We start from the raw sequence: 60,417 nt of genomic DNA on the forward strand, positions 1-60,417 counted from the left end.
AATTAAAAAATTTTAGAATAAAAATGATACGTAAGTTAAAATTAAATTATTGAATAGTTTGGTATTCTAACCTCTAAGATAAAAAACGTTTTTTAAGACTATTTGTCATCAACCTTTCCTTCCTATTTTTCTTCACATATCAAGACAATATTTATAAATAGATTGTAATTTATACAAATTGACTAAAATCAGAAAATGAAATTCTTTCCATATTTTTGGCGTTAGTTAAGTGCACAGCTTCTATAGGCTAAGCTTATATAATGAACAGAAGAAAAGGAAGAATAGATTAGATGATCTCTGGGGCGTCTTTTAGCATGCTCTCTTTCTATGAATGCTATTGCCTCATGAGAGAAACAAAAAGTGTATCTATCTGTCAAGTTCATCAGCAAGACCATGTTTTATTTTGTAAATGATTTCACAGACTGCAATTCTTTAGGGAATTCTACCTTGGGATTATCCCTATAAGTCGCCCAAGAAGTTAAAAAAAAAAGAGGTCCTTTCTCAACAATTGCAGTCTATAATCTGTTTCATCTTGTACCTGCCTCACTAATTCTCTTGAGAAAATTAAATTATTCTAATCAATAATAATTCTAATCAATTATTTATTAGTTTCAGGGCCACACCCAGCAGTACTCAGGGGTTACTCCTGGCAAACTCAGGGGACCATATGGGATGCCAGAAATCGAACCAGGTCCCTCCCTGGTTGGCCACATGCAAAGCAAATGCCCTATTGCTATGCTATCTCTCAGGCATCATTCTAAATCAACATTAGCTAAAATACACAACTGTTACCTCTTAAAGACCCTCTCAGAAATGGGCAGGTCTTACCATCAAGTAAGGGATGTTACCCCCACCCCCTATTCTTCCTGTGTAACCTTACCTGATGGTAAGACCTGCCCATTTCTGGGAGGTGTCTCTGGGAGGTAACACACAACATAAGTTTATATTAACAATGATTAGCCTATTATAAGATGCATGCTAGTATACTATATTTTTACATTGTCTCAAAGTCTGCTTAGAGTTTAATGAAATAAAATCATCTGAACAGTTACTGAGCCCTCTATTTCCTTTTTTAACTCTGATTGGCCCACCATATATAAATTACATATATAAATTTACAAAATAATATTATTTAGTTTCTGTCACTTTCTTCTGCATTATGGTGATTCGCATTGTAATCAAGATCTCCCTTCATTATTTCTGAACAAGTCCTAGTACATAATACTGAAAGCTTAGAAGTTTATATTTGAGTTCTTTCTCTCACATTTCTCTTTTTATTTTTATGCCATGAAGAATTTACATATGAGCCATGATAAACTAATAGGTAAATAGAAAGAGCTTGATATTTTCAAGTCTAAAATTCCATATTTTGAGAAACTTTATATACTTTTCTATATTTATTAAGCCAAATATCAAATATTTTCCAAAATATAAATCATCTCCACAGTTGCTTATTTAGTGCCTATAGAGATAGAAATATACATTTAACTAAGGAATATTCCCATTCACTAGTTACAGTGGAAATGCTTATCATTTTTCTCTGTTAAAAGACAATTCAGGAAACAGGGAGATAGCACAAAATGCTGAGTGAAGAGCCTGCTTTACATGCAGAAGGCACAGTTAGATCCCCAGCAATACATGGTCCTTTAAGCACTGCTAGAAACAACCCCTGAACATCTTATATAAATTCTGAGCACCTCTGGATGTGACCCAGAAGTCACTTCCTCCCAGTCCCACCATAAAAGCCAATTGCTTTATACAAAAAAAAAAAAAAAAAAAAAAAAAAACTGGAACAGCTATTGCCAATAAAAAAAGGTACAGCAGCACCATTTGTATTTTCCATTTGTGAAAAAAGGGGGAAATGCCATCATGTCCCCGAGGCCCTAAGATCACTGGTGCTATAGATAGAGGTTTCAACAAAACAGAAAAAAATAATTTAAGATTTTTGTTAACAATATAAAATATATACAAAGTTGTCATATTTCAAACCTTTTACATAAATAGATGAAAATTCTGAGTGATTTAAGCTCAGTAATATATGAACTAGCATATACCTATTTTAAATTACTATTTACCAGACATAGCTTTCTATAATTCTTGGCTTAAGCATCTGTCTAGTTAATAAGCATGTGGTTATTAACACATTGGGCTGAAGATATAATTCAGCAGATACGGTTCTTGCCTTGCACATGGCCAACCCATGTTCGATCCCTGAGGAGTACCATGAGGTACCACAAGGAGTAATCCCTGAGCACAGAGCCAGAAGTAAAGCTTGAACAGCAATGGGTATGACCAAGAACCAAACAAAAAACAAAAACGCAATAAACACTTCAATAAATGGATGCCTATCATCATTTCAATCTGAAGACTCACCTAAACATATATGTTAAGACACATAGATGCATTCTTTCTATAATGGCTTATATTTTCTTAATTACGATTTGACTTGGGAAAATATACACAAATACTGCCTCGTTGTACCAATTTATTTTCCCCATTGCTTTCACATAATGTTCTGTTCACTTTCTCATAAAAAGCTTCAGCATACAATTCATTTTCCTTCATTTTAGTTAAGGTATTATGCCAGAGTCCTAATTGCCTCGATTCTTCTCTATGAGGCCACTAATGCTAATGTAAGACAGTCGACAGTCCAAGCATTTATTTAGAATATGTTCCAGTCCTAGAAACAGAACCTGTCTTGCTTCTGAATTGCAGTGATAAGAGTAGAGAAGACAAGATTCAGTCTTTCTTTGAAGTTATGCAAACAACAAGTATTAGCAATTAGAAAACATTTAGCTACACTTTATCTTTACGTCTGTTGCTGGTGCTACCAGTCCACAATTTCTTTATGAGGAAAATAACCCTCTTCTATGTACATTTATGAGATAAATGAAAAAAAAAGAAAGAAAAAGGCAAAAATATCTAGATGCTGTGGTGATTCTTTTTCTTAAATTTTCACATTTTTCATTTCAGCTTTGTAAGAAATTTTTACAATGGTTTACAGTGCTTCTCATTGAAAAAATACTTATTTTAATAATGATGAAGTATGAGCAAACTCTGAGTTGTGGTTACCTTAAAACAATTTAACATTCTGTCCTCTGGGTTTAACTGTATTCACAGAAAAGTTGGTTCTAAAATATAGAATTATGTATACTAGTTAAATAAGTTTATTTGTCTTATTCTCTTCTTTCAAAACATCTTTAGTATTGAAAAATGCAGCTTAACTACTGGGTTTCTTTAGGAAGGAGGCAGAAATTGTAAAAGATGAGCCTTCCTTGTTCTTTTTACCTATACTATGCTTTTCTTACTTCTATGCTTAAGATCTAGTATCTTTTCACAATGTCCTCTGCTCAGTCATTACTTGAAGTTGGTTCTGTAGTGGACATGTGTATGTTTGCTGCCAGTGTATGTAATTTTGCTTTTACAATGCTGGCAGTAAGAAGAAGGCTACTAATTTTATTCAGCATGATGATAGGTCCTAGCATTTTAATTATTTTTCATGTTGTGAGTAATTTATTATTCATTGGGTATCTTCCCTGTAAATCTTGTCCTCACTCTGTAAGATTTTTTTCTTTGGTGTCCAACAAAGGGTTTCACTGCAATAAGAATCAAGGTGTGTCTATGTTCTTACCCAGAGCCCAAACAATGCCAGCCTTCCAGACCAGCCCAGGGGTTTGGGGTGGGGAAACAGAGTCATTATAGAACATCTTCATTCCTCTGCCCAAAGAGCACTAGAGTTATCACTCATGCCAACCTGAAGGGCACCTCAAAGCACATCTTACTGCAAAGCTGAAATCAGGACTCAAAGGACTAGGACTAAAATCAAACCTCCCTGGAGTTTGTATGCAAAGAAACCGGAAGAAATGGACTGGCTCCCTTTCAAGAATATTTGCCTTTTGATCATTTTAATGGTAAGTAGAATTTGCAAAACTAAGAAAGAACTGTATTTGTAAGGTCTTATCTCTTCTTTCAATGTTATGTCAAATGATTTGTTCTGGTTTTAAACCCCCTCCTGCAAAGAGAATTCTGTGTTCAGCCTCTATTGAGTTTAAAGGACTCTCTATGCCAATAATCCAAATGAAATAAAAAAAAGTAGGGTGAGAGTCTACATGAATTAAACTTAAATAGCACCAGAAACATAATATTCCAATTTCTGTTAAGTACTAGAATAATTTTAAAATGTATAGTCAAAAGTAAGATAGTTTTCTGCATTACCTATATTTATGATACTGTTCTCCAATTTTCCAGTGCAAATGAGTTCTAAACTTGTTAAAAAGAAAAATTATCACACCTATTTCTTTAAAACAGTTATTTCCCTGTGATTTTGGATCCAGGTGAAATCATATTAGGTATGTTAAATGTACATTGCAATTAAATATGATATGTTAGTCATATGATCATTTTTATGATCAGAAATATCTACAGAAAATTAAGAAAACTTACCAAGTAGAAATCATGTAGGTAAAATGAAAGAGGTCAGACAGTTTGAATGTGAGGTCCTTAGAGGAGAAAGAATCAAGGTCAACTCACTGATTGCCAATACTATCAGAAAGTTTATATAAAGAATCGAGTTAGGTTAGGTCAGAGTAAATCTATTAATGATGGGCCAAATGGTAGAATGAGTAAAGAGAAACTATTTATAAAAAAAACATAATAAATGGCAAGATTGGAGAAAAGAACTATTAGGAAAATGCAAAGCAAAGACAGGTAAATATCCTATAACTCACTGCTGTCTCAGCCTCCAGAAATGTCTACAATAAAGCTAAGGCATAAACTTAAGAACTGGCTTCTACTCTGAACCCTGACCTGAAATAAGTGGCATTTAAAGGGATTCACCTGAACATAAATTCTGAGAAGCTACAGAATCTAAGACTGGAAAATAAGGGATCATAACCTACCAGGTGGTCTAGCAGGTGCCATTCTTTTGAAGTTCACCTGTCTGTGGACTTCAAAATGTGCATGAGCCTAATAATAGTGACAAAGGCCACATAGTCTAAGCTTGAGACCAGTGGTAGAATAGCTATTTTCTGCTAATAGATATATATTATTAAACAAACCATTTAAACAATTTTTGTAAATTGATATGCTTCGATGAGAATAGAAATTCCCTGCTTAATGATCATATTTATTTTACTAGAGGAGGAAGGGAGAACCTGATGATTCTTTTACTTTATAAAAATTAAAATTACCAGTATAGACTTCTTGCAATATCTTCTTTGGGGTATCTTCATACAGTAATACATTTTCTGAAAGATAGGTCAAGATTATAGAAAGTTCTGAGAACAAAATTTTTCACAGGTGTGTCTTATGGCAATGATATTTAAAAAACAATTTAATGTTTCTTCTTCTTGATCTTGAAATTGATCTCAGTATCTCTTCTTTTCGGTAACATTATTATCCTTGGTCATTTTAGTCCTTTTGATACTTAGTAACTACCCACTCCCCACTACCCACCACTACCAAAATAATTGTGTTATATAGGAGTGGTAATTAGGATAGCTTTTAAATTTAAAGTGTCTTTTGTGAGTTTGGGGTTTTAGTAAATTTTTATTTTCTACTAATTTCTTTAACATATCAATGAACAACTTTGGAGATTAAATAGTCAAGATTGCTTCAAGATTGGAATAAAGGCAAGAAATGTCAAAGGAGAATCAATGTATTAGTTGTACATATTGGGGGAAATAGTTATACTACATTTTCTTTCATTTACTTAATACAATCTCTAACCCCTTTTCATTAACTAAATCAAAGGTTCGCTGAGGCATACTTTCAATTTACTGAAGAGAGGGTGTGTCAGCTTCTCAAAGTCTTATGGGTTCTTAGTAATATCTACATCTCAGCCACAAAAAGTACTTTAAACAAGGTTTTGACTTAACCTATAAAAGCTACTCAAAACTTTAAGCTACAATAGGGTGTTTCATTCTATCATGTAAGTCCTTTGGCGTTGTCTTCCTAAGGATGTTCATTATGTTCTTATGTCAAATGGATCAGGTTGATGAGGTACAATCAACTCTGAACAGAGACTCACAAGCTCCTAAAATGAGTCAGTGTTCCACACTCAAAGAGGCTGTGTTATGTTGGCGAAGGCACCAAACTTCTCAGGGCCTCAATGTGACATACATGAGAAAGTGTGGTTAGACATGATGTCACCACCAAGTTGCTTCCAATGCTAGATTTTCTAATTGTCTCTACTAAAAGTAGTTCATACCTAACTCCTACATTTTTTTTTATTTTTGGTTTTGGGGCCACACCTGGTGACACTCAGGGGTTACTCCTGGCTATGTGCTCAGAAATTGCTCCTGGTTTGCGAGACCATATGAGATCGAATCCAGGTCCATCCTGGATCATCCTAATGCAAGGCAAATGTTGTACCTTTGCGCTATCACTCCGGCCCCCTAAATATTATTCTTATAAATTTTGTTGAAGTATCTAATATTTAAGTAATGCTATAAACTGTATGAGTTTTATTTATCAGAAATAATCATAGGATCCAGAATGGTTATTAACCATGAGAAGCCTATATTGTATTTAGTAGATAAGATTATTAAACAATATCCACCATACTTTTTATCAGATCAAAATTTTGATACACATATGGTGATCTTCCATGCTATATATGAGATGTAAACACTTTAATTAAGTAGTTTGATTCTTGGAAAGTCAGGAAGGCTAGAAAGCAAACATATACAGTAATTGTACTTTCTCTTAGTTAAGACAGACATAAAAATTTAAATTTGTAAATTTAATTTGTAGCCACTTATTAACTGAATTCTCACATAAAACAACATTATTTTAACATGGGAAACAAAAAATAAAGTTTTTTTAAATTTCAGACTATTTTTTAAAGTATATACTAATGGGGATTAAATGGCTTATATTATTGATATTTAATTTGCACTAAAATATTTTTTCCTAGGACAGTATAAATGATGTGTTTTGGTACTTTTTGTTACATAAACTATTAGTATTCTCAAAGCACCATAGGTTATATTGAAAATAATTTATGATTCTTTGTCAGTGGTGGTAGTGACCAGAAAATACAAAATTTATTCTAAACCAAGTATAAAACTTAATATTATTTGCTTTAAATTTCTGAAAGATTCATGATGAACTAAAAAAAGTTTTATATCCCAAGAGATAGGTCATATTAATACCACAGTCATATATACTATAAAAATATAGTATATATAATATATATATGTGTGTGTGTATGTATAAAAAAAAGACTTTCCAATGTAAGATAAAAACACTCAAAAATGTATCATGGCTCTTAAAGTTTGAAGATGTTTTTCTCTTTTAAAAAAGTTTTAAAAGATATCCCTTATTTAGAGAACTTTTAGATACTAAATACATAGTCTTACAGCTTCTATCTAGTTTTTACAAATCCATGGAGGCGTTTCTTATAGAGCAATGAAACAGTTGTTTGATGTTTCCTTCCCTTTCCCAAATGGGATCCCAGTTGGAATTCTTCACTCACAAATAGCAGCTCTGATGACAGGGTTTGTGAAACGCAAAGCTGTAGTGAAACCTTCAGGTATTGCCTGCATGAGAAATGTTTGACCTTCCTTTTTACATAGAAAATTATACGGCTTACAAACGCAAATGCCACTACTTGATATCCCTGCAATTAGAAGAAAAAGTGGTATAATTAGACTTAGACTTGGCATCTCTACATATTCCTAAGAGATGGCAATTGCTTTACTTAATTATTTTTATAAGTAGTATTCAAGAGAGAACTGCTTATTAATAATTGGTCCTAGGTGTGCAAAGCATTTAGAAACCAGCTTCAAAAAGGTAATTCATAGAGATGAAAGTATCCTTTTCAGTAACCACAACACTAAATACACTTCATATATAAGAGAATATGTATTAATATACATTAAGAGTTATATAATATATAGAAGATAATATATAAAATATATTATAATAAGAGAATTTATAAATTCAGGTAGTTAATGATTTAAACTCTATAGATCTTAAATAAAATCATTTTCTCTCAAATAGATTAATAAAGAAAACTATGACCCAAAAACCTTTACATATCACCAAAAGTAAGATAGCTACAAAAAGTTGAATATTTTATTATTATCCCTAAAAATATACATTATAGCCATTCAGAATTTGTCTTGCAAAGAGAGATAATATGTATTTGTCATCTGTGGGGCCTTTTAGTGGTTTTTAGTCTCTGTGTCTGTGATGTCTCAGACAAAATATAGGACCTCACTCATCAAAGACGACTAAAAGGTTCTACTAAAAAGCTACCTTTATGGTCCTGTGCCTATCTCCATACTATTTTATCAATGAAAATGTTTGAACAAATAAATGGTTTGTTTTAATTTAACTTTCTTACCAGGTCACTTTCCCATACTTTTACTCTGTACTAATAGGTAGCTTTAATGTGGTTAGTAAGCTTCAAAGTAAGCTTGAAGTATTCAAAATTAAGACAACAAAGGAGCTGGTCCTCTGGGATTTGTTCTGTCAACTCATTCCCAGTTTATCACCTTGCTCCAGCAGAAATTTTTACAGTAATAAAGTTAAATATCAGCATCTTCATTTCACAGATACATTTTCAAAGCATAAATGATTCATAAAAATATCAAAAATAAAGAAACTAATATTTGAATCTAGTAAGACTACTTGACTGTTCCAGAGTTAACTCTTTTCCCTTCCAGCTAAATTTTTATCCTATGCCCATATCTTTTATAATGTCTATAATATTTCATTATTTTTTCTCATTTATTTAGCACTTTTCCTCTCACATTTGAGTCCTTTCTGCAGGGTTTTGTTGTCACTGGAAAGTAAACTATAACATCATTTTAGTAAAATGCTTTACCTGAAAAGGCATATTTATGAATATAATTAATATTTAGTTGTATTTATATAATTTTAAGGAAGTTAAAATAAAATTTAATAGACTAAATTAGTTATATAATTATTAATAACACATGACACTAAAATGTTTCTTTGTACAAATAGCCAAGAATATAGTGACGACAAAACCCTGACGTGTGGCATTTACAAAATGGCATCCCTCTTGTTCAGAACTCAGGACCCCACAAGTAATAATGAAGATACAAGCTATTACAATCTATGAGATACAGAAAAACCTGTTCTATTGGGGAAATTCATAGCATTGCAGGCCTACATTAAGAAAGAAGAAAAACTAAATTAAAAATCTAAATAGATACATTATAAAAATCTGTGGGAAAACAGTAAATGAACCCCCCAAAAAAGGCAGAAGGAGCTAATATTAAAAATGAGAACAAAAATCAACACAGACACCAATAAAATGATTTAAAGAATCAGTTGGTACTTGAAAACACAATAACATAGACAAATCTTTAACTAGACTCAAGGAGAAGACAGAAAGATAGAATGTTGAAATTAAAGGAATCAAAGGAGTAAGGGGAGAAAGTATAACGGATCCTTCAGAAATTCAAAACATAAGGAGAGGTTACCATGAACAAATTTATGCTCTTAAACTGGAGAACCTAGAAGAAACAATTCCTAGAGTCATGCAATCCTGAATGAGGAGAAAATAGAAAGCCTAAGCAGGGAAATGACTAATAAGGAAATTAAAACAATAATTAAAATTTTCCCAAAGATCAGTAGGGGCAGGTGAAAGAAAGGGTATAAGCTACTTCCCCTGTTTTGACATATATGAATTCTCAAACATCAACTGAATAAACTTCATCTTTGGAAGAGTAGCTTTAGTTTCTCAAGTTGTTTCTCTTCAGAGGCTGCCAGCCCCGCCTGGCATTTAATTGACTTACAAGGGCCAGCCTGTAAGTAAGTCAACTACCCCAGGGGGTTAGCTGGGAGTAAGTCCACAGGCCACTGAAGAATAGACTGGTGACCAAACTAAGTGGGAAAATTGGTTTGCAAAGAAGCTTACATATGTAAGGAATTATTTCACACCGAATGGGGGAAAATGGTATGACTTCCATTAAATACATGAAAGGTTACTTCCTAGGACAGGAAGCACTGAGGGTCATGGCAACTCCCAAGTCTAACTTGTCTTAGTTTCACCCTTTTAACAACTGTCCTTTCTGAATGTTCAATTATACCTGTGTTATGTTTAAATCTTGAAGCTTTAATTTCTTTAGACTAGTCATCTTATGATCTTCCTGTTGCTCTCCCTGTTAACCTCCCAAAAGCAGCTTTTATATAAGTCACATACTTGACCACTAGGTAATCAAGTGTAGAGCTATCAAAAAAAAATATCACTGCTTTTCATGACTGTTGATTCTGGGTGTCTTTTTTCTTTTTTTTCTTTATTTAAACAATTGATTACATATATGATTGTGATTAGGTTTCAGTCATGTAAAGGACACCCCCTTTCACCAGTGCAACATTCCCACCACCAATGTCCCAAATCTCCCTCCATCCCACCCCACCCCCACCTGTACTCCAGACAGGCTTTCCAGTTCCCTCATTCATTCACATGATTATGGCAGTTCTCAGTGTAGTTATTTCTACAACTGCACTCACCACTCTTTGTGGTGAGTTTTATGAAGTAAGCTGGAAGTTCTAGCCCTCCTCTCATTGTCTCTGAGGATTGTTGCAAAAATGACTTTTATTTTTCTTAAAACCCATAGATAAATGAGACTATTCTGTGTCTCTCTCTCTCTATCTCTCTGACTTATTTCACTCAGCTTGATAGATTCCATGTACATCCATGTATAGGAAAATTTCATGACTTCATCTCTCCTGATGGCTGCATAATATTCCATTGTGTATATGTACCACGTTTCTTTAGCCATTCGTCTGTTGAAGGGCATCTTGGTTGTTTCCAGAACCTGGCTATTGTGAATAGTGATGCAATAAATATAGGTGTGAGGAAGGGGTTTTTGTATTGTATTCTTGTGTTCTTAGGGTATGTCCCTAGGAGTGGAATATCTGGGTCGAATGGGAGCTCAATTTTCAGATTTTGGAGGAATCTCCATATCGCTTTTCATAAAGGTTGGACTAGACGGCATTCCCACCAGCAGTGGATAAGAGTTCCTTTCTCTCCACATCCCCGCCAGCACTGATTATTCTGATTCTTTGTGATGTATACCAATCTCTGTGGTGTGAGATGGTAACTCATCATTGTTTTGATTTGCATCTCCCTGATGATTAGTGACAAGGAGCATTTTTTATGTGCTTTTAGCCATTTGTATTTCTTTTTTTTATCAAAGCATCTGTTCATTTCTTCTCCCCAATTTTTGATGGAATTAGATGGTTTTTCCTTGCAAAGTTCTGTCAGTGCCTTGTATATTTTGGATATTAGCTCCTTATCTGATAGGTGTTGGGTGAATAGTTTCTCCCACTTGGTGGGTGGCTCTTGTATCCTGGAAATTATTTCTTTTGAGGAGCAGAAACTTCTCAGCTTAATGTATTCCCATCTGTTGATCTCTGCTTCCACTTGTTTGGAAAGTGCAGTTTCCTCCTTGAAGATGCCTTTACTCTCAATGTCATGGAGTGTTTTACCGATGTGTTGTCCTATATACCTTATGGTATCAGGTCTGATATCAAGGTCTTTAATCCATTTGGATTTTACCTTCGTACATGATGTTAACTGGGGGTCTATGTTCGCTTTTTTGCAAATGGCTAACCAGATCTGCCAGCACCACTTGTTGAAGAGATTTTCTCTGCTCCACTTAGGATTTCTTGCTCCTTTGTCAAAAATTAGGTGATTTTATATCTGGAGAACATTGTCTGAGAACTCAAGCCTATTCCACTGATCTGAAGGTCTGTCCTTATTCCAATACCATGCTGTTTTAATAACTATTGCTGTAGTACAGTTCAAAGTTGGGGAAAGTAATGCCTCCCATTTTCCTTTTCTCTAGGAATGCTTTAGCTATTCAAGGGTGTTTATTGTTCCAGATGAACTTCATAAGTGTTTGATCCACTTATGTCATGGGTATTTTTAAGGGGATCGCATTAAATCTGTATAATGCTTTGGGGAGTATTGCCATTTTAATGATATTAATCCTGCCAATCCATGAGCAGGGTATGTGTTTCCATTTCTATGTGTCCTCTCTTATTTCTTGGAGCAGGGCTTTATAGTTTTCTTTGTATAGGTCCTTCACTTCTTTGGTCAAGTTGACTCTAAGGTATTTGAGTTTGTGTGGCACTAGTGTGAATGGGGTTGCCTTCTTGATGTCCTTCTCTTCCCTATCATTATTGGTGTATAAAAAGGCATTGATTTCTGTGTGTTAATTTTGTAGCCTGCCACCTTGCTATATGAGTCTATTGTTTCTAGAAGCTTTTTGGCAGAGTCTTTAGGGTCTTCTAAGTAGAGTATCATGTCATCTGCAAACAATGAGATCTTGACTTTTTCCTTTCCTATCTGGATTCCCTTGATATCTTTTTCTTGCCTGATTGCTATAGCAAGCACTTCCAGTACTATGTTGAAGAGGAGTGGTGAGAGCAGACAGCCTTGTCTTGTACCAGAATTAAGAGGAAAGGCTTTTAGTTTTTCTCCATTGAGGATAATATTTGCCATTGGCTTATGGTAGATGGCTTTAAGTAGATTGAGAAAGGTTCCTTTCACTCCCATCTTGCTGAGAGTTTTGACATTTTTATCTTTATTTAAACACCATGATTACAAATATGATTGTAGTTGCATGATTTCAGTCATGTAAAGAACACTCCCCTTCACTAGTGCAACATTCTCACCACCAATGTCCCAAATCTCCCTCCTCCCCTGTACTCAAGACAGGCTTTCTACTTCCCTCATTCATTCACATTGTTAGGATAGTTCATAATGTAGTTATTTCTCCAACAGCACTCATCATTTTTTGTGGTGAGCTTTATCTAGAGAGCTGCACCTGCCAGCCCTCATCTCTTTTGTATATGAGAATTATTGCAAAAACATCCTTTATTTTTCTTACAACCCATAGATGAGTGAGACTATTCTGTGTCTATCTTTCTCCCTCTGACTTATTTCAGTCAGCATAATAGATTCCATGTACGTCCATGTATAGAAAATTTTCATGACTTCATCTTTTCCTGATAGCTGCATAATATTCCATTGTGTATATGTACCACAGTGTCTTTAGCCATTCATCTGTTGAAGGGCATCTGTTGATTCTGACGCCTGTTCATTTCTGCTCCTGTTACCATAGTCTTTTTACACCCTTAAAAACTCTAAAAGTAATGGTCGTAGATGGTGAGTAAGAGTAGAGAAATGGGCAGTTCAGTCTGGGGCTTTCCTTTCAACCTTGATTGGATTGGTTGCCCATACAAAGTTTTTAGTATTTCCACTGAAACCTCACACCAATGTTTGGGTTTGTAATGTGGCCTAGACCAATATGTTAGAGGTTGTTTGGTTTTTGTATTGTTTTGCTTTTGTAACCCTGACAGAATAAATAATAATGGAGAGAAAAAAAAATTTCCCAAAGAGCAAAACTCCTGGTCCATATAAGGCTCATTGATAAGTTCTATGAATCCTTCGGATCTTCTAAAACATTAAAGGCACAGGAATTCTTAACAGTTCCTATACCCAAAACATAGACATTTCCATAAAAGAAAATTTCTGGCCAATATCCCTGATGAATATAGTAGGGGTACTGCTTGCCAGAATCCATCCCCTGGTAAATGAATCTGAAGCAGGAGCACCACAAGGATCAAGAAAACAGAACTGATATGAGAGAAAAGCATGTAAAGAGAGACTTCCAGCCTTGTTGACTGAGTACTGACTGTCCCCCCATAGGATCTTCAGACTGAATCAACATGAGATAAAGGACAGACATTGTTAACAGACAAAAGTACATATCTAATGATAGGTGGGTCTTTACATCTCAAAAGGGGTGTGAGAAGGGAAGAGGAAGCTAGAGCGAAGTCTCTCTTTTGTGGAAAGTAGGGTATGTATGGTTAGCTACAAATAATAATATTTTAAAAAATCTTAGCTGACTAAATTCAACAACAAATTAAAAAATTATACACCTAATCAATTGGGATTTATACCAAGGATGCAAGGATGGCTCAACATATGTAAATCAATTAGCATAATATACCACATTAAAAAGAAAAAGATAAAAAATCATAAGATCATACGATTCGATGCGAGACTTTGACAAGATACAAGATCCATTCAAGATAAAATCCCTCAACAAATAGAAGTGGAAGGAATCTCCCTCAAGATAATATAGGCCATGTATATAGCAAATTCATAGCCAGTATCATTCTTAATGGTGAAAACTAGAAAGTATTTCCTCTGAGGTCAGGTAAAAAATAAGGCTGTCCACTGTTTCCACCTTTATTCAATACAGTACAAGAAGTCCTGGATTTAGCAATCAGGCAAGAAAAAGAAATTAAAAGGAATTCAAATTGGAAAAGATATCAAAACGGTCACAATTTATAGATTCAATATAGTATTAGATGTTCTGGCTTTAGCAATCAAGGAAGTAAAAGAAGTTAAAAGAATTCAAATTGGAAAAGAAGTCAAACTCACAATTTGCAGTTACATGATAATATACATAAGAGAACTCAATAAGTCCACACAAAAAAAGCTCCTAAAAAAAAAAAAACCAGCAAAGTAGCCATCTACAAAGTCAATACACAAAACTAGGCTAGCATTCTTTGTTGTTGTTGTTTTTTTTTTTGGGGGGGGGGTAACATCCAGCAGTACTCATGGGTTACTCTTGGCTCTATGCTCAGAAATCACTCCTGGCAGGTCCAGGGGAACATATGGGATGCCGAGATTTAAACCACCGTCCTTCTACATGCAAGGCAAACACCCTACCTCCATGCTATCTCTTCGGCCCCACAGGCTAGCATTCTTAAATTAAAAAGAATGAATCAGAAGCAAAAATGATCAAAGAGTCTATATTTTATAAAACAGTATCTAGAGGCTAGAGTGATAGCACAGCAGTAGTGTATTTGCCTTGTACACAGACGACCCGGAACTGACCCGGGTTCAATCCACGGCATCCCATATGGTCCCCGAACCTGCCAGGAATGATTTTGAACACAGAGCCAAAAGTAACTTCTGAGTGCTGGTAGGTGTGCCCCCCCCCCCCCGCCAAAAAATTTAAAAAACCCAGATTCCAAAAATATTAAGTATATAGGATTCAACATAAGAAAAAACACATGGGAAAAATATACCGTGAATAGCTTTAAATCACTTAAGAAAAAGCTAGAAGGCCTTAGAAAATAAAAAAAATATCCCTTGCTTGGGGATTGGAAGAATAAATATTGTTAAAATGCTCAACTATTGTGTAGATTCAATGCAATTTTCAAATTCAGACTATATTCTTCGAGGATCTAAAAATCTCAACAATAAAGTTTGTATGGAATCAAAAGAGACCATAAATGACCAAAACTAGAAAAGACATACAAAAGTATCACATTACCTAATTTGCAACAGTATTATAAATTTTTAGAGATCAAATTGCATGGTATAGGAATAAAGACAGGCTCTCTGATTAATGGGTCAGAACTGAATACCCAAGGGAAAAAAAACAGTGTGTTTGTATGTATATATATACATATATATGTACATAAATACATATAGAGAAATACAGTGAATTTTCCATAAAGAAACTAAGGACATGAAATGGAGCAAATATAGGCTCTTCAACAAATGGTACTGGAAAAACTAGATAACTACGTGTAAAAAAGTAAAGCTCAATCCATATCTCGCACCTTACACAAAAGTTAATTCAGAGTGGGTTAAATATCTTGAGATCTGATGTAAAACTATAAAGTACATTGAGAAAAATCCAGCAGAATGCCTTAATATTTGAACCTCAATGGCATCTTTAATGATCTGATACCAGTGGCAAGGCAACAGATTTAAAAATAAATGGAACTACATCAAAAATGGGATCAAATCAAATTAAAAGAATTTCTGTATGGTAAAAGAAACAATGATTAAACCTAAAATACAACTAACTGAATGGGGAAATATTTGCATTCAACCTATTGTTAGATAAAAGATGCATCCTAGAAATGTACTCAAAAAGATTAATTAAAAATTTTAAGCCCTATCAAAAATGCTTAGAGGAAATAAACAGTCACTTCTTAGATGCCAATAGACATATGAAAAATAGTTCAACATCACTTGTCATTAGGGAAATCTAAGTCAAGACAAACATGAGATATCATCTCACACCACTGAGAATAACACATCTCAAAAACAGTAGGAACAATTTGTGCTGGCAGTGGTGTTGTGAAAAAATAACTCATCCATTACTTGTGGTAAAGTCTGGTTCAGCCCCTGTTAAAAATGGTGTAGAGAATGTTAAGTAAATTTAGTATTAAACTACCATATGGCCTAGCATCTCCACTTAAGCATCCACTACAAGTACTTAAAACTACTCATTCAGGGGCCAGAGCAGTGGCACAAGGGGTAAGGCATCTGCCTTGCCTGTGATAGGCCGAGGATGGACCGGGGTTCAATCCCCCTGCATCCCATATGGTCCCCCAAGCCAGGAGCGATTTTTGAGTGCATAGCCAGGAGTAACCCCTGAGCATCACAAGCTATGGCCCCAAAACAAACAAACAAAAAACCTCATTCAAAGGGACATATGTACATCATTATCCATTGCTGACTTAGTACAATAGCTAAAATATAAAATTCACCTAGGTGTCTCAAGACATACTAATGAATTATATTTATGCACATCTTCATAAGCCATCTATACACATGTATACACAGTGGATATAATCCATATTTACATATCCACATTTATCATCCAAAATTCATATATACTTAAATATACACAGTAGACTATTATGCAGCTTCAAGAAATTATGAAATCACACAATCTGATGCAACTTGGTTGGAACAGGAAGATATTTTGAGTGAAATAAGCCAGAAAAAGACAAACACAGGATAATCTCACATAGCTGTATGAAGAAATGTAATGTATAAAGGGGAAGATGTCTATATGACCCTTGACCCCAGAACTTAGGGAGAAAAGGAAGAGAGGGATTGAAATCAGTGGGTGAAGAAAGATGAGAGTAGAAGTAATCAGGTCAGGGTTTCAGTTATACTGGTCGGGATTCAGTTATACTGGTGATGTGGGAGAGTTGTATATACCTAAAACACAGACTCAACAACACTGAAAACATAAGATTTAAACTCCAACCACAAAATTTAGTAATGTACTTGTCAAGATGGCGGGTGGAGTAGTGGTGGATTAGGGGTTGGGAGATGGAGAATGGAGTATGGCAACATTACTAAAGTGAAGTTGACCCCGCTTGTGGGATTAGTATTGAAATATTATATACCTAAAACGCAACTGTAAATCATGTTTCTTTAATAAAAAATATTTTTTAAAAAAGAAATTACTATGTTGTACCGAACATATCAACTCTTAATTTCACTATTTTCTCAATGACCTGAATAGAAAACAGTAATTGAAATTCTATATAAAACATCATCAAGATGTCTGTTTCCTAAGTGTAAGTCACTAACATGGAAATTTACCAAGATAATCATTGAATACAACAAGAAAATAACCAAATAGTAATATAATAATTTTTGATGAAAGACTCATAATTTGTATATGTGTTTTAGAAAATAAACAAAAATAATTTCTCAAAAAACAAGAGTGATTCCCAGGTACCAGAATTTTCCATGTGATTTTCATATTTTCTTATATTTCCATATTTATTCTTATTTCTATTCTTATATGCTTTTCTAACCAAAAGAATATCCGACCCACAAGACAACATTGCTAGAAAATAAAATATCAAATTCAACAGATATTTTACTGCAACAAGACCATCTTCTAATAAGTGTTATTCTTTTCCTAATCTAGGTGCATTACTAAAGTCAGTCATATTAAATGTGAGGAAGACAGTGAGTAATGAGGCTACATTACATACTTTAATCTGGATTTTCCCCTTTAGACTTCCCTAGTATTCCCTCACCCACCCTGGAACTCCCTCATACACACACACATACACACACACACACACACACACACACACCTGCAAACTTGGCTTTGTCCACTCCTGCTATTTCTGTTTCTCTGGTCACAATTCCCAGTTTCCAGTTACTCTGCTCATTGATTCATTAGTGTTCATAAATATATATGTCAGCTCCCAAGTTTTCGGTTAATCTTGTTAAAAACTCCCAATTCTGGAATAGCGTTGACAATTCTCCTCTAGAGAAAACGAAAAATAGGTAGTTAGCACATCAAATTCTTGTTTTCTAATATTAGAAATCAAATGATTCTCAAAGACTTCATTATCTATAAAATAACAGTTTTTCTCTGTTGCATAATTGTTATGTTCAAATTCTCCTAATTTAAGGTATCTGGGTAGGCCTACAATTCCTCCTGAGTTCCTAATATTTATTTGGCTCCTTGTCTCTATCTCTTGCTAGATTTTTCAAGATTTTGGCATTCTCCACTAGTCCCTTTCTTTTCTTATTTACTTCACCTCCACAAAACTATGTAATAGATATGTACATAGTTTTTCTCCAATTATACTTCAAAGTTATCTCATCTCTTGATAATACTGTTTTGACCTTTCGTTACAGGAGAATTCTCCTTCTTGGATCTTTTTTACCTTTACTTTTATTTTTACCTTCAGCCACTCCTATTTTCTATAACATGAAAATATGAATAATTTTTCTTACTTTTCTCATTCCTTTTCTTCTTAACTTTTTGTCATTTTTTCTTGACACCCATATTCCTCTTCTTGTAGATTGTATATTTGGTCAAGCTTTGAAATCTAAAATATTTGATCTGATCTGCATCATATTTCTCACATTGCCTTTATTTTCTAATTTGTTGAAAACATAATTTATAATATATAATTACACTGTTTTTCAATCATTCTCTGGGAGAAGGTTAGACTACATTCAGCAGCTCTCAGAAATTACTCCTGACTCTATACTCAATCATTCCTGGCATGTTACAAGGATTAAATGGGATACCAGGAACTGAAACCAGGTTGGCTGCATGTAAGGCAAATGCTCTACCCACTGTGTTATCCCTCTTTTATATTATGACCCCTTACTTGACTACTCATGCAATTTTCAAAAGTTAATAACAATTATCTTGCTTTAAGATTTCATCACTTTGTTAGGTCTCATTCCTCATGATGTTAAAGAATAGTCCCTTTTCATCAACTTCTCAATATTCTAATACTTGGTTCATTTTACTTTCTTTCTTGATACTTCTATTTATTGTTCCATTCATTGACAAATTTCTCTTCTTTATATTCCTTACAAACCCTGTGATATAATCATCAGAGAAATACCATGTCTACCTAGAACATGCTAACACAATCTGAATTATTTCCATATCACTCTTCTCTTAATCTGTCTTTATTTTATCTCTCCTTTAAATGAATCTAAGCATTTTCCTTATGATTATATTCTCTCCTATTTCACTCAACCTTTTAAACAGTTTCATAAATTATCCTCATTTCTTTCAAATTTGGACAGCACATCTATCTAAGTAAATTACAATAGTTTGGTTTTATAAAGGTAATGTTGCTTTAAATCAATATGTTTTAGGGTAGAGTTTCACATGTCTTCAAATGTATATTTTCATACTTTTCCCACTACCAATATCACCCACTACTGTCCATCCAACCCACTCTTATTATTACATTCCCTTTCCCCACTGGTAATTTCAATTATATAGTGAGAATCCAAAGATTTATGTTGGCCTGACTGTACCTTTATATTTACATCTTTGGGTTATATATCTGTTCTAAATTCTGTAAGTACATTACATATAATTTTTTTAAAAAATGAAGTTATCATCATCTGCAATGATATTCTCTGACTTTTCTGTTTCAATGAATAGTTCTTCTACTTTGGAAGAAAGTCAAGCTTGTACCACCAGAATCATCCTATTCCTCTTCCTCAGGAGCCCCACAGTCTGTAAGCCCTATCAATTCTTTGGTAATATCTCAGTGCTTTCTAGTGTTACTTGAGTCCACTTGTCTATATTCTAATAGTACCTCACCTAAATAACTGTCAATTTCTACGTATTACAAATTCAAGTTCTCTTCCTGTGTACTTTATAGTTCATATCAAAACTAGAATTTAAAACTATTCCCCCATATTTTCTATACCTTCCCACTAATATTATTTGCAGCATCTCTGTAGCATCCTTGGAAACATAGTTCCTTTTCACCTATATTCATGCCTTTCTCTAGATAAAATTATCTTCCCCATCAATCCATATGAAAACCACTTCAATCTGGGGAGCCAGAACAATAGTAGAGTAAGTATAGCGCTTGCTTTGTTTGCCCATGGACAATCCAGATTCAATCCCCAGCACCACATATGGTCTCCTAGTAGTAAAGTCAGAGCATAGCCAGGTGTGGCCCCAAAACAAAAATAGCTCTGTTCTACAAATCTCTCCTATCCTATGATATGAGGCCTTCCCAAAATAAATTCACGATGAGAAATTTAATTGTTCTTATTTTCATTGAGTCCACATTGAGTCCACCATTGAGTTCACCGGTGCCTTTTGTTGTAGCATATATCCCAACTTTGACTGTGAAGATCAAGGTTTTGTCTTTTCTAAAAGTTTAAAAACCTACATAGGACAAAAAAAAGATCAATATTGTTCATTTCCTATGACCCATACTTATTTCTTTTATCCATGCTTATTAACAAAATGCAATGTTTACACTTAAGAAATAAACTAATAAGAGAACACTCTTTCAAGTATGTATGTGTGGGGTGCCAGAGTGCTATCATAGCAAGGATGGCATTTGTTTTGTATGTGGCCAATTAGGGTTCCCCAGCACCCCCCAAATGGTTTCTTGAGCCCAAATGGTTTCTTGAGCCCACTAGTAGTAATTCTTGAGCGCAGTGTCAGGAGTAATCCCTGAGCAGTGCTGGGTATGGCCCCAAAACAAAACAAGACAGAATAAGTAAATTATACATGTGTGTACTAATTCTGTGTCTTTTATAACAGGTGGTGCTAGAAGTAAACAGTGAATTTATTGTTGAGGTATGTATAATAAAACTATTTTCTAATTTTTAATTGAAAAAATTGAATTTTGTAATACACTATATACCAAACAGAATAGGTGAAACAAAAACCATCCTAATAAAATTTTGGAAAAAGTGATCTGTTGAGCTTAAATCTAACCTTAGTCCCTACACTAACATTAAACCCTAATCCTAACATTATCCTAGACCTAACCCTAACTCCAACCTTAAACTTAACCCTAACCCTCACTAGTCCTAAACCCAAACCTAAATCTAATCCTAACACTAACCTTTTCCTCAAATAGAGAAAAAAAAACTCTGCTTAAATCAAATAGTAATATTAAAATACATAGCCCAAACTTCCGAGCTTTTAGAAAAGGATTGTGACTACTCAGTGTCACAGTAATTCATACATATCAAACTGCACTAATCATTTATTAATATGTTTTTCAAACTAAATAAAATCAAAAGCATCAAATTAACACATTAAAAAAGATAAGGATATTCCAAAAGATATTTAGATCAACAAGAAAAACAGCTGATGATGAGTGAAACATACAAAACAAAAATAAAATTAGTCTTATTACAACTAAAACAACAGAGAATCCAAACTGGAAGTCGAAATATAGACCTGTTACCATCTTTGGCAGGGCTATATTTTAGTAGCAAAAATTTTTATTGCTATAACTTTAAATCACTGGAAAAAGTAAAATTGCTTTTTTATCTGTTGAAAATTAAGAAATGCATGATGCAGTTCAAATGTTTAAACAAATTAGGAGGAATTGTAAGTAAGTCCGTTTTGAAAAGAAAAGCTCCATTCCCCTTTCCCAAACATGAGAAGTGATATTGAATCCTAAGTAAGTAAATATATTATCAGGTCTGGAGAGATAGTACAGGGGTTAAAGTGCTTGTTTTTTATGCAGCAGAGTCTCTAACAATCCCCAGGACTACATATGGTTTCCCAAACACGACTGGGAGTGACACACAAGCACTACAATCAATTCTCTCCCTTAAAAAATACAGTCACCTGTGTCTCAATAAGTGCATTTTTATAGTGCTAGATATCGAACCCAGGGCCTTATTAAATGCAAAGCAAGGGTTCTACCACTTCCAAGGCCCTTATCCAAGTACTTAACAGTAACATATGCATATTTTGTGGAGCATACAAATATATTTATGTGTATAGAACATTTTAAAACCTTTAATAGTTAATTGCTAATAGTAGCAACATTTGAATATAAAAATATAAAATAATAAAAATACATATGCACAATATTGAAAAGCCATATAAGTATCTACTGAATTATTGCCAGCATACTACCAAGTGAGTTAAAATGCTCCTCTAATCCCATAACAATATATTCAGCTGTGTAAACACAGAAGTGTCATAAACAGAAGAGGTAATAATCTTCCTTTTTAACTTGACCCCATTATCCACTACTACTTTTCTTTTGCATGGAATTTATTCACATAAAATTCCAAAAATTCCTTCAACCCAAAATCAGAATGCCTGGTCAGACCTCAGTGCAGAATGAGGTGGGAAAGTTATTTATTAGATAATATTAAATTAAATATCTAAAAATTATAACATTATTCAATATGATGTACTATTAGATTTACACATGAATAAAGAAATGTGTTTCACTATAAACATATAGTTAATAGATAACTGATTTTAACATACCTAGTAAATAGGGTGACCAACCTTTATCTAAAGTTGTGAACTTGTAAGGAAGTTCTTTGTTCTGAAATCCAATAAAATTGCTTCTTTTGTGTACACTTTATAATGTTGAATGAATTTCCAAAGGAGATTTTTTATATTGCAATTTGAAATATGGATGACTTTTGTTTCAGGTAAAGGAATTAGATATTGCAAATGGAACTACAAAATGGCAAACTGTCAGAAGACAGAAGAGGGAGTGGATCAAATTTGCAGCAGCTTGTCGAGAAGGAGAGGACAACTCCAAGAGGAATCCGATTGCCAGAGTAAGTGATAAAATATTTAGGAGTGACTTGTGAAAACAAATACTTTTTCAGATGCAGATACAAGTATTTTCAGTTTTCACGACTACTACATAGTGATTTTGGAAGTTGTGACAAGAAGTCCTTTACTTCTGCCACTTGATTCATTTAATGAATATCACAATCAGGGAGCTGATACAGAGCAGAGATTAACTGCTAAAAAGTAGAAACGAGGCTTAGATCCTACAAAACAAGACATTGTCCAAACTTCTGTATTCTGCTTATCATTACATGAATGTCCTGTAGTAATTATAATCATGTAGCAACAGCTTTTGACTATGTTCCCCCAATTCAAAGGTTTATAGTAATAATTCTCTCCAAGAATATAAAAGCTATGTCAAAATTTTATATTACTATATCTATAAATTAGAAACCTTATAGAAGATTCCAAATAATGAAGCTAACATGGAAGAACAATAATAAGGAAATATTCAAAAATCAGCCCATGAAGAATAAGATTCATAAAAGAACACCATCAGCTCTTTACAGCATCTTACCTTGGGCCACTATTGAAATCAAGAGTAGCTATCTACAAAAATGACTTCCATAATTTTTACATTAAATATATAGTGTTATGGTAAAATGCTGGTATTAGCACATTGTATAATTGAAACTCAATCATGAACAACTTTTTAATGGCATACCTGATGGTAATTTAATTTTTTAAAAATTTAAATATATAGCATATCACCATTTCATCATATCTATTCCAAAATATAAAAACACTCAAAACACTTGTTTCAGAGAATATATGCACACTTATGTTTATCTCAGAAGTTAGTATAATAGATAGGATATGAAAGCAATCAAACTATAGATTAATAGATCAAGAAGTGTGGTATATATAATGGAATATTATGCAGCTCTAAAAATGTACAAAATCATGAAATTTTCTTTGATATGTATACTATTAGTTGGTATTATGCTGACATCAGTCAATAAAAAAGGAATAGATACAGAATGATCTAATTTATATATGGAACTTAATTATATACAGCAAGGTAGCAAAAACGAGTAAAAGGCAATATGACAAAAATACTAATCTGAGTTTGTCATGGTGGAAGTTGAAAGGAAAGGGACACTGGAGTCTTTGGGGAACAGAGGTGGGTACATTAATTGCATGTAGAGTACTAAAATTATGTATATGGAAGCTCTTGAGAACGATGTTAAGAACAATATGAGAACAATATTGTAAATTACAGAATCCTATAAATATGAATGTTTTTAAAATAAATTTAAAAATTAAAATGTAGTGTTAGTAATATTATAGATATAAACAGCTCTAGAAAAGAGATTCTTACTCAGAAATTTCCAAATTTATGAAAACTTTTAAAATTGTAAATGCTTCCATTAAACTCATGTTTATTGTTTCACATTATCTCACTTGTGTAGTATATTATATTTTTTGTTTGCACCACAGTGAATTTCTGGATATTTAATAAAATAGATAACATCTTTGGTTAGAAGAAAGCTAGTTCAAACTGATTTGCAAGTGTCTTTATTTAATGGGAATATCTGAGTAATAAATATCAGTATTTTATTAAATATTATAATCAAGCATGTAAATAAGATTTCAATTTTTAAATATATGCACTTAAAATTATGATAAATTTACATATAACTATTAAAATCTATACAGCAAAATATTTGTCAGAAAACTGATACAATTATTTTGGTTTATATAAAATATGTTTATAAAATTGAAAGCCAATATCTTTAATGGCAAATGTCTCTTTTGAGATTTTAATTGTCTGCTCAATTAAAACTTATTCAGGAGAGAGAAATTATATTATTCAATAGTTTAAGAAAATAATAAATACTGTGATCTCTGTCAAACTCTCTCAATAAGCAAAGAAAATCAAAGAATTTAATAATGTATTATTAATAATATAACAAACCTAGCAACAAGTTTATATATATTATTTGTCCAGAAACCTTGGAGGAGAGTGTATATATTTGTATGTCCACATACATGTGATTTCATAAATTCACAGGCTATACTTGTTATTTCCCCCATTATATACTCTTGGTAAAGGTTATGAACTTTTCAGGCCACACAGGTATAAATAATAATGCTGGGCTTCAAGTCCAGCCAATCTGGCTATAAATAAAATTTTCTTCTCATTTACTCTGCTCTAAATTTCATGATCTGCTCAAACTTGATCACAATTCTAATCTTTTGCTCATAGATTCGGTCAGACTGTGAAGTGAGCCAGAGGATTACATATCGCATTTCTGGGGTAGGAATTGATCGACCACCTTATGGAGTGTTCACCATTAATCCTAGAACAGGAGAAATTAACATTACTTCAGTAGTAGACAGAGAGATAACACCACTTTTCTTGGTAAGTCACAATACAATTAGATTTTGTATTCATGTATATTATTTTACAGCCCTAATTTTCTTCCCTACAAGATATTCCAGGAATAATGTTCAGTTTTTGATAAAATAGAATAGAATACCACCAACAGGTATAAAAGTATCAAAAAGTTTATAAAATATAAATTGGTAATCTATGTAAGCTGTATATTTATATGTTAAAATGTCTTGATAATATTTAAACTGCCAGACTATAACATGTATTTAATCCACTAAAAACTGTTTCTTTGACATTTTCCTTATTTATTTTCAAATATGTTACTTAATTTCTCTGGTAGAGAATTACAGTTTTCCCAACATTCCACAGATCTATTGTCGAGCTCTGAATTCCCGGGGTGAAGATTTAGAAAGGCCACTTGAACTTAGGGTCAAAGTTATGGACATCAATGATAACCCTCCAGTCTTTACACAAAATGTGTACACAGCTACTATTGAAGAAAACAGTGAAGCAAGTAAGTTCAATGGCATTCCACTTCATTCTTCCTATTCTTTTGATCAGAAGTGTTAGACAACTTAAGAACAGATCATGTAAAGACTTGGAAAATCTTGTGTTTGAAATAGCCCACACACCAAATAAAACTATGTCTAAAATGCTAAATATCCTGTTGTTTGAAAGATAAACAAAATAATTCTTATATGTGTAATTTAGCAGGTGTTTAGAACCTTCTTTGGAGGTCATTACTAGATTTATGATAAACTTAATCCAAATGAGTAAGCTGAAGTAGTAGCTATGACTGTAGAAAAGCATATTATTTTGGCCAATTCCTCAAATTCCTATAAAATCCACACCCAGTGGAGAACAATAGAGTTGCACCCATCAGTCACTCATGAAGAAAAATTACTGATCCTCATAATCTACCAAGAAAGTTACACCATGTTCTCTTATTTCTGAAACCTAACCGTGAAGGACTTTGTAAATCACGATGGTTTCAATAAAATAAAATCAAATGTAATTAAAAATAAATACAGTCATCAAAAAAAACTATAACAGAGCCTAAGATATATAGTACAGTTGGTAAGGCACTTGCCTTTCAGGTAGTATGGGTTCGATCCCCAGCACTACATTGGTTTCCTGAGCAATGGCAGATGTAATCCCTAAGAATACACTGCCAGGTGGAGCCCCAAAACAAACTAACATGGCAAAGAGGGAGAGAAAAGAAGACATTAAAAGAAATAGGGAAAGGGGGCAGAGCAGTGGCGCAAGCGGTGGGGCATTTGCCTTGTATGCACTAACCTAGGATGGACCGCTGTTTGATCCCATGGAGTTCCATATAGTCCCCCAAGTCAGGAGCACATAGCCAGGAGTAACCCCTGAGCGTCACTGTGTGGCCCAAAATCTAAAAAGAAAAAGAAAAATAGGGAAATTGTAAATGTAGAATGAGAAGAAAATAGAACTCAGGAGAAGATCAACCTCTCCACATCTCCCTGATTCACTGAATTGGTTTGAATAGTGTTCCAATTTTCCACCTCTCTTTATTTTTAGACACACTGGTAATAAAGTTAAGTGCCACTGATGCAGATGAAGACAATCATTTGAATTCTAAAATCGCCTACAAAATCATCTCTCAGGAACCATCTGGTGCACCCATGTTCATCTTGAACAGGTACACTGGAGAAGTCCGCACGATGTCCAGTTTCCTTGATAGAGAGGTAAAGTTTTCTATGAAAGATAACAAGAAATTAGGGGTTGAATTCTAGAAGTCTGGGGTCAAATGATAAATTTAGGCGCTTCCTCCAAAGTGAAAGAAGGGAAGAAAAATAATCCAATCATTATTTTCAAGCAAAATGATGACGGGAAAGTATCTAAAATGTTTCTATAAAATGATAAAGAAAAATGAAGTAATCTTAGAATGTGCTGAACTGTATTCAAAGAACATTTTTAATTTTATCATTCTTCATTTGAATTAAGCAACACAATATGTATAACCTCCTTGTGAGGGGATCAGATCGGGATGGAGCTACAGACGGACTGTCTTCTGAATGTGACTGTAGAATCAAGGTTTTAGATGTCAACGATAATTTCCCCACCTTAGAGAAAACTTCAGTAAGTTGTTAATCTTACTATGTTTTGATCCATAAATGTCAAAAACTGATTAACTTTTCCACTAGTTTATGTACCACACATGAACTGCTATCAAAACCTTGGTGATCTTCATGTATAGTAATATAAGTTATCATTTAAATTATACTAATAATATAATATTATAGTATTATATTATAATATAGTATACCAATCATATAATTAATAATTTTATTAGCCTTATTCTGGGCAGACTCCTCCGTGAAACAATAGACTATCTTCCCTATAAGCTCTACTCATATACACATTGAATTATAATGATTTCCTAAATTAATCCTAACAGTCTCCAAACTTCTCCACTTGTATCTTCACTTTTAAACAAAAATCTGCAGAAAATTGGAAACAGTAGAATCAAATGTCTTTTGATATCTGGTGGTTGTTTTTTTTTTTTTAAAGTATTTCATGAACCACAATCCTGCTCATTCCTTTATTTATCTATGACTACCTTTAAGTAATCCTGCCAATGAGTGGTTTCCATAAAAATTGTATTTTTAGGGGCTGGAGCGGTGGTGAGGAGCGTAAGCATCTGCCTTGCTAGCGCTAGCCTAGGACGAACCTCAGTTCAATCCCCCCCGCATCCCCTATAGTCCCCTAATTCAGGACCGATTTCTGAGTGCATAGCCAGGAGTAACCCCTGAGCATCACCTGGTGTGCCCCCCCCCAAAAAAGGGCACACTGAATCAAATAACCGGTATGACCCGCATATAAGCTAAGTTCGGGTTTTTTGGCACACATTCTGTTCTTATACTCGCGTATATACGGTATATTTATTTATAGTTAAAAGTGGGAACTAAATATATAAAAACATTAAATAAAAATAAATTAACCAAAGAGCCAATTTGATCTTCATTTTAAATATTTTACAATAAAATTATTTCCCTTCTCCTATAATCATTTAATCCACATATCTTTGTTTCTAATTTTATGTACACTTAATGGTATAAAACTATTAGTATAGTTTTTATTAGGTTATGAATGATAATTATTTATTAATATAAATCAGTATTTACTATTACCCTTTTGAAAATTTTCCTTTAAAACACTGATCTGTTATCATTTCAGTATTCAGCAAGTATTGAAGAAAATTGTTTAAGTTCAGAACTGATACGATTACATGCAATTGACCTTGATGAACAAGGCACTGATAATTGGTTGGCAAATTATGTCATTCTCTCTGGAAATGATGGAAATTGGTTTGATATACAAACAGACCCACATACCAATGAAGGCATTTTGAAAGTTGTCAAGGTACAGTATGATATCTAAAGTGTTCTTCTATAAAAGTTTAAAATAGTCAGAGACAGACCCTGTGTACAAAAAGCACTTTATATTAATCTAAAATACTCAGGTGGATAAGTGCCATATTGACATTCACAGCTCCAAACTATAATCCTTAGGATAAAAGAAATAAAAGCTCTTTTGATTTTATATTGCCCAACAACTAGGAAATAAGACGGGCAAACACATCCCAATGAGAGTAAAATTAGTCTACAACCAGCATCAATGTATCAATGTCAGTTTATTAAACAAAATAAATGTTAAATGGGTGAATAAGTGATAATTGTTATGAAGGTGAATACTTTTGAGCTCAACTTGTCTGAAAATGTTTTATGCAAACAAAAAGGTCTAATCTTTCAAAATGAGACTTCTAACATGGGCAATAAAAAAATGAGGAAATACAAGGAAATAAGATGAGCGCTCAGTGCTGTAGCCAAATATTCACATAGGGAAGCAATGAATAAGAGGTGTTGAGTTGGAATTATTATTCTGAAAACCTAAATATTGCAATGCAGGTTTGATTTTTTTATTAACTATAGATAATTTTTCTAATTATTTTACGTTTTACTTTATGAACCAGAAAAAGCACAAAAAATACAAGTAAAATTACAATACAATAATATTAAAGTTAACAGAATTGTGGTTAATAACATTTATTTTATAAACAAAATTAGTCCTTTCAATCGAATATAGCTATGAAAACATATACTGAGACACATGTACACATTAAGTTTGGCATAAAATGTGAATCACAATTATTAATTTTTTTCTATTTAGTAACTGTAGCTTTTATCAAAAACTATTGGTCTCCAATAAATTTATAATTTACATAATTTTCTTTGTTCTATAGGCAACTATCTAGAACAATTTATTGCTGTTCACAACAAAAAAAAATAGCTACCAGAACAAAAAAAAAGATGGTTTATAATTTATAAGGTGTCCAATATTTTGGAAAAATTTTACATGTACATTTTAAGATCGACATTCAAATGAAAACACAAAAGTTTCAAAATTCCTTAAGAGAACATAAAAACTCAAGAAATATAGAAAAATATGAGGGCCTTCCTATTAGATACATTGAATCAGATAACACACTGGCCAAATCTAATTATTGTTTTCATAAATAAATTTTTGCTTAAACACAGTCATAGGTATTTAGTTATGTATTTCTGATGGCTATTTCCACACTCCCAACGGCTGATTCTAAAATATTTACAACTCTCCTTTTAAAAAAGGTTTACCAACCATTACTGACAGATAAAGGAAATTTGAGGGATATTTTTAAGTCAAGATAATATTAGCTCAAGTCCTGAGGTGCCAAGAGCATATCAAACACAGCATGGAGTAGAAGAAACAAACAAATGTTACCTAATACTTATCAGTTTGAAATTGAATAAATTACTCCTTCCTCCAAAACCCTCCCCAATCATCTGTATCCAAATTTAGTTTACCTTGTATTTAAATAAAAATAGGTCAAGTGGCAGAGCAAATGCCTAGCATGTTTGAGGTCCAGTATCTCATGCCCTACCCCTTAGTACTGACAGGATGCCCTAGCTGGCTCCAAAGCATTACTATGATACCAGACCCAAGCATAGAAATTGCTGCAAGCAGAATATAACTGACAGTCCCCTCTCTCCACCTAACTCTGTTGGGTGTGACCCTATAAAACAATAAGGAGGTAGTTATATCATATAATTCTTACCTATCCTCTTACTCAGTTAAAAATTGACTTTGCCTATTACTTAAAATATATAGTTGTTACTTGCTTTTGATCTGCCCAAACTACAAAATAATAGTAGGAACTTTGTGCCTAAACAATTTGACCTTAAAATTTTTCTAATCCTAGCACCTGACCCAATACCCAAGATTGCTGATGTTCACCTGAACCTAAGATACAGCTTTCACTCAAATAAGAGTCACTGTGTTTGATTGTATTATTCATGATTTCTAAGAAAATTATAAAAATGAAAAAAGCATTAGTAATTTAGGCAATGACATCTATAATTTAGATAATGTATCTTTTGTGGTTTATAAAATTTTAATGTACATTATTGTCAAAAACTAAGGATTCCAATTCATAAAAAAATTGATAATAGGGTGTTATATGTTGTTAGACAAATGATACATATGTTTCTTCTGGTTTATGACTTTGCAAGATCATGAAAAAATCTAAAAAAAATGCTTTTGTCTTAATTATTTCATTTAATCATCTTAACTCTAGGAAGAAAATCTGGGATTTCTTTTTCTCTAAAAAACAATGGAGCAAATCAAGTAGAAAAAGCTGATTAAATTCACCCAGGTGTCAAATGACAAAGCAAGATTGAACCAGAGCTGCCTAAAATTAAAGTCAAATTTAACTCCTACTTCTATAGCCACTTGGGAGGGAGACTTAACTTTCTACCTCCCTCATAACAAGTTCTATTATGAGCCCATATTTTATATTAAGAATTAATTTTGTAACATTAAAATAGACCATTAAACAGTTGACATTTTACCCCCTTTTCTGAAAGAAATCACAGTACGCTCCCCCCTAATTTCACCCCAGATTATGAACACCTAACAGGATCTGTCTCGAACCCCATGCAGGTTGGTGTCACTTTGGAAAACTGGTCTAGAATCTGATTCTGATCATGACAGCCTGCCCCCACCCCTATTGTTTTAACATATCTCTGCATTCAAATACGTTTCATTTAATGCCTTGAGTTCAGAGACTTGATTTTTTCCAAACTCTTCAAATTAAAGCTAAATAGACTTATGGCTCAGAGTTGTTTGTATTGCTCTTTATACTGACACAATTAGAAAAAGCTTTGATAAAGAGATTTCCCTTGCAAAGAGTTCTTAAGGAACTGTTTGCCTCTAAATGATTCCTCTTGCTAAGACTAAGTGGGGAACTATCTGCCTCTTCTCTGTCTACCTTTTTCTTTCCTGTAAAAGCCTCAATCAACTCTTCCTGCCTCTCCATGCTTTGAATTGATATAATGGGCACAACTGAAGGCATCTATTAATATGTTTTCAGTATTCTTTATTAACATGAAGACAACTGTCTTGATAGGCATGAAGTATACATGTATGTACATACTAGAGAATTTCCATGAAAGAGTTCTTTCAATTAAAATTTTATTTTGAACACATAACTCATATCAACATTAGGCAATCCAAAGAGGGAAACAAATACTTAAAGGCAATCAGAATTATAATCCTCAAAAGATTTAGATGAAATTTAACCACAAACAATATTTCTTCTTAACATTTGTCTTAAAACTTCTGCTGAAGAACTTAACAAAAAAGTCAAAAAACAAAGTGAAATAATTTCCTTAAGTAGCAAAAATTAATCTCATGGTCTTTTATTCTGCTACTGGTAAATGTGTTGCAAATTATACTGACTTTCTCTTGCAACTTATTTCTAAACAAACATTGCTTATTGCCTTTTTTATACAAACAGCTTTTTCACTTTTCATGTCACCACAGCAATCATTCTAGATTAGAAGAGTCTATTCATCTTTTATCCAGGGAACTCTTTTTTATTTTTATTTTTTTGCTTTTGGGGCCACACCCGGAGAGGCTCAGCGGTTACTCCTGGCTATGTCACTTCAAAGGTGACTTTACTCTGGGCCTAATATTTACTTCTTTAAATATTAACCATGAAAGAGCTTGATGTCCACCAGACAGTCTCAGCGGAGTATATAATTATAGTTTAAGACTGACTGTAATAATTATAATTTTTTTAGAAGTTATGTATACCATTTTAAAATATATTTTCTTACTTAAGGATTCAAATGTGGCTAAGCAGCAGTGCATGCCTTACATGTCTTTTGAGAACCTAGGTTCAGTCGCAGCACCACACACATGCACACAAACACACACACACACTAGAGAAACAAATGAAGGAAAATGTGTTAAGAGAGGGAGATTTCAACATGCCATTATCGCCTCTAGATAGATTCACTAAGCAGAGCACTAGCAAAGACATAAGAGCTCTAAATGAGAAAGTAGAAAACCTAGGACTAACAGATATATACAGGACCTTCTATCCCCCAAAAAGATGAATTCACATTCTTCTCAAGTGCACATGGAATCTACTCTAGAATAGACCATGTTTTAAGACAAAAGACCAGTTTACATAAAGTCACAAATATAAAAATTATACCAAGCACCCTAACAGACCACAAAGTCACAGAAATCAAGATTGATTGTAATTGAAGATTTGGAGAAAGTCTAACACCTGGAAACTAAATATCATAATTTATATTTTAAGAGATTCTTAAATGCACTTTATAAAATAAACCTAAATCCTATTTATTCGCTCAATAACAGTCAATTTTTTAATTTTTTATTCTAATTTAATTTTTGTTTTTTATGAGCACCTCATTTGAAAGGAAGTTCATTTTCCATACAAAGATTCTTTTAAATATAACTTTATAATCTGTGTCTAATTTAAGGACACAAAGGCTAAAGGAATAGAGCAGCAGGTAAGGGCATTTGCCTTGCATGCCAAAGACCTGGGTTCCATCCCTGAACCATGAACAGTATCCCAAGCCCCACCAAGAGTGATTTCTAAGCAAAGAGTCAGTAATAAGCCCTGAACACAGTCAAGTGTGGCACCAAAAAACTAAAATTCTAAGAAGTAAAATTGGAGTCTGAAATGGCATACATACCAGATAAAGAAAAGAATAATTTCTGAAATAATTATAGCAGTAATACACAAACTTGTATCAATATAAAACCAGATTTTCATAGCTCCTAGACTTTATTCTTGTATGTTATATTTTTATCATAGCTTCTTTGTTTGTTTTTGGTTTTTGGTTTTTGGGCCACACCCGGTAATGCTCAGGGGTTACTCCTGGCTATGTGCTCAGAAGTTGCTCCTGGCTTGGGGGACCATATGGGACACCGGAGGATCGAACCGCGGTCCGTCCAAGGCTAGCGCAGGCAAGGCAGGCACCTTACCTTTAGCGCCACAGCCCGGCCCCTATCATAGCTTCTTAATCAAAGCAAATGCTCTTATTATCTTAGGATTTATTTTCTCTCATTTCAGATGCTAGATTATGAACAAATGCCTAATATTCATCTTGGTATTGGAGTTAAAAACCAGGCTGAATTTCACCACTCAGTTGCCTCTCAGTTTCGAATGCACTCAACCCCTGTGATAATTCAAGTTATTAATGTGAGAGAAGGACCCACATTTCAGCCAAATTCTATGACTTTCAGTGTTCGAGAAGGAGTAAGGGGAGACTCCTTATTGAATTATGTACTTGGTACATACACAGCTATAGACTTGGACACAGGAAATCCTGCAACAAATGTCAGGTATTACAAATGCTTTGCTTATTTTTAAATGATTAAGCATAGTGCTATTTGGGGTTAATTTGTGGTATGAATCTGAGTTGAAATACTTGCACCTTCTTTTTTCTGTTTTGTTTTTATTATTTGTTTTAGCACACTTTAAGAGCATTGCTATTTTCTCAGAATTTTAATAAGTTTTTAAAGTCTGGAAGGGCTCCAAATGTCTGTAAGAGTAAATATTACAAAAAACAATGGTAAGATCAAAGAGCCACCTACAGTTGCTCTGTGAGTATCTTTGATCTTTTGTGGTCAGTTGTACCAACATTTACAGGGCTGAGTAACCCTTAGTATAAACAACATGGCACCATAAAAGATTAGTCATTGTTTTTTTCCTTGAATCTTTTAAAACTAGAAATTTGGGGGCAATTTTAAACATCTACACAAATTCAAAGGGAGAAAAGTATAATTAAAGAAGCTGAAACACAGGTGTTTCAGAAATGGGATTAGCATGATGAGAGTCAGAGCAGAAGGAAAAAAAGGTAGATATTAAGGACACATAATTCAGACTCTATAGAAAGTGTTCTGAATGATAAATATAAAAAAATACACAGGTCTTTATAGCCTTTTCTTACTCTTTCCTTCCAAATTTTCGGAGTGAGCCAAGTCTACTGATATCTGACAACTTGAATAATAATGGTTTTGATGACTAAATCAGGTAATAAATTGACAGACACAAAAATTCATGAGTAGGTGGTACTGCACTCTCTAAAGCAGTCTGTAAAACAAATTCCTATCTATTCACAAAATTCCATATACAGAGAGCAGAGGCTACCACGTCCTCTTTGAGGGCAGCATTGAGGTGTTCTAAAACCAAAGCTTTAAATTCTAAGAAAAAACAAACTTTTCTTCTTCACGTGAACATGAATAAATAATATTCACTAGATCTTGCTATGATTTCATACATGACCTAAAACAGATTCTATTTTTTTAACATTTATAGAAGATAATACTCAGTTAAAACAAATCCTGAAACAAAATCAATAGAAGGCTGAAGGGAGGAGTGGGATAAGATTGAAGGACAATGATAAAAAATCTCGGTAGTCCCCTGATAGAGGGATTGATCAAGCAACACTGCAAATATAAAACATTTAATACAATAGTTAATTCTGATAACTCAATAAAAATAAATATAAAAGAATATTTAAATGTTAGGAAAGTATGAAGTATAAAAATTAAAATGTTAGGGGCCGGGCGGTGGCGCTGGAGGTAAGGTGCCTGCCTTGCCTGCGTTAGCCTAGGACGGACCGCGGTTCGATCCCCCGGCGCCCCATATGGTCCCCCAAGAAGCCAGGAGCAACTTCTGAGCGCATAGCCAGGAGTAACCCCTGAGCGTCACAGGGTGTGGCCCAAAAAACCAAAAAAAAAAAAAAAAAAAAAAAAAAAAATTAAAATGTTTTAAATCTGCACATTAGGGCTAGACTTTTATTAATAAATATGCTTTTCTATTTGGGGTACATACCTATGTACCTGGGGTACATATTTCTCAGGAACTATCCTTATTGGTACTCTGGTGGTGCTCAGAGGAATCAAAATACCAGTGATCAAAGCCAAGCTTCCTACATTCAAAGTATTTTATCAATTCATTGAGCTATTTCTCTGACCTAATTTGTATGAATTTTTAAATAAATTACTTTATTTAGTGACCATGTATTATATAGTTCCTCATAATACATTTGTTCCAAGACCAATGCCATCACCATTGTAGAATTCCCTCTACCATGTCCCCAGATTCCAACTCATTTCCAACTTTACCCTTATGGCAGGCACAAAATAATCTATTTGCATTTTTAAGCTAGAAATTTATCACCACAAATTGTAAAAATGCCATTTATAATTTTAATATAGTATAAATCTTATGAATCTTTAGAGTATTAAATTTTATTTTAACATGGATTTATTTATTTAAAAACAGGTATATCATAGGGCATGATGCAGGCAGCTGGCTAAAAGTTGATTCAAGGACTGGTGAGATACAATTTTCTAGGGAATTTGATCAAAAATCAAAATACATTACTAATGGAAGATACACAGCAGAGATTCTGGCTATAGATGGTAAGAGAATTTATTTTCATAAGATTTTCATTGTCATATATATACATGTACTTGATTTTGGTATTTGATTGACTCTAGATATATCATTTTATGATATCTGAAAGAATTAGAGTTCTGAATACCACTGATCCTAAATTCAGGAAGAAAAAACAAATTGCATTTAAATCATTATCTATTTTACATACTTCAAGAAAAAATAATGTGACTTAGACATAAAGCATACAAGATAATATATATATATAAATAAACTATAGTTTCTATTTAGGGCCTCCTATCTTGAAAAGTTAATCCAACTTTCACAGTATGTTAGGAATGTTCACTGAAAGCACCAGAAGGAATGTACAAAGTTCATCTAGGGGATTGACTATGGGAAAGTTAGCAACCTGATAAATACAGATATTTTAGAGTTATAAAGTTGAACTAAAATGAGATACCCCTGCTAGTACTGCTTGATAATATATTGTCCAAAATAAGGTTCTGTAGAGAACAAATTTATTGCAACTATAAAAACCATAATAAAAGAAACACAAATGCACTGGATTAACTTGTAACTGAGCTGCTTTTCACTTGATGAGTAGCAAGAGAAATTTCTTTATTTAATCAATGATCAATGATTACAACTACTACAGACAACTACTACAGACAAAACAACAGAAAAATGTCAGCAATCAGGAAAAGGGGATAAAACCAATGGCCAGGTACATGCTGAATCATAAGATAGAAAATGAAGTTTTACAGTAGTTGGTATCTGAACTTTATCATGGCCTTTAACATGAGCTTATAAAAGCATGAAATCAAAAAGAAAGCATCATATCTATACAATCTGATCACCATCATATGGGTGTCACTTTAACAACTGAATCATTTACATTTATATAGTCTTATTTATCATCATAACCTGGAAAAACTTTTCTAAAAAATACAACCATATTGATCACAGCCTATGTTTGTATATTAATAAAATATAAAAAATATTCAATTCTAGAAAAGACTACTAATTTTAAGAAACAACAAAGATTATCAAAATGATGAACCTACAGAAAACTAAAAACAAGGGTCCTTGAGAATTCACCTAAGCAGATTACTTGCACTGGAACATAACCATCCAGGGTTCTGATAAGTGTGACTAGCCGTAAGTGAAGAAGTAGAACTCTGGCTAGCAAATGATGCCAGAAAGCAAAAACTGTCAACATCATCATTAACTTCAGATTGCATACCACGATGCCAAAAAAAAAAAAAAAAGTCTGGAGAATCAGAAAATAACACACACACACACACACACACACACACACACACACACACAAATCTCTTGTTGACCTTACACGCCCAACCAAGTTTTGATCCCTGGGATCCCATATGATCCCCTGAACCTACCAGGAATAATTTCTGAGCCACAGATCCAGGAGTAACCCTGAGTGCTGCTGGGTGTGGTCCAAAAAAGAAAAAAAAATAAAAAAATAAAAATAACAATAGCGTTAATCTCTGGTAAACCTCATCCTAAATTTAGAAATGCTGAATCAGGTATTCCAACATACTGACTACTAAGTGATTCTAATCATTTTAACATACAAAAAAATGTTAAGTTAATTAACTTTTTAAAGTATGGCCTAATTAAATAGCCTAAAATTATAATGCTTTAGCTTAAACATTTTTTAACTTCACAAATTAAGCAGAATAACTTTTACTGCATTACAACATTAAGTAGATAAGTCAAACTCCTATTTCTTGGTACTCTGCCCTTAATAATAAATTATATTAACTCAAAATTTGTTTCCAGTGGGTAATTAAAACTATATTTTTGTTTGTTTTACTAAAATAATCACTTTTAAATAGATATTTATATTAATTTTTAAACGTTTTCAAAAAGAAATAGCATCTACGGAATAGAATTAAAATGGACGATGTAAACAAAGAAAAATACACAATTATATATTTATAATTGTATGTGTAATTTTATATATAACTACACATATAGATTTAAAATTACCAAATTTCATTTGGTTATCCCACAACATATTACAACATAGGTCTTAATAAAGATTTCTGAATGAAAAGCTATAGACAGACAGATCTGGAATTTTATCTATGAAGACAAGGTAGAAATAGAAAACAATACACCTTCCCTGATGAAAGACGGTCATTGTGGTAATGTATGATACATAAAAGTCAGCAGGATTAAAGAAGTATTCAGGAAGAGTAAATAGAAGACACCAGTCTTGAGCTACAGAGAAATTTGTTCAAGAAACTCAAATGAAGTCAGTTTAGCAAACTAAGACTTAGGGTCATTAATAAACATAAGAACCTCCAAGCTCCATCAGGAGTCATTTATATTGTTCCTATATGCTTCGTGGCATATCACCATGAGATAAGAGAACTTTTAACATGACGATTTACCCAGGACCATTTAACATAACCATTTATCCAACACTCACAATGTTTTGCTGTTTCAGATCATTCTGGAAAAACAGCTACTGGAACCATATGTATTCAAGTTCCTGATGTCAACGATTACTGTCCAATAATCTTTGCTGAAAGTGAAAACATCTGCATTGAAAACCCAGAAGTTACCATCTACGTTAGTGAACATTCTTATGCGGCTCCCTTTACCTTCTGTGTTGCTGATGAACCTCCAGGGACAGCTCAGTTATGGGACATTAGATCACTAAACAGTAAGTTAAAGGCAAAACATTCATACTATAATATTCAAAGCAAAAACAACTACCAAAAAATTATTGAAGTCTTGTAGCAATACACTTTCTGTATGTTTTCATAATTCTAGTCATATTTATATTAAGTGAAAATAGACATGTACATGGATAATAAAAATTGAATTCAAATAAAACTAGAAATGTTTTATTAGTAGTTACAAATATTAGAACATAAATATCAGCTTATTTATCATTTTTGTAAGAGTAGAGCTGATATTTGATCCATTTGTAACAATTAACTGGCCAATGTCAATATTTCTATTAATGATTATTTCACATAAGACTTAAATGTCACTGATTCAGCTATCCTTTTTTAATATAATTTTTATTTTAATCATAGTGTCTTACATATCGTTGACAATAATATTTTAGGTACATATTAACATAAAATCAGGAGAATTCCCATCACTGAATTGTCCTCCTTTCACCTCCGTTCCCATCCTGCCTCCCATATCCTCCTCCCTCACCCCGGGGCTGCTAGAATAAGTGGTCCCCTCTGTGCCTAGCTTACTACTTAGTGGTCTTACACCTACTTGGTCTTGGTACCTCCCTTATTTCCCGATCTAGTTGGGAGGCGGGACTAGATAATTCAAGTTATGTGGTTTTGTTTGAAGAAGAGAAAAGTAATAACCTGGAGAAAAGAAAAAGAAAAAAAGGATCAAATATTCCGGAAGTGGGCGGAGTCCTTCTAGAGGCTTTTATCCTTGGTTTGAGAGGCAAAGGGGAAAAAGAAGGTGAAACACCACAACAGTACATAAAGAACTGTCAAATAAAATATCCAGTGAGCATTCGAAAAAAAGGGGGGTGTAAGCACCATATAAAAGCCATGGTATTGAGATTAAAAAAAAATGTGGCAGAGCACATAAGAAAAGAAAAGAAATATATATAAATGGAGACATCCACTTCAATAGCCAAACCAAAACAATGAAATCAACAAAAAGTAGATAAGTAAAAAATAATAATAAAAAAATTGTTTTGTGCTTTTTTTTCCCTCCTGCAGATGCACAGTAAATATTGAGGTCATTCGAAAAGGAATTTCCTTTGCCTAAGAGATACAGGGTTTCTCCACCCTTGAAGTATATTGTCATGGGATTAACTATAGACTCCTTTCAGGTTCATTTACTCTCCCCTTGGTGCTTTTGTGGTGTATGGAAGATTTCTGCTCCATCCTGGGTGATAACATCAGACCTCTGTATCTAGAGTTCTCGGTATCTGCACGAGTCAAGGAGTTGAACTTTTGATTATGTCTTTCTTTGTGGTTCTAGAAGTTCTGTTCCCTCAGTGTCATTTTAATCCGTCTTCTGTGGTTGGCGGTCCTGGCTTTGCCCTGATCCTAGGAAGGGGCCTGGAATAGCGTCTTTCGTTATGATTCAGTTATCCTATAGGTGCCATTTACACATGTTTTCTAATTGTGGAAAATATCAGACTAATTAAGTCTTTTTTTTTGTTTTGTTTTATTGGTTGTTTTTGGTTGTGGGTCACACCCAGCAGCACTCAGGGGTTACTCCTGGCTCTGTGCTCAGAAGTTACTCTTGGCAAACTCAGGAAACTATAAGGATGCCAGTGATCAAACCTGGATTTATTGCATTCGAGGCAAATGCCCTACCTACTGTGGTATCAAGCCAGTTCCTTGAGTACATCTTTTGAAATGTTAAGTACATAAGAGCAAATAAAATGCTGTCTGGGGGCCTCATTTGGGCAAAGATTACTCCCAATTATCATATTCACTTTGATCAGTAGAAAAAAAAAATTGGGGTCAGCAGGAAGCAGGTATCAGTCTGTAGAGCCAAAGCAAAAGGAATTATTCACCTCTCTGAGCCATCAAGTTTCTCATATTGGGTGCTACCCTGAGATGATGCCAGAAAAATCCCTCATTAGTCAAAAGAGAAGCCTAGGCAATTAATTATAAGACTAGGTAACTAATCATAAGACTTCTTTGCTCTTTTCAACAAAACTACTTTAATATTTTATAAAAATAAGGACATATAATAGTCTTTTATATTAAAGATCAATCTAGATCAGAGAGGTAACACAAGGATAAAGTGCTTGCTTTACATGCTTCCATTCTTGGTTTGAATCCGTGGTACTATCCAAGGTCACTCCTGTCACAAATCAATCCTATGCACTACCACATGTGATTTCAAAACAAACAAAAAAAAAAAACAATCTGAATTGACTTTTCCCTACAATTATTCTATTTTAATACAACTTTTTAAAAAAAATTTATTAAGACCATTGTGAATTATAAGTGTTTCATGGTTGTATTTCAGGCATATAGTGACAGTTAATTAGGGCCATTCCACCACCAGTGTTGACCTTCTTCCACCAGAGTTCTCAGCATGCATCCCATACCTCTACCCTGGTCTATCAGTGTAACAGGTCCATTTTGTGTTAAAACAACTTTTAACTACCCTTTATTTAGACTCTAGATAATAAAAATAAAAAACATAAGAGAAAAAATTCGGTAAAGTTGTTAAAGTAATATTATAGACTTACTAATAAAAAATATCACACTAAAGAAAATGTAACCTTAAAGTTTTGTTGTTAAACTGATATTTAAGAACTGAATAAACTTTCACCTAATATGCCTTATTACGTTCTTACTTTAATAATTGCAAGTTATATTTTTGGTAGACATAGCTATCTTTTCCACAAATAACTTAAAGTGATGAAATAAGATATAAGTTACTAATTGTCATGGGCTGATAAATGACTATTCATTATGTAGGTATAATTCATCAATCTCTTTTTGAGTTGATAAATTTTAACCTATATTTTAAGCAACTGTTGCTATACAATTGATAGGCAATTAAAGCAGCATAATAGTAATTACTTTAACAACTGAAAAGGCAGGCATTTACATGAGAAAAAACAACCTGGAATGGTATTTGTAAGCTGTAATATATAAGAACACTTTTAATATTTCTTTACAACTTAAAACTTTCCTTTTCACTTATTTGAGAAATAAATTTTTGAAAGCTATTATAAATTAAGTATTTTCACTCAGGAAATAAACAGCAGGATGCAATATTTCTTCAGGTAAATTAAAATTTGATGAGAATAGATAATTCATTATAAATGTTGTTTAAAAATATTATAGGAAGTCTAATGACTAAGGGTACATAAAAACATCAGGCCCTAAATTATTCTTTGGTATTAAGAAAGGTTAATCCTAAATAATTTTAACTTGTTTTCTTTCTCCTCTCTTTCTTTTCAGCTACCTCGGCAATCCTGATAGCTGAGTCCTTAAGTTCTAGAATTTACCATGTTCCAATTGTAGTCAAAGACAGCTATAACAGACATTGTGAATTGCCACAGAGGATACAGTTACAGGCCTGCGAATGCACTGTTAACCATGGGTGTTTGTACTCTAGCACCACAAGTGTTTATGGCTCTACCAATGATGTATATATCACTGAAGACCATGTTGGGGGATCAAATGTTGGTCTCAGCCGGACAGGGATTGGCATGATTGCTCTAGCTGCCTTACTGTTGCTTTGTAAGTATTGGAGTAAATCTTCTTTTTAAACATTCTTCAATATAAAAATGGAGCCAGGTATTCTGGGATGGCTAGGTTCAGTTGGTTGCTATAGCATGGCATCTATGTCATTTTTTGTGAAAGCTGGAAAAAAGAAAACTTATTTTGACCTTATAAGCAACCTTATATGTAAACATAAATATATATATTTATAACACATATAAATATATATCCTTATATATATAAACATAAATGCCCATCCTGAGAATAGGGTAAGTAGCCATCACTCTTCCAGATAAGCATGGGGTATCAGTGGTATTGATCAGGCCTTAACAATTATACTCAATGTAGAAATGTCAACATTTCCAACCTTATAAGCAACCATATAAGTAACCTTATAAGGTCCATGGTTAATGAATCATATAAATAAAAAATTTTTTGAAAATCCCTAAGTATAGAGCAAAGCATCAAAGTGAATCCTATCATGGAATTTCAGCAAAGAAGATTAAGAGGAAAAGAGGGAAGGCAACTTTGTCAAATGGGAAAATTGGGAAACCTTTAGGGGCAATGTCTTGAAAGAGGAATAGATGATCATAACACACTTAAGAAGTGGAGAGATAAAATGTTTACATGTAGTGTTTCATTCTATGTTTTTGTATATATAAATGTATATATATGCAAATATATAACTCAAAGATATTTTTAAAGAAATATTTTAAATGTGTATACAAACACATATCTCAGTACCTATATGTCTATACTTGGTTGTGTACATAATGTTTATTTCTGGGTATATGCATAGATTTATAAATAAAACACAGAGATAATTTTATGTATATTTATATATATAAATGCACACATGTGTAGAGAAAGACTAGGAGCCAGAAAATGTAATTAAATATTAGATCTGCCTCCAATCAGTTCAGACATCTTGAACTAGACAAAATGTTATATTTTTTTCTTTCCTCTCACATTTTTTGTTTAAAATTGCCTTTCTACCCTGTCAGTAAAGAGGGCTGATTACATTATTTCGAACTCTAATACTAAAGATCTGTATGATTTAGTGGTCTTTTATTTATAAACATAGATATGTACACTCTAGGGAAAAACAGTATGTGTTAATTCTTCCTTTTTATTTTCTGGGGAAGTGTCACCACTCTTACTACTCATTTGCTGCTGTAAACGAAGAAAACCAGTAGGCTTGGGGACACAGTTTGCTCCTGTGCCAGAAGGGGGAGAAGGAGTGATTCAGTCTTGGAGAATCGAAGGGGCCCATCCTGAGGATAGAGTAAGTAGCCATCACTCTCCCAGATAAGAAAGGGGTATCAGTGGTATTGATCATGCCTTGACCATTATACTCAATGTGGAAATGTCAACATTAAATGTTTAACATAAAATCTTCATAAAGCCTTTTCTTGCTTATTTTCAGGATGTGTCAAATATATGTGTGCCAATGACAGCCTCTAATACCCAGGATCGCATAGATTCTTCTGGTCAGTAGATAGTAAAAATCTATTAATTGTTTTTAAAGTTTCAAATTTTTAAACCTAACAAATCTCTCCTATAAGTACTTTATTATTTATTTATGTCTGTGGTTAATAGTACAATCAGAGAGAGAGTTCCATGTTTGAAATGTTTATTCATATTTTAATTTTGTTTATTCTTGTTTAAACTACAGGTAATAAAGTGTAGTAATTACAGAGAAACCCAGAACCAGAATGGTTAGGTTTGATTTCCAACTGGGCCATTTAGTATGACCTAGTTATTACTAAGTCAAGACACTAATCTCTCTGGGCCTCAATTTCCTTATCTTTAAAAGTGAACATACAATTTAAAGTGTTGTCTGAGAAGTAAATGAGTACATATAAATGTACATACATACTAGGTATGAAAAGTGCATTTGTAATATATGTGTGTAGAGATAAAAGATAGATTGATAGAGGGTATCTAAAACTATAGACATAGATACAGATGGCACAAATATACATTAGAGCAGTGGAGGGTAAGTGCTATGCTAACCATTATTTGGAATACCAACAGTTCCCCAAAAACTATAAAAGAAAAAGCATCAGATAAGGACAAGAAATATAGTACAGAGATTAAGGAACCTGCCTTGCATGTGGCAAATCCTTTATTCCCTGGCACCACAGATGGTCCCCTGTGCATCATCAGGAGGGATCCCTAAACATAGTGTCTGAACATTGAACAGGAAAGTGAGCAAGAAGGTGGTGAAGGAAGAGAAAAAAAGGAGGCAAAGAGGGGAAAAAACCCTAAAAAATGAGGAGAAGGAAGAATATACTTTACAGAACTCTTCTTAAATTTGAAAATTCTTTTGTCAACATTCTTACATTCTCCTACTTTATCTGACCCATGCACATCTAAGATCACTAAAATAAAAATTATTTGGCAATAACTGAACAAAGAAGAGAGACTGCCCAATTCTAGGGCAAGTCTGACCTGTCTCCAAGTAGTTTGTTTGTTTGTTTGTTTGTTTCTTCTTCCTTCCTTTCTTCCTTCCTTCCTTCTTTCATTCTTTCTTTCTTTCTTTTTTGTTTTTTTTTTGGGGGGGTCACACCCGGCAGTGCTCAGGGGTTACTCCTGACTCTATGCTCAGAAATCACTCCTGGCAGGTTCGGGGGACCATATAGGATGCCGGCATTCAAACCACCGACCTTCTGCATGAAAGGCAAACACCTTACCTCCATGCCCCTCCAAGTAGTTTCTTACAATCTCAAATTCAGCTAGATGCAGAGGCATTGATGACTTACAGTCCTGCACATATGAGTTTGCTAACCAGCTCCAGGGTGAAGAAGGACTATCAATTTTAGTTTCTACAAACTTATGAAAGATTTTCTGAGTCAACACAAACCCTTAAGGACCAACTTGGGGGGCTTTTTAGGGGAAATAGTAGAAGGTGTTCATTCAAGCACAGCATCTCCTCTTCCCTTAACTACTTTTACGCTTTAAGCATGGGGAGGAATTTCTAGAAATGTGAAAAAACCCTAATGTAACAGCTGACTGCCTCTGATCTGTTTATCAGCAAGCACAGAGGCATGGGTATAGTTTAAATCACTGGTTCCCTAACTTTTGGGGTGTTACTCATTCTCTGTTTTGTGGGAATGGTACCCAGCAGACAGTTTCTGGTAGTGTTTTACTTGGGAAAAACCATATGGACAACTTCATTATTGCTATACAACACTCTCTCTTTTTTTTTAGAAATCTACACTAACACCTATGCAGCTGGAGGGACTGTAGAAGGGGGCGTATCAGGAGTGGAACTCAATACAGGAGGCACTGGGGCAGCTACTGGTCTGGCAGCTGTAGGAGCATCAGGAGCGATAAGGAGAAGGAGTTCGACCCAGTGGGAATATGCAGACAATGGCCTCAACATGGCTTTTTTGGACAGCTATTTCTCAGAGGTAAGTTCCCTACACACACACACACACACACACACACACACACACACACACACACACACACACATGATTATCAGTTTCCTGGAAAAAAATTAGTAATACATAACCCTCTGCCCATCTTGAATTTAAAAATATTATTCCCTGGGTTGGAGAGACAGTACAACAAATAGGCCATTTTTCTTGCATGCAGCCCCGTTGGGTTGATACCCTCAGCACCACCAGAAGTGAGCCCTGAACACAGCTAATTGTGGCCCCCAAAATGAAAAAATACATCTATGTTATTTATATTAAATGTCAAAATTGCTGAAGTATTTCATGTGCAATTAACATAACACCCTTTGTCTAAAAGAATTGTGCCTCATCATTCCACATTTTTCCATTTTCTGTCTTCTTACTTTTGTCATTCCCCTTGGAATCCTGATCAAGGAAAGGAGAAAATCAGCATTCTTATTCTCTCTCTAATTTTCTCTCTGTTTTCCAGATGCTTCCAGAAAATGAAAATAAAAAATAAAAGACAGGATAGGAATGCCAAAAGAATTAGCACTCAGGAGCATCTTGCGAATGACTAGGTGACAGATCAGGGCCTTGGACTCTCCTTGTATTCTCTGAGGCCAAATTCACTGAGTCCCTAACTAGTAAAGCATCATAACTCTGTGAATAATGTGAAGAAGAAAGTCCCTAGGTTAATGTAGCAGGGAAGCAGAAAAGATGCATAAATCCTCTGGAGACTTCTTCCTAATTGGTATATTTATTTTATTTAATCAGTAGTACTTTTTATTTTCTGTTATAATTAGTTGTCTTTATTCCCCTTAAAATATGTGTTTTACCACTGCTCTTTTTTCTTTATTTTATTAATATCTTTATTTAAACACATTGATTACAAATATGATTGTAGTGGGGTTTTAGTCATGTAAAGAACACCCCTCTTCACCACCAAGTACCAAATCTCCCTCCGCCCCACCCCACCCTCACCTGTACTCTAGGCAGACTTTCCACTTCCCCCTTTCATTCACATTGTTAGGATAGTGCTCAGTGCAGTTATTTCTCTATTTATCTACCACTGCTCTTTTTTTATTTAAACAAATTTATTACATACATGATTGGGTTTGGGTTTCAGTCATGTAAAGAACACCACCCATCACCAGTGCAACATTCCCATCACCAATGTCCCAAATCTCCCTCCTCCCCACCCAACCCCCGCCTGTACTCTAGACAGGCTTTCTATTTCCCTCGTACATTCTCATCATTAGGACAGTTCAAAACTTAGTTATTTCTCTAGCTAAACTCATCCCTGTTTATGGTGAGCTTCATGAGGTGAGCTGGAACTTCCAGCTCTTTTCTATTTTGTGTCTGAAAGTTATTATTGCTAGAATGTCTTCCATTTTTCTTAAAACCCATAGATGAGTGAGACCATTCTGTGTCTTTCTCTCTCTCTCTGACTTATTTCACTCAGCATAATAGATTCCATGTACATCCATGTATAGGAAAATTTTATGACATCATCTTCCTGACAGCTGCATAATATTCCATTGTGTATATGTACCACAGTTTCTTTAGCCATTCATCTGTTGAAGGGTATCTTGACTGTTTCCACAGTCTTGCTATGGTAAATAGTGCTACAATGAATATAGGTGTAAGGAAGGGATTTTTGTATTATATTTTTGTGTTCCTAGGGTATATTCCTAGGAGTGGTATAGCTGGGTCATATGGGAGCTCGATTTCCAGTTTTTGGAGGAATCTCCATATTGCTTTCCATAAAGGTCGAACTAGATGGCATTCCCACCAGCAGTGGATAAGAGTTCCTTTCTCTCCACATCCCCGCCAACACTGCTTGTTCTCATTCTTTGTGATGTGTGCCAATCTCTGGGGTGTGAGGTGGTACCTCATAGTTGTTTTGATTTGCATCTGCCTGATGATTAGTGATGTGGAGCATTTTTTCATGTGTTTTTTGGCCATATGTATTTCTTCTTTGTCAAAATGTCTGCCCATTTCTTCTCCCCATTTTTAACCACTATAATTGAGGTACTGAAATTTATAAAACTGTTCATCATACTTTTCTGAATACACATTCCAAGAGTACACTCATGACCAAAGAGCTTGCTTCCATCCACAAGAATCCTCCAGTCAGCTCCATTCTGTTTATAAAATCTTCAAATTCTTATGATTATGATCATTTATTGTTACCTTACTTCTTATCTTTTTTTAATTTGTTTTTAAATTTTTATTTACTGATTAATTGATTGGTGTTTGGGCCACATCTGGTAGCGCTCAGGGGTTACTCCTGGCTCTGCACTCAGAAATCACCCTTGGCAGGCTGAGGACCATAACGGATGCCAGGAATAAACCGGGTCCCTCCCGGGTGGCTGCATGCAAGGCAAAAGTCCTCCCTCCGTGCTACCTCTCTGGCTCCTTAACTTTTATTTTTACTTTCTTTTTTATCTCATTGATGGTCAATATTTTTATGTGTTTGAGTAGGTGGTGACACCTAATACTGGTAGGTGAACAAAGATAATCTTAAGTTCCATAAAATTGCAAATCAATAAAAAGTGGTATAGTCTATTTTTTCAAAAATTATACTTTTCTTTTTTAGAGTTATATGAAATTTTTAATTAACTTATAAATAATTCTTTGATAATGCATTTCAAATTTACATGAACAAAGTAAATTCTAGAAACTTAAATTTTTTAGAGAAATATAAATAGTCCATAAGAAAGGGATCATTTGTTGATCATTGGCTTTATACTAAATTTTTTAAATTTTACTAATAGAAGGTAAGTATCTGAACTAAAAGTAAAATATTGGGGCCAAAGCGGTGGCACAAGCAGTAAGGCATCTGCCTTGCCCATGCTAGCCTAGGACTGACTGCGGTTCTATCCCCCAGCATCCCAGATGGTCTCCCAAGCCAAAAGCAATTTCTGAGCGCATAGCCAGGAGTATCCCCTGAGTGTCACAGGTGTGGCCCAAAAAACAAACAAAAAAAAAGAAATATTGTAATAAAAATATCGATGTATATAGATATAAAAAAAACACCCTATCATACATAGAGCATTCATACCACTATAGCGAGGTTGGTGCATTCATTGGGAGTATGGGGCTACTGGGACAATGGTAAAAAGGAAGCCAACGTTCTGGTGGAGAACATAGTGTTAGAATTTTTTTTGCATAAACCTGATCATTATCTGTACTCTAAATCAAGATGCCTAAAATAATTTTAATAAAGCATTAAATATAAATCAAATGTTAATTTATTATTGAAAATTTATAAGAAAATATTTTGAAAGCTAGTAGTAAACATTCCTTTCTTAATCTAGTAGAAGGCTAGTACTGTGAGTGAGTGTCATAATCAGTGCCACATTGCTAGGAAGTTTGTATTTCCAAGAAGCTTCCTTAACACTTTTGCAAAATTGGTTTCATGGTTATGAATTTCCTAAACTGCTGCCAGTCAGTGAAATTGTATCTTTATCTCAAATTTAAATGAAGTCTATCCATATAGAGTATTCCTAGTGATGTGGGTTTTTTTCATTGATATTTTGTACAATAGCCTTTCATTCATTAATCTTTCATTTAATAGTTCTGCTCTGAAACTTAAGGACTTTACTCTGTATATTAACTCCTTTTTTTTTTTATCTTTTTGCATATAATGTTCTATTTCTGTCGTTTTTTTTGTTAAGCTGAGCTCAATGTTTTCCTACTTCAGTTTATTTTCACTGTAACCCTTTGGAACTCATATATTTGGCTACCTGTATCATACAATTCTGGGAAAGTCATCTCTATGATTTCTTTAATTATTGATTCATATCGAATTTGCCTTCATTTTTCTCAGAAACTGTGATGATTCTTAGATTATACCTCTTGATCTCATCCCACAGTTCACCAGTGTACTTTGCATTTCTTTTCAAATTTTCGCCCATCTTCTGTTATTTTGTAAACAATCTCAATCTTTTTCTTGGCTGCTATTATTCTGCTGCTCAAACTTTCTAATAATACATTTTTTTATTTTTTATCACCTACCATAATCTACATTTCTGTAATCTCTGATTGTATTTTTTCCATTCTTTGTTATTATAATTCTTTTTGTTTATTTGTTTCTGTTTTGGGGCCACACTCAGTGGTGCTCAGGGGTTACTCCCAGCTTTGCACTCAGGAATCACCCCTGGGAGAATTTAGTAGACCATTTTAGTTGCCAGGGATCCAACCTCGCCACATGCATTGCAAGTAATCTACCTGCTATATTTTCTCTGTGGCCCCTCTCATATTTTCTTGGATTTTGCTGACAACCTATATTATCATTTTTTAACTCATTAAGCAACCTCACTATGGCTTCACTAAAGTTTTTCTCTGAATTTTGAAAGTGTTTCAATGCTGGTTGAGCCTTCCACATTATTGTTTTCACTCATTATACTTGAAAACATAAAATTTCACTGAACATTCTCTTAAAAGTCTTGGAGCTTAGATATATGCACATGCTTATAGATTATCTTAATCCAAATCATTCAAATAAATCTTCTTTAATAAATATTTTTGACATAGCTAATTATATTTTATTTCTGAGCTACTTAATAGGATTTAAATACAAGATTGAAACATCTTTGATTCAAACTCTTGACACACACAAAAATTATTTTTGATCAGCTTTCAGTTAAGAAAAATCTGCACTAATACAAATGTTATATACATAATTAATGTATACCAATTAACTGTAATTCCAATTATTTAGAAAAATAATAAATTACCAGTGGTTTTCTCAAATTATTTTATCCAAAACCTGTACATCAGATATTTCTAAGGCATTGCTGTTATTTTTATTTGATTCTTTAAAAGAAAAACAAACTTCTAATTTGCTATTTTCTCCTTATTTTAGAAAGCATATGCTTATGCAGATGAAGATGAAGGTCGTCCAGCAAATGACTGCTTGCTCATTTATGATCATGAGGGAGTAGGGTCTCCTGTGGGCTCCATTGGTTGTTGCAGTTGGATTGTGGATGATTTAGATGAAAGCTGCATGGAAACCTTAGATCCAAAATTTAGAACTCTTGCTGAAATCTGCTTAGACACAGAAATTGAACCATTTCCTTCACACGAGGCTTGTATACCTATCAGTACTGACCTCCCTTTGCTTGGACCTAATTACTTTGTTAATGAATCTTCAGGAATCAATATCTCAGAGGCTGAATTTCAGGCAGAAATGGCAATGCCAGAACCTCTTATTCATGGGGATATTGTCGTGACTGAAACTTATACTACTGCTGATCAATGTATGCAACCTACAACAATTGTTTTTGACCCTCAGCTTGCATCCAATGTTGTAGTAACAGAGACAGTAATGGCACCTGTCTATGATGTTCAAGGGAATATTTGTATTCCCGCTGAGTTAGCTGACACACACAATGTAATTGTTACTGAGAGAGTGCTCTCTAGTCCTTGTATGCCTGACATGAACAGTAGTAGCATGGCTGATGGCTGCATTTTAGTAACACCAGAAATTCAAGTGACACAGATGGTGAGTCCAGACATTCACATAAGTCAAACTATTGATTCCACATCTCCAATGACATCAAGACACAGAGTAACACGGTATAGCAACATACATTACTCACCACAATAAGTGCTCCATGGTCTGTATTCTATCTGAAGATATTGCACTTTGTAACCAATATATCCATCAAAAATGTATAATGTACCAGATTCAAGTTTTTTAACTGTCAACAAGTATATATATTCAAAATTTAATGCCACTTTTTTGTTATATAATTTGGAGAGTAAATCTGACCAAGTGCTTTAGATAAAACTTTTGAAATTTTTATGATTTTTATATATGGTACCAAAAATTTGAGAATAACATGTTAAATCCTTTGATACTGCCTAATAAATGACTTATAACTAATAGGGTAATTTTTGAGGTCATGCACATAAGAACTGGTCATGTAAGCTAAAATGCCCTTATTTTTCAAGGCTGCAAAAATGTTTTGCACACATTCATAAGTCATATATATCCTTAGGTCAATATTTACATTATGAGTTATTAATTAAGAAAATAAATAAAATAAACATTTCTGAAGGAAAATTGAAAAAGAAGATGGAAGATCTTGCTATAGTCAATATTGAGGGCATGGTTACAGAAAAAAAAGGTGCTACCAGCTAAATGCATCACTGAAAGCAGTTCATTTAAATAAATTTATATGTATATATGTATCAGAAATATATACATAACAATATAGATAAATTTTTGTTGCACTTTATTGATTTATACTCATTGTAACTTAATTTAGAATATAAGAATGTTAATAATAGAGTAGACACAGTTTGAAAAATACTAATTTTCCTCTTACAGATAATTTTCCCTACTCTTGGATATTTATGTGAAAAGTATAAAACAAGATTTTATGTTTTAGTTATCTGAATCACACAGCTTTCATTTTATGACTAGTTTTCAAAGATGCTTTTCAGACTATACTATAGTCTGATGTTTATTTAAAATCATGCTATAGTCATGTTATTTACTTTAAAATTACTACGTGTTAAGACTTTTCCTGGTTCTATAAACATATAGAGGAAGAAGACAGACATTCCTGAATTCCTGGAATTTTTCATTTATTTCTAGTCTTAAAATAAAACTCTGGGAATATGGCTTGAGTTATTATCAAGAATAGTCAGCAAAATATTTCAGTTTATTATCACTTGAATTCATTACCTAGTTCTGCTTCCTATTAATAAAATAGAAACACATAATTAGATTGCTTATTGTAGTAGGTATAGCTTGCTTGAGAAAAAATCTAACGAGACATTTTATTTAATTTTGTAAAATATGTAAATTATATAAGTAGTCATGTGATGAGTCAATGTAATGAGTAAGATTATGTAAATGAAATAAATTCACTCTCAGGGCTTATTGCTTTTAAAAGAAAACAATTTTAGTGCTTCCTTTATAAATAGAACTACTGTAGAATTTGAGACATATTTTGAAAAGTAATCTAGAATTAAATGTAATGATATATAATCAAAACCAGTTAATATATAATCGAAGTCTTAAATCCATTGCTTAGGTATACCAGACAATGTAGTTTTTTTAATGCCAAATTTTATCAGGCATGGGAGTATTCAATTGGACACCTTATATGATCATTATTATTTACTAATTAGGGTGTGGGAGGGGGATAGAATGAGTATCTTTTAAAAAATGGCCACATGAAGTTTATATGAAGAATGGCTGAATCACCATAATGCAGTGATCTTACCCAAATTGTGTTGCAAATATTATAGTCATATTTATTTATTCACAACCAAAATTCTACTACATTTCATTACTCTGTAAATTGAAGAAATCCAGGATAGCCAATGAGCATTGGTACCATGATCCTTCTAACAACTACTAGCCACGTAAGATCTTTTATACATTCATTCCTATCTAGCCTATTGTCGATTTTCTTTTGAAGTTTGTGCTTGACTAGGGCAATAATTCTGAGAGTTATTCAATAATTAGCGAGGGTAATAATATAGAAAATGTTACAAGACTTGAGAAATAAAGAATAAAATTATCCTAAAATATTCAACTGATGTCTTAACTTTCAAATTAGATGAAAACACTTATTAGAATAAGGAAGTTATTCTGGAAACCTGCATCATCTGCATATCAGTCTACAAAGATTTTACTCAGAAGAAATCTCCCTGTGGGGAACTGAAGCAATAGCATAGTGAATAAGGCATTTGCCATGCATGCTTCTGATCTGGGTTTGATCCTAGCATTCCATGGTCCCCCAAGTTGGCCAGGAATGATTCTTGAATGCAAAGCCCCTTATGTGCATGACCAGATGTGGCCCAAAATCCAAAAAAAAAAAAAAAAAAAAAAGGAAATAAGAGGGAAAAAATCACCTGTGTTAGATACCTTTCTCCAAATTATCTTTAAAAATAATACCTTAACATATTCACTTATGTTTAGAGGGACAGGATGACTAAGGTATTATTATAATATTCCAAGTTAATCAATATTATTCATGTATGATAACACATGTTTCTGAAATAAGCTTTTTTTTTGCTTTGTATTGGGGTCACACCCATTGGCGCTCTGTGGTTACCCCTGGCTCTGTGCTCAGAAATCGCCCCTGGAAGGCTTGGGGGACCATTTGGGTTGCCAGGCATCAGGAATCAAACCACTGTCTGTCCTGGATTGGCCGCGTGCAAGGCAAACGCCCTATTGCTATCTCTCCGGCCCCCTGAAATAGACATATTTTTAAATAATCAGGAACAAAATAGGCATTACAAGATGTCCCCTTCCCTGCTTCAGTTTAGATTATTGCTTTATCTGGGTAGTAAAAATGAACATCTAAGCAATTTTGTTTGAAAACAATAGAAAGAATATTTGTAAATAAATCCAGAAGACCGGGAAAATAGATATAATTTAAATATATTATAAAATATAGTTGAGCCATATTACTTTTCTCATGGGAATAGCTTTTTCAATTTATGATAAATGAGATTTCCTTTAAAATGAGTATTATCATTTGGGCCAGAGTGATAGCATAGCGGTATGGAATTTGCTTGCATGCTGCCAATCTGGGATGGATCAGAGTTTGATCCTGGCATCCCATATGGTCTCCTGAGCCTGCCAGGAGCAATTTCTGATTAAAGAGCCACCATACAGTCATATGGTCCTGACCCAAGCCAGGAGCAATTTCTGAATGAATAGCCAGGACAAACCCCTAAGCATCACTGGGTGTGGCCCAAAAAACAAAAAATAAATAAATAAATAAATAAATAAATAAAAATTAAAAAAGAACTATTCCCTTTGGTATATATATTTCTGAAGGCAATGTTTTACTAAATGTAATAATTCTTTGTACATATGTGATATTTTTTGCGACAAGATATTTTGAGAAAAATAAAAGACATTTGTGTAATGATTCTCAGAGACAAAATAGAGGAGGACTGGAAGGTCCAGCTCATGACATGAAACTCACCACAGAGAGTGATGGGTGCAGTCACAGAAATAATTACACTGAGAACCATCATAACAAAATGTGACTGAATGAGGGAAGTAGAAAGCCTGTCTAGAGCACAGGCTGGTATGGGATGGGAAGGAGGGACACTTGGGACAATGGTGATGGGAATGTTGCACTGGTGAAGGGTTTTCTTTATATATAAAATGCTAAGCAATAATAAAAATAGAAAAATATGATAACTAGGGGCTGGAGTGATGGCTTAGTAATTGGGCATTTGCCTGCACTGAGAGACCCAGGACGGGCTTGGGTTCACTCTCTGGCATCCTATATGGTTCCCTGAGCCTGCCAGGAGTGATTTCTGAGTGCAGAGCTAGGAGTAACCCATGAGCACCACTGGGTGTGGTACAATATATATATATATATATATATATGTATATATATATATGAGCACCACTGGGTGTGGTACAATATATATATATATATATGATAAAGGAAATCAAAAAAGCATTTTCTTTTGGTTGTGGCATGCTACCAAATTAATTTAGAAAAACATTTTCCATTGTGTTGCTATGTTATTGTTACCTTTATAATTATAGCATAAAAGAAGATAGATTTTATTAACTGAAATTCAGAATATTTTATTTATCAATGGTAGAATTTCTCAACAGAATATTCACTATATCCTATCAAATCATAGAAATAAACTAGAAATCATTGTACATATTACATCAGTCAATAAATTAAATATTGTATGCTACTAAATTAAATTCAAAATATTAGTACTATTGTTCCTCGAGAGAGGCACTAATTTTTGTTAAAATAGGAAAAGAATAATTAATTTCAATGAGGGGAACTGAAGAAGATGGTGAAATAAAAGATGGCAGACATATAAACTTTCAAAGATGGTAAGATCTGAGTTCAGATATGTATAATTCTGTCCTACAGAGAGTTCAATGATGTTGATACCAAAAACACTATATATATATTTTTTTTAAATATGGTTTTTGGGCCAATTTGGAGGTACTCAGACTTGTTTATGATTAAGTTTATGCTCTGGAAATCATTCCTAATAGTCTCAGGTGGTTTCATGGGGTGTCTGGGATTGAATATGGGCCTACCACTGTACTATAACTTCAGGATAAATATCCCATACTATTAAGCAATAAAATTAAGTATGTCCGAAAGGTCACATAAATAAAATTAAAATTATTATATTATTACATGGTGAAATCATTTAATGTGATACTTACTCTGCCAATTACTATTAATCCTCAGAACAATATTTCTATGTCACTATGCCCATTATATCCATGACTTAGACCCAAGTCATAGATTAATAAAATAAAATTGTGAGAAGTCATTATTTTTACACCAAACCTCAGTGAGTAACAGAGTAAAAATTTATGCCAAGGCTGACTCCAAACACTTTTTCTTACTTTCCAAATTACTTTTATTTAATTCTGGAAAGATATACAAGGGTCAGGTGATAGAAGTTTGTCAATTCCACTAGAAATTATTATTTAACTTTTCATAAAAAAGTAAAATTAATGAAATGTGAGCTTGTAGATTATTTGACTTTCCCTTTTTCAATTCAAAGAATCTGTCAGAAATTTCTCCTGACCAAATGCTATGTAACAAAACAAAAAACCCTCTCAATGGGCTCACTGAGGCCCCAAAGACTAAGGAACTTTTATCATAACACTGAGAATTTTGTTTTGCCTTCTGCATTCCAAACTATGCTTCGGGGCTCAAAGCCATAGAAAGTTTCTAAATCCCTAAGTAATAGGTCATTATTAGTGTACCTTAAGTGACTGCAGTCATCCTAAACATTAGTAAAAATATTCGGACATGGAATACCTTTAAACTTTTTCATTACTTAAGAAGAGACGTATGAACATTTTGTAATTTATAGAATAACCATACTTTTTTCATGTGTCTTTTAATTTTCCCGATCTTGTTTCTTAATCTAGACTCCTTATATACTTCACTTTTAATCATTAAATGTCATGAATTATATACATATTTCATTTTGTCTCTATTATTATACTTGTATCATTATGTATACTGATAATTACATTTGTTTTGCTTTATAAATAAATATGGTTGTTAACTTGCACTAAACTCTTGGCAGACAGGGATCACATGCTAATACAAAGTACTGTTTTTTACTCATATACAGACTGAATCATGTGTCAGAAAAGTACAATATGTGGTTTCAATGCATGAAGATAAAGTACATCAAATAGAAGCATCACAAATCAAAATTAAAAACTACCTTAATTTGCTGTTGGCATAAAAAATCAACCTTAAGCACTGAACAAAAAAAGAAATATTTTATTAAAAAAAAGCTACACTTTGCTTAGAAATGTATAGAACTGGGGCCGGCGAGGTGGCGCAAGAGGTAAGGTGTCTGCCCTGCAAGCGCTAGCCAAGGATCAGGACCGCGGTTCGATCCCCCAGCGTCCCATATGGTCCCCGCAAGCCAGGAGCAATTTCTGAGCGCTTAGCCAGGATTAACGACTGAGCATCAAACGGGTGTGGCCCAAAAAAACAAACAAACAAAAAAAAAAAGAAATGTATAGCACTGAGTTTCACTATGATTAATATGATGACTGAATTAAAGATAAGAAGCTGAATAAGTGTTCAGAAGGGAGGCAGTGACTACAACTCGTGAGTGATGGTGAGCTCCTGGTATAAACATGACTGTACATATGTGATTAGTATAGTTGACTCAGAAATTTTACTTATGTATTTAATAAGGATGCATAGACTATGTGGAGACTTAAATATCTATAAGATATGAGCTATTATATTAGGTCTGGAGAACATGAAAATATGTAGTAGTTGTAAGAAGATTAATATATATATATATATATCTTGTACAAAGTCTTATGCCAATTGCATTTCAAATATTTTAAAATAATATATTTTTAAGCACCATGATTACAAACATGTTTGTAGTTGGGTTTCAGTTATAAAAATGAACATCCCCCTTCACCAGTGTAATCTTCCCACCACCAATATCCCTCATCTTCCTCCTCCCCCATACCCTGCCTGTTCTTGAGGCAGGCATTCTATTTCTCTCACTCATTATCATTATCATGATAGTTGTTGGTATAGTTATTTCTCTAACTGTGCTCACTACTCTTTTTTTTATATATTTTATTTTAACACCTTGATTACATACATTATTGTGTTTGGGTTTCAGTCATGTAAAGAACACCACCCATTACCAGTGCAACATTCCCATCACCAATGTCCCAAATTTCCCTCCTCCCAACCCAACCCCCGCCTGTACTCTCGACAGGCTTTCTATAACCCTCATACGTTTTCATTATTAGGATAGTTCAAAATGTAATTATTTCTCTAACTAAACTCATCCCTGTTTGTGGTGAGCTTCATGAGGTGAGCTGTAACTTCCAGCCCTTCTCTCTTTTGTGTCTGAAAATTATTATTGCAAGAATGTCTTTCATTTTTCTTAAAACCCATAGATGAGTGAGACCATTCTGGGTTTCTCTCTCTCTCTCTCTCTCTCTCTCTCTCTCTCTCTCTCTCTCTCTCTCTCTCTCTCTCTCTCTGACTTATTTCACTCAGCATAATAGATTCCATGTACATCCATGTATAGGAAAATTTCATGACTTCATTTCTCCTGACATCTGCATAATATTCCATTGTGTATATGTACCACAGTTTCTTTAGCCATTCATCTGTTGAAGGACACCTTAGTTGTTTCCAGAGTCTTGCTATGGTAAATAGTGCTGCAATGAATATAGGTGTAAGGAAGGGATTTTTGTATTGTATTTTTGTGTTCCTAGGGTATATCCCTAGTAGTGGTATAGCGGATTGTATGGGAGCTCGATTTCCAGTTTTTGGAGAAATCTCCATATCACTTTCCATAAAGGTTGAACTAGATAGCATTCCACCAGCAGTGGATAAGAGTTCCTTTCTCTCCACATCCCCGCCAACACTACTTGTTCTCATTCTTTGTGATGTGTGCCAATATCTGTGGTGAGGTGGTACCTCATGGTTGTTTTGATTTGCATCTCCCTGATGATTAGTGATGTGAAGCATTTCTTCATGTGTCTTTTGGCCATTTGTATTTCTTCTTTGTCAAAGTGTCTGTCCATTTCTTCACCCCATTTTTTTATTGGATTAGATTTTTTTCTTGTAAAGTTCTGTCAGTGCCTTGTATATTTTGAAGATTAGCCCCTTATCTGATGGGTACTGGGTGAATAGTTTCTCCCACTCAGTAGGGAGCTCTTGTATCCTGGGCACTATTTCCTTTGAGGTGCAGAAGCTTCTCAGCTTCATATATTCCCATCTGTTTATCTCTGCTTTCACTTTCTTGGAGAGTGCAGTTTCCTCCTTGAATATGCCTGTAGTCTCAATGTCCTGGAGTGTTTTGCCTACATGTTGTTCTATATATCTTATGGTTTCGGGTCTGATATTGAGGTCTTTAATCCATTTGGATTTTACCTTCGTACATGATGTTAACTGGGGGTCTAAGTTCAATTTTTGCAAGTGACTAGCCAGTTGTGCCAACACCAATTGTAGAAGAGACTTTCTTTGCTCCATTTAGGATTTCTTGCTCCTTTATCAAAAATTTGGTGATTGTATGTCTGGGGACACAAACTCAAATATCTTGGAATCAACTTGACTAAAAATGTGAAGGACCTATACAAAGAAAACTATAAACTCTGCTCCAAGAAATAAGAGAGGACATGTGGAAATGGAAACACATACCCTGCTCATGGATTGGCAGGATTAACATCATCAAAATGGCAATACTCCCCAAAGCATTGTACAGATTTAATGCAATCCCTCTAAAGATACCCATGACATTCTTCAAAGAAGTGGATCAGGCACTTTTGAAATTCATTTGGAATAATAAACACCCTAGAATAGCTAAAGCAATCATTGGGGGAAAGAATATGGGAGGAATTACTTTCCCCAACTTTAAACTTTACTAAAAAGCAATAGTTATCAAAACAGCATGGTATTGGAATAAAGACAGGCCATAAGATCAGTGGAATACACTTGAATGCTCACCAATCTTTTTGTTAAATTTCATATCATGAGCTGGTTCTTTCAAACCTCATCTCTATTATCTCTGTGTATTATTGCTATATTATCTTTTATTTTCTTAAATCCCATAGATGAGTAAGACTATTCTATGTCTATTTCTCTCCCTTTGACTCATTTTACTCAGCATAATAGTTTTCATGTCCATTTACCTATAGAAAAATTTCATGATTTCATTTCATGGAAAAAAAAGACAGACTCTCATATCAGTGGAATAGACTTGAGTATTAAGAGAATGTTCCCCAAACATACAAACAATTAATCTTTGATAAAGTGGTAAGAAATACAAAATGAAGCAAGGAAAGCGTCTTCAACAATTAGTATTGGGACAACTGGTCAGCCAAATACAAAAAAGCAGACTCTGACCTCCATCTAACACCATGTACAAAGGTCAAATCCAAATGTATTAAAGACCTTGTTCTCAGACATGGAACCATAAAGAATATAGAAGAACACGTAGGTAAAACACTTCATTACACTGTGACTAAAGGCATCTTCAAGGAGGAAAACCACTGTCCAATAAGCAGAGATAAATAAACGGGACTGCATTAAACTGAAAAGCTTCTGCACCTTAAAGAAAACAAGTGATTAGGATACAAAGGCCACCCACAGAATGAGAAACACTATTCACCCAATACCCATCAAATAAGGAGCTAATATTGAAAATATACAAGTACTAAGAGAACTTAACCAAAAAATCTAAGCCCATCAAAAAGTGGGGAGAAGAAATGAACAGATTC

General features: G+C 33.8%; 1 protein-coding gene across 1 annotated transcript; it reads left to right on the forward strand.

Annotated features, from left to right (window-relative positions):
- The first annotated feature begins 20,852 nt into the window (after nt 1-20,852).
- On the forward strand, nt 20,853-51,264 carry DSG4 (desmoglein 4). Its single transcript, XM_049770205.1, is given in 15 exon segments — nt 20,853-20,921; nt 22,757-22,888; nt 25,114-25,269; nt 25,612-25,756; nt 26,788-26,954; nt 27,214-27,348; nt 28,447-28,632; nt 33,698-33,969; nt 35,918-36,057; nt 38,508-38,726; nt 41,983-42,264; nt 43,392-43,531; nt 43,673-43,736; nt 45,460-45,662; nt 50,521-51,264. Coding segments are annotated over 15 exon segments (3,054 nt in total).
- The last annotated feature ends 9,153 nt before the right edge of the window (nt 51,265-60,417 follow it).

Source organism: Suncus etruscus, chromosome 3 (assembly GCF_024139225.1).
Source record: "Suncus etruscus isolate mSunEtr1 chromosome 3, mSunEtr1.pri.cur, whole genome shotgun sequence".
Classification (NCBI taxonomy): domain Eukaryota; kingdom Metazoa; phylum Chordata; class Mammalia; order Eulipotyphla; family Soricidae; genus Suncus; species Suncus etruscus.